Source organism: Myotis yumanensis, unplaced genomic scaffold (assembly GCF_028538775.1).
Source record: "Myotis yumanensis isolate MYYU_CA2020_CCGP unplaced genomic scaffold, mMyoYum1.0.hap1 SCAF_11, whole genome shotgun sequence".
NCBI classification, from domain to species: Eukaryota; Metazoa; Chordata; class Mammalia; order Chiroptera; family Vespertilionidae; genus Myotis; species Myotis yumanensis.
Window position 1 is genome coordinate 69,498,940 of NW_027223762.1, and position 71,575 is coordinate 69,570,514.

At 45.9% G+C, this 71,575-nt stretch overlaps 2 protein-coding genes and 1 pseudogene across 2 annotated transcripts; 1 reads left to right on the plus strand and 2 right to left on the minus strand.

Annotated features, from left to right (window-relative positions):
• Positions 1 to 13,223: 13,223 nt before the first annotated feature.
• LYG2 (lysozyme g2) lies at positions 13,224 to 30,424 on the minus strand. Its single transcript, XM_070428544.1, has 6 exons — positions 30,372 to 30,424; positions 27,471 to 27,538; positions 17,052 to 17,192; positions 15,777 to 15,973; positions 14,629 to 14,767; positions 13,224 to 13,342 (listed from the first exon to the last, which is right to left on the minus strand). The coding sequence occupies exons 1-6, from the start codon at positions 30,422 to 30,424 to the stop codon at positions 13,224 to 13,226; spliced, it is 717 nt and encodes a 238-aa protein (XP_070284645.1).
• Positions 30,425 to 39,803: 9,379 nt separating this feature from the next.
• LOC139019545 (neudesin pseudogene) lies at positions 39,804 to 40,421 on the plus strand (annotated as a pseudogene).
• An 8,625-nt stretch (positions 40,422 to 49,046) lies between these two features.
• On the minus strand, positions 49,047 to 58,526 carry LYG1 (lysozyme g1). The gene is made up of 6 exons (XM_070428545.1): positions 58,441 to 58,526; positions 54,355 to 54,420; positions 52,330 to 52,434; positions 51,264 to 51,457; positions 49,351 to 49,483; positions 49,047 to 49,165 (listed from the first exon to the last, which is right to left on the minus strand). Exons 2-6 carry the CDS (start codon positions 54,395 to 54,397, stop codon positions 49,047 to 49,049), a joined length of 594 nt encoding a protein of 197 aa, XP_070284646.1. The 5' UTR covers positions 54,398 to 54,420; positions 58,441 to 58,526.
• Positions 58,527 to 71,575: the final 13,049 nt, after the last annotated feature.

The window sequence follows — 71,575 nt, forward strand, 5'->3', positions numbered from 1 at the left end:
TTCGACCGCCAAAGGGGTCAAGACCCACAGGTTGAGAACCACTGTTCTAAGGGTCAAATGAGGCGATGCCTGTAAACTGTTTAGCTTCCTGCTTGGGGCACACTACCTGTTAGTCGTATCCTCATTCTTAGTGTCCTCTTGGCTGGGTCCTAGGCTTGTGGGCTTTAGGGTAGGTGGAGAAGCATTTTCAAGTCCGGTGCTGTCCTTATTTTAGAGGCAGGACCCTGAAGCCCGGGGTCACTTAGCTTTCTGAGCTTTGGTTTTCACATCTGTGTGCCTCAGAGTTGGGCTGTGAGGATGCCAGGCTAATGGGTGGAAAAGCATTTACATGTGCATTTGTAAACATAAGCCATACAGTCGCTAACTGCCTTGCCTGCTTAAAGACTTCTGCATGTCTTTATAAAATAACTTTCTAGTTCTATTAATAGAGAAACCAATACTTTTCCTTCTGTAAAAATGTAGATATATCACATTAAATACAGAAGCATTGCAGTCACTCGTATTCAGGGACATCTGTGTTCACAGGTGTTTCCATGCAGTGGGAACTCACTGGGGTGGGAAGGCCTGGGTTCGCTCAGTGATGAGGTCTGACCGCTCAGTGCTGCCTCCCACAGGCTCACTGAGTGTGACCTTGGGAGCAGAAAAGCCCGGGCTCCAAACACTGACAACAGTTCACTCTGATGAGCTCACCCAGCACTGAGGTCTCAGGAAGTCGGGAAGAAGCTATTTTCATTTTTGCATTGTGTAGTTTTGCAGCTCAGGATGGTCTTCATTTGAGCTGCATTGTGGGAGGGAGCACACTCCTGCCCTGAGGGAGAGTGTAAAGCAGCTGCTTGTGTCCCCAGGCAGCTCTGGTGTCTGTGACTCCACCTCAAGGGAAGAATAAAAGGACCCCCTGTGGTCACGTTTTGGGGGGGAAGGGGGCTTGTTGTGGAATTTTAGTGCCCCTTTCCCTCTCAACCAGGGCATTGCCTGGAACCTTCTTCCTATTAAGTATCTTTTATTGCAAGTCAACAAAGATGTCGTGTTAGGTCTGATTAGGATACTAGTACTGGAGTAAATGGCAGTTAATTTTATGAACTTGTATCCAGAGAACTAAATATTCAGTTCTCATTTCTTCCATTTAAAAGCTTTTACATGTCTGAGTAGAACATTTGGGGGCTATGGCACAGTGTGGCGGTGAACAGGCAGCAAGGGGCACCTTCAGGAAAACAAGCCTGGAGGCAGCCTGCCAGGATCAACCCTGGCTCCACCAGCTGCTGAGTATGGAACACTGACCAGAGAACTAGACCTTGCTCCCCCACTCATCTGTTCACACCTGTTAGGGCCAGTGTGAGGGTCATGTAATGAGTTAGCATAAACACATCGGACATAGTGGGTGCGTGAGAGACGATGGTGATGACTTAGATTAGGGAGGTGGAGGTAGCGATGAGAGAGCTAAAACCAAGAGGATTTGGTGATGGATTGGATGTGGCTGGTGAGAGAGAGTGGTCTCTGTCCATGGTGCTGATGTACAGTTTGGTGGGGACACGGAAAGCAGATCAGTGCTGAAGGGGTGTGGGTTTGCTTTGCTTCCCCTGAGTAGACTTCTAACTCATGGCATGAGAAAAGTGCCTACACTCCATCTGAACTTGGAGGCAATGAATAAACTTGTGTTACAGGGACCCTCCCTCACTTCCACACTCTGCACAATACCAGCCACTACCACACACGAGCCAGCAGGTGTCGTCAGTGGCCAAGAAAAGATGAATTGTCTCTTTCCCTTGGATCTGGTTTGACACTTTTCACTATACCTCTTCCTGTTCTCACATATGAGAACACAAAGCAAAGATTGGAATTTTATCCTGAATAACAAGTCATTTTACAGAAAAATAATAGAATTCATGAAACCGATGTGCATCACCTTTCCAGATTGAGAAGTTATAGAACAAATACTAATGCTATGGACTTGAGTGCTTCTTTAATAAATCTAAGCCTCATCCCAAACAAAAGGCATTTTTGGAAAGCTGATTAATGAGCCACTGCTTGCTTCTAATGCTGGCGGAGTAAACTTGTGTTGCAAACTAAGCCAGCTTAACGCCGGACTGGACCCTGCCCCAACATGGAACAAAAACTCTGGGCAACGGCTTTTATCCAAGCTCTGTTGAAGCCATGGCTACACTTCCTCTCTGGCGGTCAGAGGGAAAAGGACCGTGGAATCTCAGGAGTGCAACTCCACAGAAATGATGCTCTCTACAATATCTCTCCCTCCCCTGAGAGTCCAAAAATTCTTTTTCTCGGGATATTGCAGGAAGCCCATTCTTACCAGTAACCAGTGGGGACGAGGAGTGCTCCCCGTCGATATCACACGCAGGGCTTGTTATTGCTGTAGAAAGGGTGAGTGTTATTTTCAGGGACACTGTTAAAAGGGGAAGGCGTTTCTTGGAAAAGATCACTGTCAAGTTCGGTGACTCTTTTTTGGTTTATATAAAAGGGCATTAGGCAAACTGAGAAATTCAGCAGCTTCCTTTCCTAAGAGGGGACCGGTGGGCGGACGGGCTACAGTTCCCCTCAGAGCAGACATGCAGAATAAGAACTGGCTGCAGTTGGCTTCCTCGCCAGCCCCAGTGTGGCCACTATCAGCAATATTAATGCTGCAGCTTTTTCTGTGATATGCTGCTGCTTTAGAGAGCACTAAGAGTTCTGAATGTATTTTTTAGAAATCTTGAAGCCACTGTGGAACATTTTTGATGCTGTGGGTAATGCATAGAGCTGCTGCTTGGGAAGGCTGGGCTTTGAGAGGGACCCAAAGGTGTTGGAAGCACGGAAGATACTGCAGGCAATGCTGATTTGGAAGAGAGAGCCAGAAGAAATGCTTCATCATCGTGGAAGGAATTCTCAAGCCCTGTAGTCATTGTTTTGGCTTCTTTTCCCTTCCTGGACTTTTCCTACCCAGAGCACAGATTCATATAAAAACTGCAACAAGATGTGACATAATTGTGGAAGTTGTAGTGGATGGTGTGATGGTTAATTTTATGTGTCAACTTGACTGGGCCAAGGGCTGCCCAGGTATTTGGTCAAACATTGTTCTGGGTGTGTCTGTGAGAGTTTCTGGGTGAGATTAGCATTGGAATGGGTGGGGGATGAGTACAGAAGACTGCCTTCCCTAACGTGGTGGGCATCACCGAATACAACAAAAAGGCTGACCCTCGCACAAGTCAAAGTAAAAGGGAAATCCTCCTGCCTGTTGTTGTTGTTGTTATGGGTTTTTTTGGTGTTTTGTTTTGTTTTCCTAAGTCTTTGGACTCCCACTGAGACAACTGCTCTTCTTGGGCGTTGGGGCTGCCAGATTTCGGACTAGAACTTTCACCATTGGTTCTCCTGAGTCTCCTCTCATTTGCCAGCTGCAGGTCTTGGGACGGCTCATCTTCCCTAATCATGTGGGCCAGACCTTTGTAATAAATTATTCACACACACTCTACTGGTTCTGTTTCTCTGGAGAACCCTGAGTAAGGCAGATGGCATTAATAAGACAGGGACTGGAATATTAAAATCTTTCCTGAATTCATAACCTGACTGGATCAGGGTGTCCTCTATGAGAAAAGGGTCCCTGAATCCCCAAAGTGTTCAGAATAAGGCCAGCAGCTCAGAAAGCTCTCTAACCACACCTCTCTGCTAAGAAAATCAGAGGCCATGAACCATGTGCCTGGAAACAGGCGACGGTGACATGAGGGACAGGGAAATGTGCAGAGCCCTGGTCCCTCTCACCTGCCTCTCTCACCTGGGACTTCCTGGCTCCTCCCACTCGGAATGCACCCTGGGAGAGCAGAGGACCTCGGCAGAGTGGCCTGATACCCAGGCCCAGCTCCACACACTCCCACGCCCAGCCTGACCTGGGCCTCTCGGTAGTAAACATAGCCCCGTTGAGCTCCTTGAAGTAAAACCCGCATTATCTCAGAGCCACAGGCAACTTTTCCTATGACTGAGGCCCAGGCCCATGCAAGAGTTCCTCCCCACCCTCAGAACTGCTTTGGCAAAATAAAAAACAGATGCCTCCAGCAGCCTCTTGCAGCCATCCTCTCATCACTGTAGCTCTCCAGGTGGCCCTCAGGCGCAGAGAGATCCTGGCCCCTTTTAGCCAGCACACCTGTGCTCTGCCTCGGTGTTGGGGCCCTGGCGGCGGGGGGCAGGCCACGGAGGGGTGCAGGTACAGACCCTGGACTGGGAACAGAGAGGAGCTGAGACTCCTGCCTGAGAGACGGGGTGTCCCTTGGCATGTTGCTGACCCAATGGTCAGCTCTGTAACTCTAGCAAGTTAAGCAAGCTCTCTGAGGCTCACCTGTGAACATTGTTAGAAGATGCAACTATACTGTAAAAAGTTTTAGCTCTGAACTTTGAATGTTAGCACTGGATAAGATTGTGTTGTTTTTTACTATTTAGACCATGAGCACTTGTTATCAGATATATCAATACCCATTAGAAAACACATAACTTTAAGGTCTTAGAACATAACAGCATTCTGTCCACACACACAAAAAAATGCTATAAAAATGAGTCTGAGTGACTCACTGGAGTATTTTAAGTCAGGAAACCCCAAGAGAAACCATATGAAGTGACCATTTCATTTGTTTGCTCATACCTTCTTTCCTTCCTTCATTCATTCATTCAACAAACACTTATTCCTACTAGCTATGTTCCTATGCAGCCCCTTGAGAAACTCACAGGCTGAAAGAGGAAGCCAACCCCAGATCAAGATTGGCCCTAATCCTCGCTCATCACAGGCAGAGAAGGAAGATCAGCCCAGACCTAGGCAAAGGGGGTGGTCAGGGGAGGTCTTCTGGAGGAGGTGATGCCTGTACTGACGTTTAAATTCCAGTCAGGCAAACAAGGAGGTGGTGGCAGAACCCTGGTCCCTCTCACCTGCCTCTCTCACCTGGGACCTTATTTCTACTAGCTATGTTCCTATTCAGCCCCTTGAGGATGTAAATACTAAAGGCGGAGAGACGAGAAAATAATGGGTGGGGAAAGATTGGGAAGGTTCAAGGTTGTGTGAGGGGAGTTGTGAGCCATGAGGCTGCAGACCAGACTGGGGGCTAGTGCTGGAGAGACTCATGGGCTGCATAGCAGGACTCAAGCTTTGCCCTGAGGACAGTGGAGAGCTCCTGAGGAGCTTGACACGGGCTTGGCATGGCCAGGTTTGCTTTCTTTTTTTTTCTTTCTTTTTTTAATATAGCTTGTGGGGCCTGCTAGGCTGCCTGTCTCTGAAAGTCACAGCCTGGGATGTAGCAGAGATTCTTCACTTGTAAGAATCACAGAGGCCCATCCCACCAGGACCTGGGACTTCGTCCACCAGGCGAAGGCACAACAAGCTCTCCCTGGAGATGCAGTACCGTATGTTTGTCTACTTTAAGAAACTGGCCCATGTGATTATGGAGGCTGGCAGGGTGGGTCATGAGGCTGGACATCCAGGGAAGAGCCAGTTGCAGTTCGAGTTCAAAGTGGTCTGCCGGCACAATGTCCTCTTACTCCGGGGAAATGTTTTTGTTCTATTTGGGCCTTCAGCTGATTGGATGAAGCCCATCCACACTGGAGAGAGCAATCTGCTTCTTCAAAATCCAGACTTAAACATTAATCTCACCCCAAACACCCTCACGGAGACATCCAGGTTAAATAATATATGACCACAAATCTGGGGGCCGTGGCCTAGCCACGTTGACAAAATTAACCATCGCAGACGCCCCTGGAGGTGGACATGACACTTGGCCAGGCCACTGGGCTTAGGTGAGCAGGGAAGGCTCTGCACAACCACATGTATACGGTCACTCAGGCACCACGTGTCCCTGGGCCTCTGCTCTCTAGCCACTTGACCACTGCCTGTAACTAGACCAAACCTGTGGCCGTGGGAGATGCACACAAACCGCAACCCCTCAGCCAGGCAAGGGCAGCGTCTGGATTGCAGGTGGCAGGCTCCAGCCAGAGCCCCTGCTCCTTGGTCTCCACACGCGGTGACAACCCCTCTACCCACTTCCTGCAATAGGAATGAAATGGTTTAAAATAACCAGCCTGTGACTGCCCCCACAGCAAGTGAGGCTCTGAGCCTGATTCGTCACATGCAAGGCATCTTCAGAGGAGCTGAAAGCAAGAGCGAGGGCTTGCTCCTCCTGCAGTGCGCAGTGCCTGGTCCCAGCCTGGGCCGGTGGCATAACCTGAAGTCTCCAGGTGCTCTTGGAGGGGCTTGGGGGAATGGATTGGGGAGATGGGTCCACTCGTGCTGGCCCTGGCTGGGGCTCCTCTAGAAATCCAGGCATCCCAGTGACAGAGCGCCCACACTGCTTGTAGAAAGCCAGGTCCCAGTGGCACAAGAGCAGGCCCCAGTCTGTAATGCCAGAAGAGATATGGTCTGAAAATGTTTATTATAATCAATTTTCTATGTGGAAAGAACCTGCCATTCCTGAAATAAATCGTACCTAGTTTTATGCAGAATTCTGTGTACACATTGCTGGATTTTATTGGCTGATACCTTAAAATAAATTTTTTTCTTTGCTTACAATGGATATTGGCTTATGATGATAGTCTCATGTGATGGCATTTTCAATCCATGATTTCAGGTTCTACTTAAAAAATATTTCTAAGTCCTCCGAATTTCCATACCTCTTAGGTTCAGCTTACAATTTTCTGTAAACAAATTCCAGAAGGAAATCTCAGGTCCTGAAGGCTACACTGATCCTTTCTACCCAATATTTTAGAAAAAAAGATTATCAGTTGCACATAAACTCTTTCAAAAAAAAAACAACAGAGGAGGAAACAATACTTTCTACCTCATTTTCTGAGGGCAATAACCTGAAATCATAGAACCAATTGGAGAACTTACACTACCTGATTTTGAGTTTTCCAATAAAGCTGAAGTAATTGAGACTGTGGAACTGGCATGAAGATAGCCGTATATAGATCAATGGAACAGAACAGAAACTCTAAAAATAAACCTTCACACTTATGGTCAGTGGGTTTTAAATAAAGGTACCAGAGAAGCTCAGAGGCAAGCAGTGAGAGGTTCCAGCAGTGGTACTGGAACACTGGAAACCATATGTGCCCCCTGAGTAATTAACTTTGTTTCTACACACCCTCCACAAACAATAACTCAAAATCGGTCAGAGACCTACGTTTCAAAGTTAAAAGGTAACACTTAAGGAGAAAAACAGGATAGAAATGTCTGTGATGTTGAATTAGCCAAAGTATGTCAACAAAATTCAAATCATTTGATCTTCAAAAAATCACCATTATTAACATAAAAACATTAAGTCACAGACTCCATTCAATTATTTGCAAAAATATTATTGTATGCAGAACATATTAAAAAGTTTTGAAGTTCAATAATAAGAAAAAAATCAACCCAATTTTTGAAGTGAGGAAAAGACCTGAAAAAAACTCTTCACCATCTATATATATAAAAGGCTAATATGTTAAGTGTCCCTCTTCCCGTCCGACCAGTCACTATGATGCACACTGACCACCAGGACGCAGACGCTCAACACAAGAGTTGCTGTGACCCGCACTGGCCATTTACAAATGGCGGCACAGACCTGGCGCTGACAAAGCAACACTCGGCTTCCCCCAAGTGGGACACAGGTCCCACCACCATCCCAGAGCGACAGCCCACCAAATCACAACCAATGCTGCCATGGCACAAAATGCAGCCCACAGCCCAACCCAGCCTGGAAATGGTGGCTGTGGGTGTCAGGTAATGATGTCACATAGCAATGCCCGGCTTCCTCTTCCTAGCAACTAGCCTCCTTGCAGTTTCTTCATCCCAGGAACACAACTTGCTTTATAGCCAGGTGGAAACATTTTTCAGTTTAACCAAATGTTTGTGAAGCGTTTTCACCTGCTTCATCTCATTTGATCCTCACAGAAGTCCTGGAGTAGGTAGATAGGAGACTAAGTAGAATCCTTTTTTTTTTTTTTCATTAGCCAGAAAACAGAGATTTAGAAAGTTTAGAAACTTGACCAAACTGAAAAGAAGTAAGAAATGGTGGACCTTGAAAATGACTTCAGGTTTTCTCACTGCATAGAATACAGTCAAACACTGCTGCAGTTAAATATTTTACCTTTTGTCCTCCCTGAATAATCTACAATAATAATCTGCTTCGTGTTGATATTTACTGCTGTGTTGCTGGCAATTACCTGAAAGAAAAGTTGGGGTGCTTCACTGGGCTGGAAAAAGTTTAGCTAAATCAGAAAGCAGGTCTAATTAAGCAAGTTTATTCTATATCTATAAAAGGCTAAGTTGACTCGTGCATGCTCAATACATATAAAGCTCTCACTGGTGCCAGTCACACGCGTGTGTTTCGATCTGCCATTGTCGATCATGAATTTGGTTGACACTTCTATTATAGAGAAAGGGCGAATAGCAATATTGAAATAGTTCTTCTAATTAATTTCCTTTCAATGTGCACAAATCCATGCACCGGGCCACTAGTAAATTATAAGTGGATGGGCAAATAACACATGAAAAGATGCTCAAATCATTTGACATTAGGTAAACATAAATTGTCCTGGCCAGGTGACTCAATTGGTTGGAGCAATGTCCTGTACACCAAAAAGGTTGCAGGTTCAATCCCCAGTCAGGGTACATATCCAGGTTGTGGGTTCAATCCCAGTTGGGACTTGTATGGGAGGCAACTGATTGATGTCTCTCACATCAGTTTCTCTCTCTCTCTCTCTCTCTCTCTCTCTCTCTCTCTCTCATCAATAAACATATACATATCTTTGGGTAAGGATAAAAAATAAAGGAGGGAATTTATATTTTCAGGGTCTACTGTGTGTGGGCACCAGAATCTATAGAGCCTCATTCATATGTCAACTCTTACTTTCAAAAATCACTATTTTTTCATTTTAAATGATAAAATAGACTATTTGTGTTATTACAAAGTCACAAAATAGTGTTTTATTTAATAAATAGATATTTTTTTAAAAATTACTGTGAACTGCTAGGAGCTGAGGGGAGTAGGCAATGAGGGCTATTGTTTAATGGGCAGAGATTTTACAAGATTAGAAGAGTTATGAAGATAGATGGTGATGGTAGTTGTACAACATTGTGACTGTTTTTAATACCACTGAATGGTACACTTAAAATGTTTGCAATGGTAAATTTTATGTGTACTTTAGCACAATTTAAAAATTGAAGGGAAATCAAGGAAAAAATTAAGCAGCACAATGGACACATAATTTAACAAAACCCCTTAGTTTTCCATGAATGTTCAGTGGCTTTTTCTTCATGAGACTTGGAGTAAAATATTAATGAAACTTTATAAAAACCAACTAAAATATCACTTTGGGTCAAAAATATAAAGAAATAGATGGATGCATTAGACTACAATAAAAGACTGACTTTTGTTGCAAATCTCTTCTGTTCTGTGGCCAGTCTCGTTGACACTGCTGGCAGCTTATTTTGTTGACAGTTTTGTTATTACATGCACTCTTCTGTATGTGCATTGTTTCACAATAAAAGAGGGGATTTTAAATTCAATACAAATAAACATTAAAGTGGCAGCTAAAAAGACGTGACTGATAATTCCACTTTCTTTTGTACTCAGTAGGTAGGGAAACTAAGGCCTGCGTCACAGGCTAAACCCCAGTTGGGCTGGCAAGGGGGCTATTGCTGTCAATCACTCTATCTTTTATCTTTCCCAGGTCCATCTCCCAGGAATCCTATATACCCATTAGCCCTTGGCTGCCAAGGCTTCTCACTCTGGTGGTGCTGCCACCATGACACCCAGTGATTGCTGAGTGGTTTCTCACACACTCTCTCCTTTGGCCTTCACAACACCCCTGAGGTAGACCTTACTATTGAGCCATTTTCAGTTATGTTCTCTTGGCATTATGCAGGGGATGTAAGGGAGAAAGTGTCAACGTCCACATCTGTGACCTCTAATAATGTTCTCAGCATTGATGCCTAGAGTGCTGTGAGGTATTGATGGCCAAGAATGAGAAAGGATGAGAGTGTAATCATGAATAAATCCAGCCAGGAAAACAGTTTTAGCTTTTTTTTTGTCTTAAAAAACTATTGATATAACAACCTTTTTTTGTTTTCCAGTGAAAGATTGGTTTCAGCCAATTAAAATAAGTGATATTTTACAAAGTAGAATGTAAATCTAAAGCAATTCATTTTCCCTAAAGTGGACACAGGCAAAAGTATATAAAGAAAATAGAGGAATACTTTAAAAATATGTAATGGGGCCACAGTTGAATCTAACATCTTAATTTTGTTCTCAGGGAATGAACTGGGACAGTTCTATTATATCTAACTAGAGACTTGGTGCATAAAATTTGTGCATGGGTAGGGTCCCTAGGCCTGGCTAGCGATCAGGGCTGATTGGGGAATTCCAGCTGCTGGCCAGGGCCTCCCTTCCCCGGCTGCTGGCTGCCAGCCGGGGCCTTCCTTCATGCCAAGCCACCCCCTGGTGGTCAGTGCACATCATAGCGAGCGATTGATCTCCTGGACTCCCGGTCGAACTCCCAAGGGGACAATTTGCATATTAGGCCTTCCTTCTTCCTTCCTCTGGCTGCTGGCACCAGTTTTCCCCTGGCACCCGGGACCCAGGCTTTTGGTCTGGCAGCAGCGGAGAAGCCAAGCCTCTTCAGTCTTCAGTCTTCAATCTTCAGTCTTCACTCAGCGCCTGCATATGCAAATTAACTGCCATCTTTGTTGGGTTAATTTGCATAATGACTCTGATTGACTGGTGGGCATAGCAGAGTAACACCAATTAGCATGTTTCTCTTTTATTAGTGTAGATTAGTCATTCAAATCGGTTATGGAGACTCTTAGCATGGAAATTATGAGGCATAGTGAGGTTTATGTACTATTTCCAGATTATTCTTACCATGTCGTTAGGTCATGGAGGAAAGCAAGTAATGTTGGAGGGATAGTCCCAACTTCCAGATCTATTTAACACCTGTGAAGTAGACCTGTCAGTGCCTTTCCCATATTTCTAGACATTTCAGGATTCTTGGTTAATTTCCAAAGGCCAGTATCCACACCTCTGTGCCTACAGCGTCTTTTCCTTGGAACTGCAGAGGAGTATGCTGCCTACTTGCATGGCAGATGAGAGGAGCAAAGAAAAAACACTCTCTCCCTTGGAATCAATAGCTTTTAGAAGTTGATGTATAAATTCCCCAGTTCCTTGTCCCTTGAATAGAATAATTCTGAAGTGTATGTTTTGCATCATTCCTTGATGTTTGCTTGCAAGACAGAGCTCCAGTTCCGTGGTGGCTGGTTAAATGACACATCATTTTTTCTGTCTTCCTTCCCCTATATCACCGAGCCACTTTATACCAGCACTCCCTGTACCTCTTAAATAAACTATCTGTAATTGAGACCTTATCTCAGGCTCTGCTTCTGTGGAAACTAAACGAAACCACCATAAATATGGACATCTCTTGACATCCCAATCATAAAGAGAAAACTGGGGAAATAGATTCAGAGTACAAGTCAGTGTACCGTATTTTTTATTTTTCAAATTACTTGGAAATTATCTCACTTGGATGCACTTTATTGCCTACATGCAGAGATGATAATAAAAATATTTAACAATTGATTCAGTATGGTCCTCAGTCCATCTCACCAGCTGACCACTGGCTCTGCCCACTGAGACACAGGGGTCCCAGTTCTTCCTGGGTCAAATCTTCAGGCTGATTGAGAGGTTATTGGGCAGAGAATGGTTTACGTAGCTTTTTCTAAGGGGGCTCAGTGGTATGTGGCATAATTTTGAATCCTTCTCAGAATGAGAAGTGAAGAGGAGCATTTATCAAACATCTCCAAAGAGAGCTAAAAGGACCAGCAGGGCACACATCAGTGGGGACTCTGGTAGCGTTACACGCCAACATATATTATTTATGTCTTCTTCTGAGTATGGTAAGGAAAAAAAAAACCACAAAGTCGCCTGGTTTCTTTCTAGAGAATTGTCTCTTCTCCGTTGTGGGTAGTGTGGGCAAGATCAAAGAGCAAAGTAGCCAAGGGGTTGGTGTGTATATGACTCAAGATACGTCCATCAGAGTCTCTCTCCTGGACTATGAAAGTGAAGCAGAATGATGAAAGGATAGGAGGAAAAGTATTTGGAGTTCACTGATGCAGTGAAAGTGCTAATTCATGCAGAGGAATGCTATAAAATATGGTCAACCAGATCCTGCTACAGACCCCAGAGTTGCCTGGTTTCTCTTCATGTCCATGACCTTCTCATTGGTCCTATGAGTCTTCTGATAGCCTTCCAGTAACTTCCTTTTATTGCTTACATTTTCCAAAATTGGTTACTTTTGCTGGCAACCTTAAAACCATAACTAATTTGGGCCCTACTGTTTATCTTCAGCCATATTTTATGGGGAGCTAACCCCTTAAAAGAGTGTGTAGCCCTGGCTGGTTTTGCTCAGTGGATAGAGTATCGGCCTGCGGACTAAAGGATCCCAGGTTTGATTCTGGTTAAGGGCACGTGCCAGGGTTGCAGGCTCAATCCCCAGTAGCGGGTGTGCAGGAGGCAGCCGATCCATGATTCTCTCATCATGTTTCTGTCTCTCTCTCCCTCTCCCTTCCTCTCTGAAATCAATAAAAATATATTTTTTTAAAAAAAGAAAAAGAAAAAGAAGAATGTGTGGCAGAAACTATTGAAAATGGGAGAAAAGAAGACGGTCCCTGGATCTGCAGCAAACAAGAGGAAGAAGCCCCCGGAGGTGGGTGTGGGTCTGAGGGATACTGTGCACATCCTTCAAGCTTCCTCCCTGCAGCTCTCAGGTACCAGGAGCTAGAATTCCATCCCGAGCTTCTCCATCGTCCCACAGGTTGACTGGCTGCTGATTCAGGCATTTCTCACAAGCAAAGCCCTAGTGGCTTGGGCAGATACTAGGAACAGGACAAAGGCTCGGGTCAGACTCTCTTCTGTTAGCAGTTCTGGTAAGACAGAGAGTCGGTGGGTATTGACATCATGGGCTCAAATGAGGCCTCACTGAAATAGATAGACGTCACTTACCGAGATGTTCACTTTTACTACAAAATAATTATGAATCTGGCTAGGCACATTTCATAGGAACCATATTGAGAACTGGGCAGGTTTTATTTTTTAATGCTTATTTGCATTTTAAAAGTTGGAGAGTGAATTTTCTGTCATAGTTGCAACCATTCCTCTGCCAACATTGGCACAACACATCATACCAAACCCTGCGAAGGGGGCCAGCTGAGCCCACGTGCAGCGCTTTGCCTAGAAGCCGTGCCTCCTATAGAACTGAGCTCGGGCGAGAATGTCATTGACCAAGTCAGCCTCTATGTCCAAGGGGGTGGCAATGGCTTCAACTCCTGACTTAAAGGCCAAGATACCACCTGAAATGAAACACAGAGGTTCGGATTGAAATATTAACTTTCCGCAAGAATAAGATATAACCATTCCCAGGATGTCAGCCCTCCAGGCAAATCTTCCGAAGTAGGCAGTTCCAGGCCCTCCTTCTCCCTCCCTCCCCTCCTAAAAGGACGTGCTACCTCAAAAACCACTGGGGAAAACCCAAGTAGCTTTCCTTCTCTCTCTTTTTAAAATACTTTTATTTTTCTTGCTTAAAAAGTCTTATGTAGTTCAGGTCTACAAAACTAGATCCCCAGCAAATCTTCAGTCTGAGAATGCTCATTATATTCTCTCAGTCATTTAATAATCCACTCATTTATTCACTCATTTATTCATTCAATAAACATTTTTAAGCACCTACTATGTGCCAGGATTTGTGCCACACTGAGAACAGAGTGCACAATGCTACCCAGAGATAATCATTTCTTGGTTAGGTTATGTGTATAATAAGCATGTCTGTGCATATGTGTATTAAACCTAGAATCTTTAATAGTTATGTATGTGTTTAACATAAGTGTGCTCCACTCTTACGTCCAGAAAAAAAAGTCTCTGATGCCTGCCTTCAAGGACCTTGAAATAGAAGATAGAAACTGTTTATTCTAAATTAGGCCACCACGTGTTGAAGGCGAGAAGTACTGGTAGATACAGACCATGGGCTTATAGGAGATAGACTTAATAAGAATTGATATGGTTGGATGTGAAGAGAGAAGGAACCAGAGAGCCTCAGAAAACACTAGAGATGACTGGACATATGATGGTACCTTTCACAGAGACAGGAAATGTAGAAAAAAGAGCACATTTCTAGTGGAAGCTAGTGACTTAATTCCATCTGGGTCATGGTCTGTGATCAGCCAGGTACGGATCTCCACTTGGACATCTCATAGTACCTGAAGCCCTGGTGTTGCTGCGAAAGCTCACAGAGTAAAATTTTGTTCAAACAATTCAGAAATTGATTAATTCTTGCATCAGGAAAGAAGCCTACCAGAGCAAGGCAAGCATATTCTTTTAAACTACTGCATTCACTTGCAAGGCATCCCTCCACGGCTCGATAACCAGCGAGAGGTATAATCAGAACCCCAACATCTGGCAGGAGGGAAAGGAAAGCGGGGAAGGAAGACCGCTCAGTAACGCAGGGGCTCCGAGAGCATGTTCCACAGCTCCTCCCAGGCCACGCTGACCCAGTGGGCACGCTCCCCGGGAGGCCACCATACATTTGGTCTGCAGGGGTCTCACTCAGCTCTTTTAAACAAACCACCACGATCTGGCCTACCTTTGAGGTGTTGGTCCACACTCCACATGGGGAATTTTCTCTGGATTGCCTTAATTCTGTCTGTCAGAATCCCAACAGCCTGCAGAAGGTGCTCTTTGCTGTCCCAGGTGCCAACAGGGTAATACATTTTTTTATCAAGCTAGAAAATTCAAATAGCAGTGGCAGCATCTGAATGAAGAAACACGTTTTTCTGCTGTTCCTGATTTCTCCCTTTTATGCTCAAGTTTACTGGCCTTCCCTGTCCTTTCCCCCCACATAATCAACTCTGCAGCGCTTTCTTTCACAGAAACGAGAGTCAGAGAAAGAAAGTAAGATTTGGGAGGAGTGGATGTGGCCCAGTTTTAGTCAGCACTCTAATGGACACACATACATACATAAATAAATGGAAAAGTTGTTTCAAACCATTAGCTCCCAAAGTCTACATGTTTTCAGTCAAAATACAAATTTGTTTCTAACTGGGAGGCTAGAAGTCTGGGTTTCCACAGGCCATATAAAGTGGAACCTGGAAACAGGTATCCAGATCATTTGGATCTTCTTCCAATTTGTCTAAAGAACAAGTTGGGCCCCAGCCGGTTTGGCTCAGTGTATAGAGCATCAGCCTGCAAACTAAAGGGTCCCAGGTTCATTCCGGTCAAGAGCACATGCCCAGGTTGCTGGCTCAATCCCCAGTAGGGGGTGTGCAGGAGGCAGCTGATCAATGATTCTCTCTCATCATTGATGTTTCTATCTTTCCCTCTCTCTTCCTATCTGAAATCAATAAAAATATATTTAAAAAAAAGAAAGAAAGAGGGAACAAGTTGGGTTACGTGGGGATTAATAATAGTGTTTTGATCCACATGGATGAAATTGACTACTTCATGAACCCCAGTATAAATGCCCTTTATAAGATTTTCTCAATGTAAGTACATTGTATATTATTTATTGCACATTGTAGTTATGATACTGATAGAATACTTTCTTATAGTTATCCAAGAACTGATAAATCTCAAATAAAATACCAAAGCTGCATTACAGGAATCACAGTACAAATTGTGCTAAAGTACCAGGGTGTTTTGAAGCCTGGAAATACTGCAAGCAGCTTGCAGTGTGGGTTGAGCTTCTGCAGGGAGGGATGAAGTGGGGCTAATCGAAAGTTGCCAGCTAAGTACCTGCATCAGGCCAAATTTCAGGCCCCTGTGGTCCCAGCCGTCCTGCAGGACAGCTCCGCCGTGGCTTTCTCTGGAGATGATGGCTGCAATGAGGGCGGGGTCCACGCAATGCCTCCGCCCAACTTCTTTGATCAGAGTCTGGTATGGCTTTAAGGCCCTCAAATCCATTTCAGCAAACATTTCAGAACCACGAATCCCTAAGTGGATGGAAAACAAATTGTTTCCTCTAATCCAGAAGAGAATCCTTTTCAGATAAGTTAGCCATAGCCCATGACTGCACCTCACAGCTTGGGATAGTCATTCTAAGACATGGTTTTTTCTTTGTGGTTTTTGTTTTGTTTTGTTATCCTCACTGGAGGATATTTTTCCCATTGATTTTTAGAGAGAGTGGGAGGGAAGGAAGGAAGTGGGGAAAGAAAGAGGAGGGAGGGAGAGAGAGAGGAGAAGAGAGGAATATCGGTGTGAGAAAGACACATTGACTGGTTGCCTCCCGCACACCCTGACTGTGGTGGGGTTCTAACCTGCACCCAGGTACATGCCCTTGACTGGGAGCTGAGCCGCCACTTTTTGGGATGCAGGCCGGTGGTCTAACCACTGAGAATACCGGCCAGGGCACTAGGACATGTTTTAACCTTTGATTCTATAAACACAGAAAGGTCCACCACCTCAGACAGATACCATGTCTGTTTTTCCCCCTCGTTTTTGTTTCCTGCCACACTGCTGCAGTGGGGAGATCCTTCGTCTAGAAGTCAGCCAACCTAAGGTTGAGTCTGGTTGGCCCTACTCAGCTCCAGGCCCTGCGGAAGTCTCCCCTTTGCTGAGCCTCGGTTTCTGGTCTGTAAATGGGGAAGGCAGGATTAGCTGGCCTAGTTGCTTCTAGCTCTGACCCTCTGGCACTGAGATAATAGGAAGAAGACTTTTGCAAGTTACAAAAGTGAAGACGTACAAAGAACAAGAGACTTGCTTACCATGTTCCTGCTCTAACAGGCAGCAACACAACAGCAAACAAAAAGGCAAAGCCAGAATTTAATATCTCATTGAGGCAATCATTTCAATACGTAGAAATAAACATCTGGACAAGTTTGGAAATAATGGGGGGAGGGCAAATAAGTAGTATGTTAGGTTGGTCAGAATTTTGTTTTCTTCTCATTTTTAATTTCAACATTAATACTATAATGATGATTATACTTTTTCAAAATGAAGCTATTTTTCTAAGAAAGAATCTGAAAATGATGAAAGGGGACAAGCCAAATGTTTGCTTTGCTTTTCACTTACCACAGTTAATCAACCTGGCTATATCACAGGCAGTCCCAGGAGTCTCCATGGTCATGATGTCGCCATAGCAGCCGCGATACAGGCGGGGGTGCAGGTAAGGGCTCACTGAGTGACTAAAAGTATAAGAGCCCCTGGAAGTGCCTGGAGAGGGGGGAGGGGGATGATAATTCACACAAGGCCTGTGAGAAAATATTGCTTGAGTTGCTATAATGAACACTATTAAACCTACGGAAAAGCTATAGACTTAGTTCTCCCCAAGGACCTGCTCAGGACCTAGAATAGCTCATCAGACAAAACAGAAGATTCCCCCTTCCCACTCTACTCCAACCTTAAAAAGTATAATACAACACAATTCTAAACATTGTGCAAGATCTCAAAACCATTTGGTGCAATCTAGATCAGACAGAATTGCTACTATATTTTAAGCTGGAACTTTGAGAGAAATTTTAAGGTACTTCTGACACAAATACTTATGTGGATGTAAGCACTGGGATTAACAATAGCCTTTGTTTAGTGAGAGAAGAAAAAAGGATACCATTAACTTAAAGTATTTATTTTTATATCATGTTGCTGAGAAGTTGAGTTTCTATCTAGATCTAATTGGAAATAAAATTTAACATACTATAAAAATGTAACTTAAATCTATTTTTACCTTTTTTTGTCATATGAAGTGAGTTTCCATCCAAGTCTATTTAGTTAGTTAGTTTTAAGTTTTGTTTATTTTTTAAAAACATTTTTGTTTTTTAATTTCAGTTGATATACTATATTATATTAGTTTCAGGTGTACAACATAGTGGTTAGACATTTATATAACGTACCACATGATCATCTGATAAATCTAGTACCCTTCTAGTTATTACAAGATTCTTTACTATATTCCCTGTGCTATACTTTACATCCTGGGACTGTTCAAATCTATTTACTAAAGGAGATAAAGAGCTTTTCTGTAAATTGAAAAGTTTATTCTAATAGTTCCTAGGATTATTGAGTTGTACCTTAAGGCTACAAATATTTGTTCTGGAAATTATATTTCTTAAAATGCTTGACATAAAAAAAACTGTGTTGTTTTAATTGGTGTTATAAATGTGTTTTCAATAGAGAAGTGGATTTTATCCATTCACCATAGGCCATTGGCCTAGTTCTGATAAACTTGACAGTATAGAGAGACTCTTAGAATTTGGCACACAAACAATGGAGCTCATCCTTACCGATATTTATTTTAAAAGGAAAACAAAGCAACTCTAAAGATTAAGTTTTTAAAACTCCTTAATTTTTTAAAAAGAAAAACTCATCAAAAGAAAAATACAGTCACAGTCTGCTCTCTCACATCTACACACAGGCAAGAAAGGAATCGTAAATGGACCCACAGTCTGACAGTGAGCTAGCAAGTAAACTCGGGACACTGAGAAAGCCTATCCTGCTCATGAAAGCAGCAGAACCAGCAAAGCCAATACGCCTCTCTGAGCAGTATGGGTTCTGCTGCGATACAGAGAACAGGAACCATCATCTCGGCTCTCCACACCACCCTCAGTGTAGCATCCTGTGCCTACAGTGTGTATGGGAAATATATGTGAGTGACTAAATGGATGAAGTCCTGACACCCATCACATGTACAATTGAGGTGTGGGGGCTGGGAGTGCAGACTGAAGTTTATCACCACCAAACCAGCACTGTAAGAAATGTTAAAGGGCTACTGTAATAATAATAAGATATACATATATATATATATATCCTATATAATAATAGAGAAACATGGTAATTAACCATAACTTCGCTACCCTTCCCATTGGCTAATCAGCGAGATATGCAAATTAACTGCCAACCAAGATGGGGGCCGGCAGCCAGGCAGCTTGAAGCGAACAGGAAGCTTGCTTGCTTCAGTGACGGAGGAAGCCAACGTTCCCTGCCTGCCGCTGCCGGCTTCTGAGCTTGCAATCTAAGAAACATTGTTACAATTATAGAAGCTAAAAAAAACCCAGAAACCTGCTTTCAGCCAGCCGGGCCTCAGAGCTGGAGTTGAAACAGTGTTTCGATTATAGAACCCAAACAAACCAGATACCTGCTGTCAGCAGCCAAGGTCTCAGAGCTGGAGCCGAGCCTCAGAGAGAAAGCCGGCTCTCAGTTCCAGTGACAGCCATAGAAGGTAAATAAATCCCAGAATAAAAAAGAAAAAAGAAAAAAAGGACAGATTGGGAGCTTCAGTTGCCCGCCAGCCTGAAAATGGCCCTCAGGCCCTCACCAAGATTGGCCAGGCACCCCAGTGGGGACCCCCACCCTGAAGAAGGTGTGACCAGCTGCAAACAGCCATCATCCCCTCACCCAGGCTGGCCAGGCACCCCAGTGGGGACCCCCACCCTGAAGAAGGTGTGACCAGCTGCAAACAGCCATCATCCCCTCACCCAGGCTGGCCAGACACCCAAGCGGAACCCCCACCCCGATCCAGGACACCCTTCAGGGCAAACCAGCCAGCCCCCACCCGTGCGCCAGGCCTCTATCCTATATAGTAAAAGGGTAATATGCCTCCCAGCCCTGGCATCAGCGGAGCAGCGAGGCCTCCTAGCACTGGGATCAGTGGAGCAGCGAGGCCTCACTGCCCCTGTGTCAAGCAGAGCTGCGAGGCCTCCCAGCACCGGGATCAGTGGAGCCGAGAGGCCTCCTGGCCCCTAGAGCAGCATGACAGGGGGCAGAGCCCAAACCCCCTGATCACCCTGCAGCTCTGTGTGTGACAGGGGAAGGCGCCCAAAGCCCCTGATCAGCCCTGCTCTGTGTGTGACAGGGTGTGGTGCCCCAACCTCCCCATCGGCCCTGCCCTGAGTGTGACAGGGGGGAGTGCCCCAACCCCCTGATCGGCCCTGCTCTGTGGGTGACAGGGGGCGGCGCCTCAAACCCCTGATGGGCCCTGCTCTGTGTGTGAGGGGGGCGGTGCCCCAACTCCCCTATCGGCCCTACTCTATGCGTGACAGGGGGGAGCTCCCAACCCCCTGATCAGCCCTGCTCTGTGGGCGACATGGGATGGGGCCACAACCTCCCTATCCGCCCTGCTCTGTTCATGACAGGGGAAGGCGCCCCAACCCCCTGATCAGCCCTGCTCTGTGTGTGACAGGGTGTGGCGCCCCAACCTCCCCATCAGCCCTGCCCTGAGTGTGACAGGGGGGAGTGCCCCAACCCCCTAATCGGCCCTGCTCTGAGTCCGACCAGGGGCTGCACCTAGGGATTGGGCCTGCCCTCTGCCACCTGGGAGCGGGCCTAAGCCAGCACGTCGTTATCTCCCAAGGGTTCCCAGACTGTGAGAGGGTACCCTCCCCTTGCCAGTGGACAAATTTTTGTGCACCGGGCCTCTAGTATATATATAAAGAGAGAGAGAAATATAGGCATAAAGAATAAAATATGGCAATAAATAAGTAGCTATTAGTAATAACCTTAAATGTAAATGGATTAAATGCTCTAATCAAAAGACATAGGGTGGCTGAATGGATAAGAAAACATGACTCAACTATATGCTATCTACAAGAGACCCACCTCAGAACAAAAGACACACAGGATGAGAGTGAAGGGATGGGAAAACATTTTTTTCCATGCAAATGGAAACGAAAAATAGCTGGAATAGCAAATTCATATCTGACAAAACAGACTTCAAAATGAAGGCCATCACAAGAGACAACAAAAGTCACTACAGAATATAACCCTGGTAAACATGTTTGCACACAATATAAGTACATAAAAAAACTTCTGGAGGTCTTTAAGGGAGAGATTGACAGCAATACAAGTCATAGTAGGGGACTTTACCACCCCACTGATGTCACTGGATAGGTCTTCCAGACAATAAACCAACAAGAAAACTGACTCAATGACACACTAAAGCAAATGAATTTAATTAACATTTACAGAACATTTCACCCCAAAGCTGCAGAATATACAATCTTCTCAAGTGCACATGGGTCATTCTCAAAGCTAGACCACATGTTAGTACATAAAACAAGTTTCTACAAGTTCAAGATTGAAATCAGATCAATCATCTTCTCGAATCACAATGGCATGAAATTAGAAATCAACTACAGTAAAAACACTCAAAAAACATTCAAACACATGTAGGCTAAATAGCATGTTATTAAATAATGAATAGGTTATGGATGAGATAAAGAAAGAAAGAAAAAAACTTCCTGGAAATAAATATACAATAACCCAAAATCTATGAGACACAGTGAAAGCAGTCATGAGAGGAAAGTTCATAGCACTACAGGTCTACCTGTAGAAAAATTTTGAATAAACTATCTAACCCTACAACTTAAAGAATTAGAAAGAGAACAACAAGAAAATCCCTGAGTAAGTAGAAGAAAGGAAATAATAAAGATCAGAGCAGAAATAAATGACAGAGACTGAAAAAACTATATGAAAGATCAATGAAGCCAAGAGCTGGTTCTTTGAAAAGATAAACAAGATTGATGAACCTCTAGCCAGACTCATTAAGAAACAAAGAAAGAAAAAAAAAGAAATAAAGAAAGAGGACCCAAATAAATAAAATCAGAAATGAAAGCCATGAAGTAACAGCTGACACCACAAAAATACAAATTGTAAGAAAATGATATGAATAACTAAATGCCAACAAGATGGACCATGTGGATGAAATGGACAAATTCCTAGAAAAATGCAATCTTCCAAAACTGAATCAGGAAGAATCAGAAAACCTGACTAGGCCAATAACAACTGAGGAAATAGAAGCAGTAATCAAAACTCTTCGAGCAAACAACAGCCCTGGTCTGGACAGTTTCACAGGGCAGTTTTACCAAATATTCAAAGAAGAACTAACACCTATCCTCCTCAAACTATTCAAAAACACCCAAGAGGAAGGAACACTTCCACGCTCTTTTTATGAGGCCAGCATTACCCTAATTCCAAAACCAGATAAAGACACTGCAAAGAAAGAGAATTACAGACTAATATCCCTGTGAACATAGATGCTAAAATCCTCAACAAAATATTAGCAAATTGGATCAAGCAATACAATAAAAAGATCATACACTGAGACCAAGTGGGATTTCTTTCTGGGATGAAAGGCTGGTAAAATACGCACAAATCAATAAATATGATATATCACATAAATGAACTGAAAGAAAAAAATCACATGATCATATCAATAGATGCAGAAAAAGCATTTGACAAAATCTAACACTTATCTTTGATAAAAACTTCAGCAAAGTGGGAATAGAGGGATCATACCTCAACATAATAAAGACCATATATGACAAACCTACAACCCACATCATACTCAATGGGCAAAAACTAAAGCCATTTTCCCTAAGAACAGGAACAAGGCAGGGATGTCTGCTTTCACCACTTATTAAACATAGTATTCAACATAGCCACAGTGATCAGAGAAGAAGGAAACATAAAAGGCATCCAAATTGAAAAGGAGGACGTAAAACACTCATTATTTGCAGATGACAGATATTGTACATAGAAAACTCTAAAAACTCCACCAAAAAAAACTACTAGATTTCATAAGTGAATTTGGCAATATAGCAGGATACAAAATCAACACCCAGAAATTGACAGCATTTTGTTCTTGTTGTTAATCCTCACCCAAGGATATTTTTCCCATTGACTTTTTGGAGAGAGTGGAAGGAAAGGGGAGAGACAGAGAGAGAAACATCAATGTGAGAGAGACACGTCAATTGGCTGCCTCCCCCACACACCCCAGCCAAGACCAGGAATGAGCCTGCAACCGAGGCATGTACCCCTGACCAGAAATGAACCTGGGACCCTTCAGTCCATGGGCTAATGCTCTATCCACTGAGCCAAACCGTCCAGGGATCAATGGCATTTTTATATGCCAATAGTGAATTCTTAGAAACTCAACAAACAATCCCATTTTCCATTGCAACAAAAAAATTAAGATACTTAGAAATAAACTTAACCAAGGAGCTAAAACACCTCTAATCAGAGAACTACAGGATGTTGAAAAAAGAGATAGAAGATATAAACAAGTGTATATACCATGTTCATGGATTGGTAGAAATAACATCAAAGCAATCTATAGATTCAATGCAATTCCTATTAAAATGCCAATGGCATATTTCACAGATTTAGAATAAATACTCCAAAAATTGATATGGAACAGAAAAAGACCTCAAGTAGCCACAGCAATCTTGAGAAAGAAGAACAAAGTTGGAGGGATCACAATACCAAATATCAATTTATACTACAAAGCCACTGTAATCAAAACAGCCTGGAACTGGCACAAGAACAGGCATATGTATCAATGGAACAGAACAAAGAACCCAGAAATTGACCCAAACCATTATGCTCAATTAATATTTGACAAAAGAGGTAAGGGCACACAATGAAGTCAAGACAGTCTCTTCAATAAATAGTATTGAGAAAATGGGACAGACACATGCAAAAAAATGAAACTAGACCATCAATTTATACCATACACAAGAATAAACTCAAAATGGATAAAAGGCTTAAATGTAAGTCATGAAATCATAAAACCATAAGCAGCAAAATCTCAGACATCTCTTGTAGCAATATGTTTGTGGATACATCTTCTAGGGCAGTGGTCAGCACACTGCGGCCCCTTGAGTGTGGCTCTTCCACAAAATACCACGTGCAGGCGCGCACTTACAGTGCAATTGAAACTTCGTGGCCACACTCAAGGGGCTAAAGAGCCGCATGTGGCTTGCGAGCCTCAGTTTGCCAACCACTGTTCTAGGGCAAGAAAAACAAAGGAGAAAATAAATAAATGGACTACATCAAAATAAAAAGCTTCTGCACAACAAAAGAAACCATCAACAAAATGACAAAGGAGCCCACTGTATGGGAGAACATATTTGTCAATGATACATCTGGTAAGGGGCAAATATCCAAAATATATTAGGAAGTCAACAACTTAACAAAAAGAAGACAAACAATCCAATTAAAAAATGGGCAAAGGACCTAAATAGACCCTTCTCCAAAGTGGACATACAGATGGCCAAGGGATATATGAAAAAATGCTCAAAGTCACTAATTATCAAAGAGATGCAAATTAAAATGACAAGGAGGTATCAACTCACACCTGTCAGAATGGTTAGCATCAACAAATGATAAGTGCTGGCAAGGATGTGGAAAAAAGTGAACCCTAATCCACTGCTGGTGGGAATGCAGACTGGTGCAGCCACTATGGAAAACAGTATGAAGTTTTCTCAAATAATGAAATATGGAACTGCCATTTGATCCAGTAATCCCACTTCTAGGAATATATCCCAAGAAATCTGAAACACCCATCAGAAAGAATGTATGCACCCCTACGTTCATAGCTATGCAATTTACAATAGCCAAGATCTGGAAACAGCCCAAATGCCCATCAGTTGATGAGTGGATAAAAAAAAGCTGTGGTACATTTACACCATGGAATACTATGCAGCTATAAAAAAGAAAGATCTCTTACCTTTGAGACAGCATGGAGGGACCTGGAGAGTATTATGCTAAGCCAGTCAGAGAAAGACAAGTATCACACAATCTCACTCATGTGGAATTTAATGAACAAAATAAACTGATGAACAAAATAGGTCCAAACACATAGAAACATGGAACAGACGGATAAATCCCAAAGGAAAGGCAGGGGTGGGTGGGTGGAGAGGATGAACCAAAGAATTTACATGCATATATGTATAACCCATGAACACAGACAATTGTGTGGTGAAGGCCTGGAGGATGGATGGGGTCAATGAGGAAAAAGAGGGGGACAGCTGTAATACTTTCAACAATAAAGATACATTTTTAAAAATGCATATCTTGGTCTGGTTGAAGGCTGAGATTTCATGACTTGCTTCCATCATGGCCCAAGACAACTCTCCAAACCAGACCATAGCAATTAATTGTAGGTGAAGCTGCATCCAATTCACAGAAGATCAATTGAAAATCCTCATCAAAGCTTTCAGCCAAAAACCTTACCCAGGACATGCTACCAAACCAAAGTATGTTTTGGAAATCAACGCTGAGGAGTCTAGAATCCAGATTTGAAGACAGAAGATGTAGACACCGAGTCCAGAAAATATAAAAACCCAAAGAGGACTTAGAAGCAAGCCAAGACCAAGATCACCCTGTGGAGACGTTTAAAAAGTGTCATACCAGTTACACTTCCTCCTGATTACACATCTTCATCATGGCATTTGCCAATGACCCTTTTCCTGAAATTGATTCCAGAGAGCAACTTGCTACGGAGATTAGGGTTCCAGAGTCAAGAGTCCAAATTTGGCTTAAAAATCAATGATCTAGATTCCATGTCCAGAAAAAATGAGAACCCAATGTGCCTGTAGAGTAAAAACAAGACCAGGAACAAGAGCTCTGACATGAGAGAGTTCAAGAGACAGAAACTGCACACAGTGGCACCAATCTCATTAGCAACTGTCTTATTTCTCTGAAGCCAGAACAAGATGGACCAAGATTTGATGTCAACAGCCTGGACTCCACATCTCTCTCACTCAGCCTGGGAACATACCCTTCAGCTTCTCCAGAAGCTGAGCCTCTGGAGATGGTGAACAGGACTTCAGGAGGCAGATACAAGGCACCACCACGCAGTCCTGCCGACAGCGCCTGCTCCAGAGTCCAGCAGGTGTCAAGGACCATGAAAATAAACTCACTCGTATTAGTTTTAAGTCATCTTAGTCCTGAGTGATTCAGGAAGAAATCGTAAAAGTCTTGTGATTATTGTGATTTAAAAGAAATATACATTTGCTCTTCATCAACAGAGCTCCTAAAGCCCTTGGAGTTTCCCGGGATGACAGCAATGAAGTGTTCCTTGTTATGTTTGGGGGAGGGGGGGAAGCCTATCTCAGGCTCCTCATAGTAGGTCTGTTGAGCCAGAATCTAGGTATAAGGACAAAGAACCTGCACTTAACCAGCATTCCCAGCAGGAATTTAGCCAGCACATGGAATCTAGATCTTTGATTTTTAAGCCAAATAAAAATCTGCATAGGGAAGTTTGGGAACCACTGCTTTAAGGTGATTGGAATATGACATTGGCCTTACACTACCTGTGCAGCATCGAAACCCCTTAGGCCAGTGGTTCTCAACCTTGGCTGCACATTAGAATCACCTGGGAATCTTTTTAAAATCCTGATTTCTGGGCCTCATCCTCTGGAAATTCTGTTTCTTTGTTACTAATGTTGTGGCCTCACCCCATAAGAAAGAAACAGAATTTCCAGAGGATGAGGCCCAGAAATCAGGATTTTAAAAAGATTCCCAGGTAATTCTAATGTGCAGCCAAAGTTGAGAACCACTGCCTTAGGCCCTTCTTAATTATACTGGAGTCACCTGTCAGTTAAACACAGCTGGTGTGGTAGCTCATAATTAGTCTACTGAGCTCTATAACTCTGCTCCCACCCGGCAATTAAAGGAGTAAAAATGTAGCCAAAGCCGGTTTGGCTCAGTGGATGGAGCGTCAGCCTGCAGACTGAGGGGTCCCAGGTTCGATTCCGGTCAAGGGCATGTACCTGGGTTGCGGGCGCATCCCCAGTGGGGAGTGTGTGGGAGGCAGCTGATCGATGTTTCTCTCTCATCGATGTTTCTGACTCTCTATCTCTCTCCCTTCCTCTCTGTAAAAAAATCAATAAAATATGTTTAAAAAAAAAAAAAGGAGTAAAAATGTAAAACTATGTTCCCTTCCCTTTGACCATAACTGGACATTGTCACTTCTCAGTAGCATCATTTTTTCCAAATTTAGAATTAAACATGAACATTTTTTGAGAATTAAACACTTTAGAAACACTTTCTTCTCAGTTTACTTTATTAATTAAAGGCAACTTGAACATTGTTTACAACAGCTTTTCATTTTTTTCAGGCAGAAGTTTCAATCTGTTCTTCTTCAAGGTCCCTTACCATCTCACCAGCCTACGGTTCAGCCTTCCCCACAGAAATCTCCTCTCTATCCTGGTTACACTGACCTGCTTACTGCATCCCAAGTACTTTTCCTGCATTTCTGCCTCTGTGACCTTACTAATGTCTTTCTTCCCATCCAGTGAGATCTTCTATTTAAACACCAAGCATTCTTCACCTATCACGACCCCCACCTAAAAAAAAAGTCTTTCTACTGGTAGTTTCAATATCCTGAGTAGATGTGAACTCTTCCCAGGTGAATTGTTTCTATAGAGGCTCATTTAATTCTTATTTCGTATTTAGCGCCTTGACCATTTTCTCTTCAGGTGCCTTGCCTCCCAAAGTACTGTCTGATAAATTCCCATTGATCTCACCGTCACCTGCTTGGCAAGCAGGATACACTTGTCATTGAAACAATAAGCAGTTGATTAATGGCCAGGCTGTCAGGGGAGAGCCCACCCCCCCACTGCAGGAAGGTACTGCCCTCAGGTTCACGACCGCGCTGGATGTTTTCCTGGACATCCTACAAACAGTGCTAAGTGTCTCTGATGACTTACTCACCAATGAGGGCAACGAGTCCCCCGAACAGGACAGAGGATAACATGGTGGTGAATCTTATCCTACAGCACCTGTTATGGTTTGAAAGAAAAACCTGGTTAATTTTAAAACTTGAAAGTTCCTCAAATAGAACTTCTTTGATTTTTTAATAGTTCAGTCATTCCTAATTCAATACCCCTTTTCCAGTTCCAAGTCGTCATTCTCATAGACTCCGTGTTATCACTCTTTTTCCTAAGCATCAACCCCCAACTCAACTTACTTCCATTTCACATTGACATGAGTCTGTGAACATCTTAATTACATGTGACCCACTCACACACTCCCATCTCATCTCCAGGCTTAGTCACACCGTAATTTTGTCCCCGTTCTGGTATCTCCTTAGAAAACAAGAGAAACCACTGAGAGAAGAATTAGAGATTATGACACAGGTTTGCTGTGCTCCATTTCTTTCTCTATCAACTCTACTCTTAGTTTTATTCAAAAGGCAGCTGACCCGAGAAGGCTGGCACTGACCTGGTTTAGTGCCAGCCGTCTTGGGTCAGCAGAGAAAATCTCCCCGCTCTGTTTGCCGTCTTCTGTATCCAACAGCAACCTGCACGTCAATCTTTTATAAAGCGGTGGCCTTTCTCCTGTAACATGGGCTTAACAATTCCAGAATCCATTCATCAGATCACTGAGCAACTGGCGCCAATCTGAGTGGACTTCAGTGTGGCTCGGCCGCCGTGAGGAACTTCTCAACACCAGCATGTACACTCACCTGCCTCTTCCTACCGTCATTCCGTACCACTGATCACTGGAGGTGCTTTATATATGGTTTAAAGCCCTCTCTTTAAACCACTGACCTCATTAAACCTGATTATAATAGTCCTTTGGACTTAGGTGACCCTTTTAATAAAAGGATTTCAAAGCTTTTGTTAACCACTATTAATTAAATAATCTAAAGAACCCCCAGGTTGTACTGGAAACATATATTTGGTGGATTGCTTTTGGGTACCTAAAATTGTGCTAGGCTAGCAACTTCTAAATTTGAGAACAAGAAACAGATAATTAGCCTAAAAAGATAAACAGGAAATGCTAGCAACTCTCATTCCTGGATTGGTTGTTTACTGGAAATGCTCAGCCTCCTGCTCTTCATTCTTCATTCCATCATTATATGATCCCCACACCAATATATCACATAATCTCCATATGTGAACTTGGCCCCTTGTCCCAATCTTACCTCCAACAAAGAGATCCAAGAGTGGCTAGCTCTTTGGAGATCAATACAAAGTCAGGAAGTAGCCTCATTCCCAAACTCTGAGGAAATGGGGAAACAGTATTTGGCCAGGGATGAAAATTTCTTCGAGGATGGAGTGTCTTTCTTCATGCTATGTCCAAAGGAAGAGCCGAAGCACACGGTGCAGCCCAGGGACAGGAAATGCAAGGAACGTTCTTGAAATAGGCAGAGCACATTTCCCATCGGGGAGGAAGGAGCGGGACCTGGCTCCTTCCACAAGCTGAGACATTTCTGAGACTACACCGTCCTCCCACACATCCACCAAGTGAAGAGAGGTCTGAGGGAGACTGAGCAGGGGACCGAGCAGGGGAAATAAAGACCCTGAGTCAAACAACTTTCCGGGCTCCCTGGCAACGAGTCAACCACCTCCCCTAGGAGAACATACCCTCACGAAGCGGCTCTCTGAACTGCCTCTATGCATTTCCTTCTGCCCTCCTGCCTTTCTCTAGAACAGATTGCCCTTTAATAAAGGGTTTTGAACGAGTCCAGCTGCTCCAAGGTAGCACTCAGGAACACATGCGCTTTCACCAGTGACAATGGCAACATCATATCGATGCTGTGCCCATGGCCCACCCCAGTCCAGGGTGAATTGGGCCACTTGTATGGGGCTCCCAGGACAATGAGAAAGTTCGAGAAAGGGAGAAGAAAGAGTGGAGGAAGAATTAATTAGGAAAATACTAGGCAGAGGCTGAGATGTCCCTAGGTGCCCCTAGAGAATAAAAGTAATAAGAGTACATTGAAAGTACTGTCGAGTGTGAAGATACTGTATTCCTCTGCTGTTGTCAGGCAGTGGGGTTATCTGAACGTTCTTTTGGTATAAAAGTCTTACTGTCCAGGCCCTCTGCCACTTAAATAATTGAATAATTGTTTTCAAACTGATGTAGATAATTAAGCTTTGCCCAAATTGTGAGAATACACACATTCCTATGGACATTATATTATTTAATCCTCCAACAAGCCGTTGAGGTAGCCATTATCCCTTATTTTAGAGACGAGGAAACCGAGACTCAGAGAAGTTCAGTAACTTGCCAAAGATGGCACTATCAGGACATGGCCAATCCGGACTTGAACCCAGGTCGGTAAGATCCCCCAATCCATGCCCCTTCACTATATCCAATAGAGCAGCAATTTGGACCAATGACTGCAGAGTAATTATTGCAACAGGTTCAAATCCATCCATTTTCACACAAAGCATTGACTGTTGTCTGAATAATTTCAGTCACACATACTTCCCAGCCATTCCAGGATTTGTAGGTGCTGTTGTGATTTTTAAACACAAATGAATATGAGCCAAGTGAGCCCACAGTGGCTTATTGTCCCTTTATATCTTTTCCACCAATAATAATGGTAGCTCACATGCATTGAAGGGTACAGTCAGCCTGGGGGGACAGTGATAATAGCCTGCGTCTGAACCCTGGTGTGTTGCACTCTAAAGCCTAACTCTCACCTACAATCTACTGACCCAGTAGATGGCTAAGTGTGGGCACTATCACATCAGCATCTCAGAAATTTGTTTACATCTATAAGGCATTTACTGAATGATTCTGTCTCCCCCCAGGAATACCAAGAGTGACTATGCATGTGAGTTTGTTGATGTTGCCAGGAGGGGCTTGAGGGGACCTTGTTACCTGCTATAATCTCCATCAGTCCCCCAAGTTCCCCAAATAAAAATACAGTCCATATAGCAAGAGATATGCTTGCTGTCCACATGAAACTCTATGACCAGTCCTCTGTGCCTCCTGCCGCCTCCAATCAGCTGTCTGCCTCTAAGTCTTTTAAATATAGCAATTGTCTGGCAGCCTCTGGCGCGTCATAATCCTTTTGTGATTCCTGGCCTTCGTGGTGAGGACCCATCATCCCTGACAACTAAAGAGCCTCAGCAAGAGACCTTCAGCCAAGATGTACGCAGCTTCCACAAACACAACGTGTCTGGGTCAGTCTCACCAAAACAGGTGTGGCAGGAAGAGCCTGGCCTGGAAGTCTGGAGACCCAGCTTGCAGTCTCAGAACTGCCACCGCCCAGCTGAGGGGCCCCGGGCAGGTCACCAGGCTGAGGCTCACTTCTCCACCCATAGAATTAAAAAGCTGGAGAGAGCAGACCACCTCTAAGGTCTCCTCTGGCTCCAACAATCTACTGAGGAGTCAAGCGTGTCCTGGGCCCAGACGAGGGAATAAATATGGGAAGTGGAACAGAGGGGCTTGAGTACAGATTGAGTCTGCATTACAGTTTTTACTGGTTTTTTTTTCATGGAAACTCGGATTGCATTTTACTTCTCATCAAAATCACAAATGCTGTGCAAATCATCCTGTAAATTTCCCTATGATTTCCCTCTCTTGCAGGTGGCAAATAGTAGAAGACCTGGCATTTAAGTTGGAGACTTGGGTTATCAATCATTTTAATACTGTCAACAACAATAAGAAAGAGGTGTTGTTTGCCTGGCCGGCGTGGCTTGGTGGTTGAGCCTCGACCTATGAACCAGGAGGTCATGGTTTGATTCCCCGTCAGGGCACATGCCCAGGCTGCGGACATGATCCCCAGTGTGGGGCGTGCAGGAGGCAGCCAATCAATAATTCTCTCATCATTGGTGTTTCTATCTCTCTCCCTCTCCCTTCCTCTCTGAAACCAGTAAAACTATCTTTTTTTTAAAAGAAAGAAGTGTTGTTTGCTTGCTTGTTCGTCTCAGACATAGTTACAGACTGGGTGAGTCATGGGAGATATGAGCATTGCCAATAAAAATGTTTAACTTGGCATGTGTCAAGGGTAGCCTCAAAATTTCCCCAAATAATGTAAATGGCTGGAAAATATAATAAATTGCAAATCAAGATTCCTTTTACATCACAATTGTCAGGAGACTCTCAGATCCAGGTTCTGGTTTCTGTTCTCATAGTTTGGGCTGAGTGTGGTCACACAGTCTAGGGGAGTCATTATTGTGCTCACTGCCTGTCACCGAACATGTCAGTGACAGACAGTTCATTTAATCTCTCTGAGCCTTGGTTTGCCTCGTCTGTAAGACGGAGATGATTATGATGCCTGTGACTTTGTTTTGACGATAAAGATAAATTATATGTGTAAAGGCGTATTATAAACTGCAAAGCCTCATACAGATGCCAGTTATTACTATAATGGGGTTGCACTTGGGTCCTGACAGCTTAGAGTCTTGCCGATTTATCTGCTTGTTTACTTATCCATGGGGCTCCAGGAAAAACAGTGAAGAGTTGACTTATAGGACAGGAAGTAACAAGTGGAGGCTCACTCCAGGCGGAAGGAGTGTGGCAGGACCAGAAGGGCTGTTGCTGGGACTCTGCGGCCTGCCTGTTGGGGCGAGAAAAGGGGCAACAACAGAAATAGCCACACGCAGCCCAAGCATCTCCTCACCGCTTAGAAACCCAGAGAGTGAGGGAGCTGCGGAAGAATTCATGGCCAGGCACTTTGGTAACAATGGCTAAGGGGAGGCAAAAGGGGAGCCCTTGCCCTAGCTGGTTTGGCTCGGTGGATAGAGTATCGGCCTGCGAACTGAAAGGTCCCAGGTTTTATTCCGGTCAAGGGTACATGCCAGGGTTGCGGGTTTGGTCCCCAGCAGGGGGTGTGCAGGAGGCATCTGATCCATGATTCTCTCTCATCATTGATGTTTCTCTCTCTCTCTCTCTCTCTCTCTCTCTCTCTCTCTCTCTCTCTCTTTCTCCCTCTCCCTCTCCCTCTCCCTCTCACTTCCTCTCTGAAATCAATAAAAATATATATTTTTTTAAAAAGGGTGGGGGAGCCCTTCCACAAAATTTCACTAGATAGTTTATTTCACCTCAAGATATTCCAATGCCTGGCTTGAACTGCTGAGTGCTTGTCTCGTCTTGGGTTTGGTCTATTATCTGGTGGGCAAATGCCAGAGCCTGCTGATGACACCTCATACAGTGATGACACTGGTCTTCCAGTGTCAAATATTTAACCAACGTGTCAGAAAAAGAAGGTATACGAATGGTGGGAAAGCTCATTAAAAGGTGCTGAGCATAATTAGACATAAGGGAAATACAAATTAAAACCACAGCGACATAGCACATCACACTCTCTAAGAAGGCTAAAATCAAAGCCTGGCTATATCAGATGTTGGTGAGAATATGAAGCAAATGGAACTTTCACATGTTCCTGGTTGCACTGTGAAATGGTATCATTGCTTTGGAGAACTGTTTAGCAGTTTCTTATCAAAGTAAACATGCAGCTATCTTGTGACCTAAAAATTCTATTCCTGGGTATTTATCCAAGAGAAATGGAAAAAAAAGGTATTTCCCAAAAGACTTGCACAAGAATGTTTATAGTAACTCAATTTATACATAGTGCCCAATATTGAAAACACTCCAAACACTCAGCAGCAGGGGAATGTGATAACAATTGTGGTATCCTATCTAATAAAAGAGAAACATGGTAATTAGCCATACGACCGCTACCCTTCCCATTGGCTAATCAGTGAGATATGCAAATTAATCACCAGCCAAGATGGTGGCTAATTTGCATATGTCGCCTCCAAGCCATGGACTGAGGCTTTAGGCCTGGGTAAGGGAGGAGCCAGCCAGCGATCGTTGAGCCAGCAATGGTTGATGGCGGCGATGGCGGGGAACCGGGGCGGAGCCAGCCAGCAATCCTTGATGTCGGCGGCAGCAGGGGTGCCCCGGCCCAGGCTTAACACCTCGGCCTGAGGCTTTAGGCCTGGGTCAGCGAGGAACCAGCCAGTGATCATTGATGGCACAGCAGTGGGAACCGGGGCGGAGCCAGCCAGTGATCTTAAGCCAGCGATCCTTGGTGGCTGCAGCGGCGGGGAGCTGGGGGTGCCCGGGCCCAGGCCTAAAACCTCAGCCAGAGGCTTTAGGCTTGGGCCAGGGAGGAGCCAGCTAGTGATCGTCAATGGCGGCAGCGGCGGCGGAGGCGGGGAGCTGGGGGTGCCCCGGCCTAGGCCTAAAACCTCAGCCTGAGGCTTTAGGCCTGGGTCAGGGAGGAGCCAGCCAGGGATCCTTGATGGTGATGGCGGCCGGAATCGGGGCGCAGCCAGCCAGCGATCCTTGATGGCCACGGTGGCTGGGAGCTGGGGGTGCCCTGGCCCAGGGCTAATGACTCGCCAGAGGCGTTAGGCCTGGGCAGGGGCCAAACCAGCAAGTGGCGTGAACTACAGAGGAAACACCTTTTCTGACTGCTGATTGGTTAAGCTCCCTGTATGCCACTGGTAATATTCTTAGTAACTTGGGTAATAAGAGTCCAAAAAGTGAACCAGGGGTGTTTTTTTTACCACACTCCTGGAGAAAAAAAAGGAAGATCTGCTGCTGGAGGATTAAGAAATGTCATATCCTGCCCTAGCCGGTTTGGCTCAGTGGATAATGCCTTGGCCTGCCCAAAGCAGATTCTGGGTTCAATTCTGACCAAGGGCATGTACCTAGGTTGCAGGTTCCTCCCTGGCTCCAGCCAAGGTCAGGGCTCATGCAGGAGGCAACCAATCAAACATCACTTTGATGTTTCTCTCTGTCTTTCCCTTTCTCTTCCACATTCTCTAAAAATCAATGGAAACATATCCCCAGGTGAGGATAAAGAAAGAAAGAAATGTCATATCCTATGAAAGACACTTCTTGAAAATGCCTAAAGAAAGTTGTCATTTTTTCATGGTAAAGGGACTGGAGTCTGTGTTGATGAAAACACCTTGGTGGCTGCGGTGACTGGCGGTGGCTGCAACAGTGCGGTGATGGGGCTGGTGCCTTCCCCTGATCAGCCTGGTCGACTCCCACAAAGGGAGGCAGACTGTGGCTTAGGCCCGCTCCCCAAGGGGAGCAGGGAGCAGGGAGTAGGACATCCCCTAGGGCTCCCAGTATGTGATAGGGGGCAAGCTGGGCTGAGGGAACTCCCTCCCCAGTGCACAAATTTTTGTGCACCAGGCCCCTAGTCTATATATATAAAAGCCTAAGTGACCGTCCGACCATCCGACCAGTAGCTATGACGTGCAATGACCACCAAGGGGCAGATGCTGCAACCGGTAGCTATGATGCGCACTGACCACCAGGGGGCAGATGCTCAATCCAGGAGCTGCTGAGCTTCGGTGACTTGGCAGCTGTGGTTCTCTGGTGACACACCCAGAACCAGAGAGGAGGCAGCCTGATTCCAGGGTGCATCACTCAAGAGCCCCCTCTCACAATCCAGGACCCCTCAGGGGATGTCAGAGAGCCAGTTTCGGCCCAATCCCCACAGGCCAAGTGCAAGGGATTCGTGCATCGGGCCTCTAGTAATATAATGGAATAATACCCAGATTAACAGTTGGAAAGAGCCAGAGTCTGAGCAAAGAAAATCTATAATAATAAAAGCGTAATATGCTAATTAGATGGACAGCCGAACCACTTCCTGGCAGAAGCCAAAGCTGCAAGGGCTGAGCCCCTTGTACGAATTTCGTGCACCGAGCCTCTACTGTAGTATAAAGACTCAATAGTTAAGGTGCTACAGACACACGCCCCTGGGCAGGGGAGGAAAGCTGGGGGCAGAGGGGGGTGTGCTGGTTCTAGCGCCCCCTGCTGGCCCACAGCAGCCTGTCCCGGGAGTCCTGTGGTGAGCTTGGTCGTTCAAGCGTGGAAGTGGTGGCACTCGGCCTCTGCTGCCCACCCAGGAGCCCGGGGTGGAGAAACTCAGAGAAAACGCCAGGTTGATCTACCTTTGAAAGCAGGGCTTCCCTAGTGACCTAAAGAATGTGTTTATTTCTAAACATTTGTTGAAATCTTTTGATGGCCAGTGACCATAAAATTATGTTCTCATCACTGTTATAAAGACCTAAGTGTGTGTATTATAAAAACCATTGATGTTTTTAAAATAGATAATTTTTATTGAATTTATTCGTTAATAAAATTATACAGGTATCAGGTATACAATTCTAAAAAAAAAAAAAAGTGGTACTTAGAATTTATCTACACTAATAAAAGAGAAACATGGTAATTGGCGTACGACCGCTACCCTTCCCATTGGCTAATCAGCGTATCCTTATGCAAATTAACTGTCAGCCAAGATGGCGGCCGGCAGCCATGCACTGAAGCGAGCAGGGAGGTTTGCTTCCTCCAGGAACTGCAGACTCCAACGTTCCCCGCCTCACTTGCTGGCCTCTCAACTGCAACTCTAAGCAACTATTACTATGTTGCAAATAAGAAGCTAAACAAAACCGGCTTTCAGTCAGCCCCGGACCACAACATTGTATCCATGTTTTCAGCATGGAGGCCTCAGAGCTAAAGCTGGCCCAAAATAAAAAAAAAGAAAAAAGAAAAAAAGGAGCGGTTGGGAGCTTTTAGTCAACTGCCAGCGGGAAAACAGCCCTCAGCCCCTCAGCCAGCCTGGCCAGGCACCCCAGTGGGGACCCCCACCCTGATCCAGGACACCCTTCAGGGCAAACCAGCCGGCCCCTACCCATGCACCAGGCCTCTATCCTATATAGTAAAAGGGTAATATGCCTCCCGGCACCGGGATCAGCGGAGCAGCGAGGCTCCCGGCACTGGGATCAGCGTGACAGGGGGCAGCGCCCAAACCCCCTGATCAGCCCTGCTCTGTGCCTGATAGGGGGGAGCTCCCCAATCCCCCAATTGCCCTGCGGCTCTGTGTGTGACAGGGTGCAGCGCACCAACCCCCTGATTGGCCCTGCTCTGTGTGTGACAGGGTGCGGCACCCCAACCCGCTGCCCCCCCATGGGCCCTGCTCTGTGTGTGACAGGGTAGAACCATAACCTCTCCATCGGCCCTGCCCTGAGTGTGACAGTGGCGGTGCCCCAACCCCCTGATCGGCCCTGCTCTGTGGGTGATAGAGGGTGGCGCCCCAACCCCCCTCCACGGGCCTTCCTCTGTATGTGACAGGGTAGAGCCATAACCTCCCCATTGGCCCTGCCCTGAGTGTGACAGGGTGCAGCGCCCCAACCCCCTGATCCGCCCTGCTCTGTGTGTGACAGGGGGCGGTGCCCCAGCTCCCCTATCGGCCCTACTCTGTGAGTGACAGCGGGGAGCTCCTCAACCCCCTGATGGGCCCTGCTCTGTGAGTGACAGGGGGCAGTGCCCCAACCCCCTGATTGGCCCTGCTCTGTGAGTGACAGGGGGCAGCGCCCCAACCCCCTGATCGGCCCTGCTCTGTGCGTGACAGGGGTTGGCGCCACAACCTCTCCATTGACCCTGCCTTGAGTGTAACAGGGGGCGGTGCCCCAACCCCCCAATTAGTCTACCCTGAGCATGACTGAGGGTGGCATTGCAACCTCCCGATCCGCCCTGCTCTGTGCATGACAGGGCGGCGCCCCAACTCCCCAATCGGCCCTGCTCTGAGCCTGACCAGGGGCTACACTTAGGGATTGGGCCTGCCCTCTGCCACCCGGGAGCAGGCTTAAGCCAGCAGGTCGTTATCTCCCGAGGGGTCCCAGACTGTGAGAGGGCACAGGCAGGGCTGGGGGACCCCCCCTCCCTAACCCCCCCCCGAGTGCACAAACTTTTGTGCACCGGGCCTCTAATCCTAATTATAGTGTGAGATATTGGTCCAGAATTTAGATTGTGACATTTCAAATCAATGGGGAAAATACGGACTATTTTATACCATAAATGTTACTTCAACCAGATAGCCATCTGGAAAAAATTAAGTTAGACTAATATCTTACACTATAGCTAGAATAAATTCTAAGTGGTCAAAATTGTAAGGGTAAAAAATAAAACAAAATAATTTTCTACATGAAGAGAAAAATTTTTTAACACTTAAAAGAGAAAAAAAATCAGGGGAAAATATTTAAAACTCATATTACAGAGGACTGAGCTACAGAATTATAAAAAAAAATTCTTTACAAATTAAATAAATAGAAAAATGGACAAATAATATGAAGTTTCCAGAAGAGAAATGCAAATGACTTTTTTGAAAATATATATTTTTATTTATTTCAGAGAGGAAAGGAGAGGGAGAGAGAGTTAGAAACATCAATGATGAGAGAGAATCATTGATAGGCTGCCTCCTGCACACCGCCTACTAGGGATCAAGCCTGCAACCCTGGCATGTGCCCTTGACTGGAATAGAACCCGGGACCATTCAGTCCGTAGGCTGATGCTCTGTCCACTGAGCCAAACCAAGTAGGGCATAAATGGCTTTTAAACATATGAAAAGATGTTCAACCTCATTCACAACAAGAAAAGAAATTACAACTAAACTGGGTTACCATTTTCCAGTAATACCAGATTGGTAAAAAAAAAAATAGAAACCAGTCTGTGGGAAGAGAAATACTCTCCTATATTGTTGGTAAGAATTAAGTTAGTACAATCATTATAAAGAACAATTTGTCCGTATCTTTAAATTATAAAAAAAAAATGAGCTATACAATAAAAAAGAGTGCTCAGTAATAAAAAGGAATGAAGTACTGATACATGCTATAATACAGATGAAACTAGAAAACATACTAAGTAAAAAAAAAACAAAAGCCAGTCACCAAAGTCCATGTTGTATGATCCTGTTTACATGAAATGTCCAGAACAGGCAGATCTATAAAGACAGAAAGTAGATTAGTGGTTGCCTAGGGTTGAGGGATTGGAGGAAAATGAGGAGTAACTGCTAATGGCACAGAGTTCCTTTTGGGGTGATATAATTGGATTTATCACACTTCACAGGTGTTGCTTTGTTTACAAATGGAAGGCAAGACCCTCCACCAGCAAAATGATTTCAACTCACTTTATTTGAAAGACTCACTTTATTACAGTGGTCTGGACTGAATATAAAAATGGGCAATGACCACACCACATACAAAAACAGAACTCTGCCACAATCTGCAGCACTCAGCCCAGGACACCAACCCCGAGTCTACCGTAACCAGACCAGAAGCCTACCTGCTACCTAGAAGTCAGACTTGTAGGAAGTCAGAGCACCACCTCCAACAATTGGTCCAGGAAGCCAGACAATACCACCAAACCGCCAGCACTTGATTAGCAACGGACAGCTTTTCTAATTTTTGCTCCTGCTTGCAGCTTAGGACCGACCAGAGGAAGCCAAGTGTGCACCCTAACCAATAACATAGAATGCCTGGCTTCCAGTGACCCCACTGCAAATCCCCTAGGCCAGTGGTTCTCAACCTTCCTAATGCCATGATCCTTTAATACAGTTCCTCATGTTGTGGTGACCCCCAACCATAAAATTATTTTCGTTGCTACTTCATTACTGTAATTTTGCTACTGTTATGAATCGTAATGTAAATATCTGGTATGCAGGATGTATTTTCATTGTTACAAATTGAACATAATTAAAGCATAGTGATTAATCACAAAAACAATATGTAATTATATATGCGTTTTCCGATAGTCTTAGGCGACCCCTGTGAAAGGGTCGTTCGACCCCCAAAGGGGTCGCGACCCGCTGGTTGAGAACCGCTGCCCTAGGCTAACAGCCATCAATCAAGGCACGCCTGAGCCTTCCCTTTTGCTCTTTACAAATCTTTCCCTCTCCTTTGCTTGCCTTTGAGTCTCTGCCAAAATGCAAGTGATGGTGGCCGCCGCACTCGCTACAGCCAGCTCTGGATAGCCTCTCCTTATTCTCCTTCATTGGTCTTGGTTTACCTCCAACTAAAAATCATTGACTTCTACACTTTCAAGGGATGAACTGCAAGGTATTTGATTTATATCTCAATAAAGATGTTTAAAAATAAGCCTTTCCAGTAAAATCTCAGACATCTCATGTAGCAGTATTTCCACCGATGCATCTCCTAGGGCAAGGGAAACAAAGAAAAGATAAACAAATGGGACAACATCAAACTAAAAATACTCTGCACAGCAAAAGAAACCAACAACAAAATGAAAAGGGACCCCACTGACTGGGAGAACATATTCACCAGCGATACATCTGATAAGGGGTTAATTTCCAAAATACCATATATAAAGAATTTATACAACTCAACACCAGGAAGACAAATAATCCAACTAAAACAATAGGTAAAGGACCTGAATAGACACTTCCCAAAGAGGACATACAAATGGCCAAGAGTCATGAAAAAATGCTCACCATCACTAATCATCAAAGAGATGCAAGCGCCCCTGGCCCTGCTCGGCGCGCTCAGCATGGCGGGCGCCTGGCTGCGACCGCTGGCCACGCTGGCCCTGGCCCTGGCGCTGGCCCCGGGGCTGCCCGCAGTCCGGGCCGGGCAGACGCCGCGCCCGGCCGAGAGGGGGCCCCCGGTGCGGCTCTTCACGGAGGAGGAGCTGGCCCACTACCGGGAGGAGGAAGATCAGCCCATCTACATGGCGGTGAAGGGCGTGGTGTTTGATGTCACTTCTGGGAAGGCGTTTTATGGACGAGGAGCCCCCTACAATGCCTTGGCCGGGAAGGACTCCACCAGAGGAGTAGCCAAGATGTCCCTGGATCCTGCAGACCTCACCCATGACACCACGGGCCTCACGGCCGAGGAGCTGAAAGCCCTGGATGACGTCTTCACCAAAGTGTACAGAGCCAAATATCCCATCGTCGGCTACACGGCCCGAAGAATCCTCAACGAGGACAGCAGCCCCAACCTGGACCTCAAGCCCGAAGACCAGCCCCATTTTGACATAAAGGACGAGCTCTGATGTTCTGTCTGTAGGAGCAGGTTCTTGGGAGGGTGAGTCAGAGAGACCCTTGGCTCTCTGGTCACCTGGGTCTGAATAAAGCAGACGTCTGACCGGGACGCCGAATGCCTTTACTGTCCTGGGTCACGTGCTCTGTGCACCTGGGTCTCCTGCCCACACACCAGCCCGGGTGGTAGTAACAGCTTCGTCAGGGTCCCTCTGGGTGGTTGAATTAACCAGTGACTTTCATTTCTTCTTTATTATTTTTCTGTACTTGCCACATTTCTTACTGTGACCATGTTTGCTTTAGAATAAGCACAGAAATAAACTTATTTTCAAAAAAAAAAAGAGATGCAAGCAAAAAGTACATTGATATATCACCTTACACCTGTCAGAATGGCTTCCACCAATCTATAATAATAAAAGCATAATATGCTAATTAGACCAGAAGACCTTCCGGACGAAGCCGGGGCTTCAAGGGAAGTCCGGGTCCCACGTGCCAGAGGGAAGCCGATGCTGTCAGCCAGGGGAAGGAAGGCCTACTCTTGCATGAATTTCATGCATCAGGCCTTTAGTAAATTAATAAACAAGTGTTAGTGAGGTTGTGGAGAAAAGGGAACTGTAGTGCACTGTTGGTGGGAAGGCAGACTGGTGCCGCCACTGTGGAAAACAGTATGGAGTTTCCTCAAAAAATTAAAAATGGCATTCCCATTTGACACAGCAATCCCACTTTTGGGGATCCAGAAACACCAATCAGAAAGAATATATGCGCCCCTATGTTCACAGAAGTGTTATTTACAATAGCTAAGATCTGGAAACTGCCCAAGTGCCCATCAGTAGATGAATGGATTAAAAAGCTGTGGTACATTTATACCGTGGAATACCATGCAGCTGTAAAAAAGAAGGAACTCTTACCCTTTAAGACAGCACGGATTATATGCTAAGTGAAATAAGCCAGTCAGAGAAAGACAAGTATCACATCATCTCACTTATATGTGGAATCTGATGAACAAAATAAACTGACAAACAAAATAGGTGCAGAGGCATGAATATATGGAACAGAGGGACAGATCTCAGAGGGGAAAAGGGTGGGATAAAGTGGGAGGTTCCTGCTTTTCATTATAAACTTTTTTTTTTTTACTTTTATGAACAAAAAATAAGCTACACAGCAGACCTAACAAGCCCAGTCAGGGGATTGCATGGCAGACCCGACAAGCTCAGTGACCAAGAGGAACCACACGGAATAATCTGAAGAGAAATTCCAACTGGGCAGGCCCTGGTGCACAGTCATGTCCCAGGCCCATGGCTTCCTTCGTAAAAGATGTGTTTTTATCTTAAGCCAGCCCTGTCCGTCGATCTTTTGCTTCTAGGATAATATGCCTTTGAAATATCGGAGTAATTTTCTTTTCCAGACCCCTCAGAGGCACAACCACAAAACTTCTCATTATTATCTTGTTGCCGCATACCATTTCTATTTACTGTGAATGTTAGCTATCCTTACCCACCAATGTAAAAGAAGTATGTGTTTCTGTTCAAAAACAAAATTCAACTGCCCTGGTTGGTGTGCCTAAGTTGATTGCATGTCATCCTGTGCATCTAAAGGTGGCTGGTTCGAGTCCTGGTCAGGGCACCTGTCCCAGTTTCAGGTTCAATCCCTGGTAGGGGGCATGCAGGAGGCAGCCAATGGATGTCTCTCTCTCTCTCTCTCTCTCTCTCTGTCTCTCTCTCTCCCTCCTCTATCTTCCTTTCTCTCTAAAAAAATTTAAAATAAAAAAAATCAACTGTAAATTTGAAAATAGAATTGTCTTTATTAAGCAATTCATGAATCTAGCAACTAGAAGGGCTTTCAGGGGGTTGTACAAAATGAAAGGTTTTTAGAGGAAGAAGGGCAGGGAGGGCAAGGGAGCTAAGTGGCAAAAGAAAAGAAAAGATGTGGGGGTGAGGCTGACACCTTCTCTTTGGGGGAAGAGAACCGGAGGGTTTTTATCATGCAGATTGCCTCCTCTTTCCGTGGGGGAAGGAGAAGACCCCTGTGACAGGTTACCTCCCTGGTATTGACCAGGAAACTCCAGGCTGGTTGATAAGATTATGTTTCTGGGAGAGGTTGAAATTACAATTAGATCAGGTATTAAATCTAGCCTTGGTAGCATCGGCTTTTAGCATAAGTGACACCCTTTGGGGCGTGTGGTTTTCTCTTTAACACTCTCCATTTTACTTTTTATCCAATCCTAGAGTTTTCCCGAATGCTTTCTCCTGCCTCCTTAATGTACCACCAATAGGTTTCATGTAACCTTCCTTCCAATTTCTCCTTTGGTTCTAAATGTATAAAAACAAGGGCTCAACCGCCATTCTCCGGAGCACTTCCTCAATCCGTCAACATCTTGCTTCCAGGCATGTCCTTGGTTGTTGGCTTAAATAAACTCATAAAATTTTTCTGTACATTTTGACTTGCTTTTGTTGACACTTTTATAAAATCACATACACACATTACTTTGATTAAAAAATAAATAGAAGAGCTACAGAAAGTAAGGCAGAGAAGCTGGTGTGGCGGGATTGATGGCTCCCCATCCAAAGTCAAGCTCTGAGGCTCCATGGAGGGAAATAAAGGTGGGGGACTGTGAGACCCTTCTGGGCAGGTTGGGGCCTGTGTAGGAGGCAGAAGCAGCCGGCAGATTGCTAGGGCATGATATTGTGATTTATAATAAGAAATACATTTATTGCCTTCTTGCAGCTAGCACAGAGCTAAATCCTTGGACGTCCTAAATGTTGAAAGCAATAAAGCTGCTACTGTTATGTTAATGAGGTGTCTTTTGGAGGTACCCAAGGATGGGGGCTGGTTGCCAGGGTAGCCAATCATGGGATTGGAGGGTTGGAACTTTCTCCCACCCTCTGACTCCAGGGTGAAGAGAGGGGCTGGAGGTTGAATCAATCACCCATGGCCAATGATTTAATCAACCATGACTGGGGAAGAAGGCCCTAGAAAGGCCCAATGCAGCGGTTCTCAACCTGTGGGTTTTGACCCCTTTGGGAGTCGAATGACCCTTTCACAGGGGTCACCTAAGACCGTCGGAAAACACATATATAATTACATATTGTTTTTGTGATTAATCACTATGCTTTATTATGTTCAATGTGTAACAATGAACATGAGGAACTGTATTAAAGGGTCGCGGCATCAGGAAGGTTGAGAACCACTGGCCCAATGGAAGAGGCTTCTGAGATCGGTGAGCATGTGGAGATTTGGGGAGAGTGGCCTATGAGCTCCGAGGAGGTGCCCGCCTTCCCCAGACCTTTGCGTCTCTTCTATCGGCTGCTCCTGAGTTACATCCTTTAAGGGTAAACAGTGATCTAGGATGTAAATGTTCCTCTGAGTTCTGTGAGCCCTTTTAGCAAATTAACAAAACCTGAGGAAGGGGTCTTGGGAACCTCCAATCTGCAGCCAGTCAGACAGAACAACAGGTAACAATCTGGGCTCTCGACTGACTTCTGAAGTGGGGGACAGTTTTGCAGGACCGAGCCCTTAACCTGCGGGTTCTGACGCTATCTCCAGGTAGACAGTTTTGAAATTAGGTTGAATTGTAGGATACCCAGCTGGTGTTCGAAGAATTGTTTTTGGTATGGGGTACCAGAACCCATTTAAGGGGGTAAAATAGGAGGGAACTATTGGAGTTGATCTTGCTTCTCCATCATGCTTCACTACCTTGGAATAAACAGTGTTGCCTACACCTGACCTGGTCCAGGTCTCCCCAGGTGTCCAATCAAGCCAGCACAGAAACCCTGTGCTTTGGAGAAAGAGAAGCAGGTGGCAACTGACTAACCTCCCTTACTCTCTCCCTCCTAGAACAAATGATTATCTGACTCCCAGGACTCTCTTGCCTCAGGACACCCCTATATGGCTCGGCTTCAGCACCCATTTGGGCTGACACGGTAGGTATGTGCTTTCATAGCTGCCTGCAAAACAACACCCCAGTGGCAAATGGGTTTGTTGCAGAAGACCGGAGCAAAAACCAAGCCACGCTTAGAGAAAGGGGGTTACATTTTATTATTTAATTCTGCACAGGCCCAGAGAAAAATGTGCCTTTCAAATTCTGAGCCCCCCCAACATAAAGGAAACTCTGTCTATTTATACTTTTTCCAGTCCTCTGTCTCCCAAATTTGGAATGAGACTTCCGGGCCTTCTGAGAAAGAAGGCCTGTGTGCTGGGAAGGGGCCATTCGACCATATCGCAAGGCCTGGCCTGGTGCCAGCACTGACAACTCTGTCTGGAGCACAGTTTATGGCCTCTCTGGAATGGGAGCAGTCTTATTTTCCTTATTATTTAAGCAAGCAAGTGTTTACAGAAGCCAAAATAGCAGGGTTAAAATTTCAAACAGCAGTTTTTATATAAGATGGATGCTTCAGGTTCACAGATTAAAATTACTATACGTTTAAAGAGCAAGCACTGCCCTGGCTGGGTGGCTCATTCGGCTGGAGAGTCATCCATACAACAAAAAGTTTCAGGTTTAGTTCCCAGTCAGGGAACATACATAGGTTTTGAGTTCGATCCTTGGGAGGCAACCAATCAATGTTTCTCTCTCTCTCCTTTCCTCTCTTGGTCTCAAATCAATAAATATATTCTTGGGTGATGATCAAACAAATACATCTATATATATAAAAGCCTAAGCCACTGAACGACAAGTTGACAGGTCACTATGATGCGCACTGACCACCAGGGGGCAGACGCTCAACACCAGAGCTACTCCCTGGTGATGAGTGCACTCCCATGGTGGGAGTGCTGCTCAGCTGACTGACCCATCCCTGCAGCCCAGCCCACCAGCCCAGCAGCAGCCACTCACTCCCTCAGTGGTCCTGTAGGTCCAATCTCCGGAGAACAGGCCAGGCACCAACGGACCTGCACCATCAGCACGATCCTGACAGCGCTGCTGGCCTCCTGGAAGTTGGCCTCAACACTGCGGCTGCTTCCCCTCTTTAGACACTCCACAAGGAGGAAATGATATAAAAGCAGCTACCAGGCACCAGGGGGCTCCCTACAACCTGCACGAACATCAGTGGGATGGATCCGGATCCCCTGCTGGCAAGGGCGTCCCACCACCTGCCCGGAGGGTCAATCGCGTCCCAGCCACCCCCCTTGGGATGGTCACCAGATGCAGGGCTCATGCTGGTGAGCACCATTGCAGTGGTGGGAGCACACAGCAGGCACAGCAAGGCCAGGATAAGCAGGAGCAGCAGGCATCATTGGACTGTGGGTTTCAAGATCCCTGCAGGCCACCCTGAGGGACTCCACCTGTGCATGAATTCCTGCACCAGGCCTCTAGGAAAGAGAGAAGAAAGAAAGGAAGAAAGAAAGAAAGAAAGAAAGAAAGAAAGAAAGAAAGAAAGAAAGAAAGAAAGAAAGAAGAAAGGAAGAAGCACTTCAAAAGGAAAATAAAGAGTAGGTTTCATCAAAAACAACTATTAGCAGAGACTAAATACATTTAAATTAACTTAATTTTTAAAATTTAAGGAAAAGCCCCAGCCAGATAGAGCTCAATGGATAGAGCGTTGGCCCTCAGACTGAAGGGACCTGGGTTCGATTCCAGTCAAGGGCATGTACCTGGGTCGCAGGCTCCATCCCGGCCCCAGTCAGGGCACATGTAGGAGGCAACCAATCGATGTGTCTCTCTCACATCAATGTTTCTCTCTGTCTCTCCCTCTCCCTTCCATTCTGTCTAAAAATTAATGGAAAACAAATCCTCTAGTGAGGATTAACAAAGAAATTATTATTTCTATGAGAAGCAGATGCCACAGCGACAGGGACATGGGCACTTCCTTCCTAGAGGTTTATATTTCTAAGGGATGGCTGCCTGATCTTTGGGGGAAAACACATTTCCGGGTTGTAAAGCTGACAAAGGCTAACTCGGGAGGAGGTTTATGAAATGTATATTACATTAATTAGCACATTAAAATGTATATATAGTGTATCCCTTCAGGCATATGTGCTTCACTCGGTGGGCCATCCTTCCCAATGCAAACTGCAAAATGTTTAGCATCCTTTGCCCCACCACAAAATATCAGTGATGGCCAACTCACCTCCAGCATGTGGCAACAAAAGAAAGAGAGTGAGGCGGGAGGGAGAGAAGAAAACTGTCCTCGAAGGTTTTCAAATTCCTCCTGGAAGGGATGATGCCCAGCTCAGGTGGCCAACTCACCTGGACTCGTTCAGAAAGTTCCCCTTTAACTTTCCTGATTTTAGCCTTGAAAGTTCCATGTTCCAGAAAACCCATCAACTCCAGGCAAACCAGCACTGTTGGTCACCCCAACCCCCACCACACACATGTGTGTGCACTCACACACACTCATCATCATCAAATTATGTGCATGTGGCACTGGGTTTGGACTCAGGTCGATCCCTCACCAGCTCTGGGACTCAGCAAGTGTCTTTACAGCTTTGGTTGGGAGCTCTTTTGTCTGTTCCATGGAATCGTGCATCCGCACTGGTGTGACAACCAGCACCAAATCAACCTCCTCTGGGAACTCAGGCCTCAGTTCCCAGACCAATTTTCATTTCTCTCCTCTCAGATTAGCTTATTGTGCCCAAGTGTTACTATATCCGGATCCCGTTGTGAGCGGTTGGCAGGTAGGAGGTGCTTGGCAAGGATTGGTTAATAGCTGTTTAATTAATCCCCTAACTCACTCGTGCCTCCGTCAGAGCTGCCACTGTGACGTCCCAGCGCTTCTTGTTGGCTTTCCTGGACTGAGTGTTTTCTCAGGATGACTGTCACCACGGACACAAGTGACCCCCACTTACTGGTGGACGTGTTCCCAGTGGGAGCTGCGTGAGCCTGCACCAGGGGTGTAATTTCAGGACTTTATTCACCCAAGTGTTCCCACCGGGGGCTCCTAACCAGTGCTCAGTCTCTTTCCCTTGTGCCAGTGAAACGTGCTCATGAGGTCTTCTCGGTCATTTCTCCTCGGTGGGAAACCCGCCGCTGGATTCAGCCTTGAGAGGGTCTTGGAAGGCAGAGGGTGGGGAGACCAAGAAGGAAGTGGCCCTGGAGAAGGTCAAGGGCATCAGTGGTCATAATCAGGTTCCCTGGGCACCTGACACAGAAGGTGACTTCCTCACACTGTCTCCTGGTTCACACCCTGAGTCTGTAACCTGTGCACACGTGTAGTTGGCTGTTGTCCCCAACTAAACTTTATGACTCAGCCGTTCCTGAGGGCAGAGACTCTGATATAGTGCTGAACACAGACTGGTTGCTTAAAAAAATTTTGCTTGCCGAAACCGGTTTGGCTCAGTGGATAGAGCGTCGGCCTGCGGACTGAAAGGTCCCAGGTTCGATTCCGGTCAAGGGCATGTACCTGGGTTGCGGGCACTTCCCCAGTAGGAGATGTGCAGGAGGCAGCTGATCGGTGTTTCTCTCTCATCGATGTTTCTAACTCTCTATCTCTCTCCCTTCCTCTCTGTAAAAAAATCAATAAAATATATTTAAAAAAAAAATTTTTGCTTAAAAGGATAATTGTTCCAGAATGACACTCTGCAGTGATACCACACAGTTGATAGAATGGGACATTAATTACTTTTATAGAATACACCCCCCAGAATTAAGTAATTTACTAACAGAGACATGGTCAGTGTCCCTCAGGCAGCTTCAACTGTGAACCACTGTGAGTGCCCCAAGCAAGGGAATCGTTCCGCTGAGTTGGGGGAAGTTGGGGGTTGAAGGTTCTGTGGTCCAGGAAAGGAAAGGAGGTGAACTTAGATGACAGAGAGACTGACGTAGGATTAAACTAATGCTGCAAAGTTACCAAGTGCCTCTCCTGAAACTACTCTACCCAGCAGATGGGGCTGGCCACCATCAAATTTACCTCATCAAATTTTTCAATTAAATTTGAAACTATTATTTTTTATCAGAAATCAATAACAGAGTTGCCAGGTAAAATATCATATGCCCAAATGTGTTCCAAATATTGTATGAGACTTATACCTTAAAGAATTGTTCATTTTTGCCCTCACTCAGTTGGTTGGACAAAGCCCTGTACTCCAAAAGATTGCAACCAAAAGACTGCAGATTTGATCATACCAGAGGCAACTGATTCATGTTTCTCTCAAATCGATGTTTCTCTCTCTCTCTCTCTCTCTCTCTCTCTCTCTCTCTCTCTCTCTCCATTCCGCTTTCTCTGACATCAATTAAGAGAAAACATATCCTTTCATGAGAATTTTAAAAAACATGGTCATTATTTATCTCGAATTCAAATGTAACTGAGCTATCCGTGTGGTCTTTTTAATCCTCACTCGAGGATATGTTTTTATTGAATTTTAGAGAGAGAATCATTGATCAGTTGCCTCCTGTACACGCCCCGACTGGGGACTGAATCAACAACTTAGCTATGTGCCCTGATTGGGAATCGAACACACAACCTTTTGGTGCATGCAATGACGCTCCAACCAACTGAGACACCAGCCAGGGCAGCTATCTGTGTTTTTATTTGCTAAATCTGGCCATGCTAGTCAATGAGATGTAGGATTCATTTCACTGAAATCCAAGAATTCCACCTTACCTTCATGGAAATACCTTTAAAGAGACACAACCCTTAACTTGCACATACACACATCAGACCACAAGATGCAGAGAATCGCTCTTCCTTTAATGTATGTCATGTTATTTTGACAACCTTCAGGACAAACTCAGATTCTCAGTTATAAGCGCATTGGTTCATTTTATCTGTGGAGCAGATGAGGCCTCCTGCATGAGATGACCTTGGGTTTGATCTGAAGTGTTAGAAGCCGTGTCTCTTGAAGTATTTGGCTCGTGCAAGGACATCATTGCAGAAGTCACAGCCCAGGTCCTGGCTGCTTCTGACATAGCTGGGCCCTCCGACGTAGGCACAGAGCCCCCCTGCAAGGGCGAGACGGGTTAATGCTGACCCCACAGCCCTCAATGCTTCAGGGTGCTCAGCAGTCAACTTAGATTCCCTTCCTCGTGCTCACTGGAAGCAGTGAGGTCAGGGGGAATCTGGCACCTGTGTTACATTGGTCCCTATTGTTCCCTGCCATATAGCGCCGACCCTGGGCTCCCCCTACCTCTCAGGCACTGGTCCGGGCTCCAGGTCGGGAACCTCCTCTGGATGTCTTTGATTCTAACAGTCAGGACCTCAGTCATCTGGGACAGCTGCGACTCGCTGATCCAGGTAGTAGGGGCATAGTGGCCAGTGTCCTAGAGGGGAGCGGGCAGAGGAGAAGCCAGGTGAGCCGGGTAGGCGGGTGATGTGGCTTCCTACTGTCAGTGCTTTCTCATGTCCCTTCCCTTTCTCTCCTCTTCCTGTGGAAGAACGAAGGCCACTTTCCGTCTCCTTGGGGACAAGCAGTAAAGCGACAAGATTTGGACAAAGGAAGGAAGGAGCAGACAGGTGCCCGCTGCCTGCTGCCCTCCTTCAACACCGCAACCACAAACCCTCCAACAGCTCAGAAAGGGTTTCCTATCCGGACTTGTAATTATCCTTCCAGACAATCTGAAGGTCTAAAGGTACCACTAACTTTTGTTCCACATCCCTGGTTGCCATTCCATATGTGTTTCACCGTAGTTAGAAGAAGTATCTGACTCAGGGAAATTCTTTCTTCATCTTTAAAGGAGATGGACTCATCCTTTTCCCAAGAAAGCACAAGGTTTTACAAAGGAGGCAGAGCAGGGTGGCTGGGATGATGCAGCCCTCAACCACCCAGGCTGTCCTTGGTCCCAGGCTGCGTTTTCCGGCTGCCCTGTGACTTTACAGCAATGACAACCTTCTCATAAACTCACTTTCTCATCGGCCCAAATTCACCGGACTATTGGATACTTTTAAATTGTATGGTGCTATACAAAGTACTAATGGGAAGCCAACTTAAAGTTCATTGAGGGCCGAAACCGGTTTGGCTCAGTGGGTAGAGCATCGGCCTGTGGACTAAAAGGTCCCAGGTTCGATTCCGGCCAAGGGCATGTACCTGGGTTGTGGGCACATCCCCAGTAGGAGATGTGCAGGAGGCAGCTGATCGATGTTTCTCTCTCATCGATGTTTCTAACTCTCTATCTCTCTCCCTTCCTCTCTGTAAAAAATCAATAAAATATATTTTTTTAAAAAGTTCTAAAGTTCATTGAGGAATACTTTTTCCTAAAAGTTTAAGCAGTGACTGCACTACTGACAGGTTTCTCAACAACTATCACAATGTGACATGTAATAGAAAAGACTGTGGTCCCATCATCTCCCCTGCCGTCACCCGTTCTCCCCCACAGTTAATTCCACAGCAGGTTAATGATGACCAGCGCCCTGAAGTCTATCAGGCAGATTCCTGCAAAAATAAAACTTGAGGCCCTGGCCGGGTCGCTCAGTTGGCGAGAGTGTTGTACCGATACGTCAAGGTTGCCGGTTTGATCCATGGTCAGGGCACATACAAGAATCAACCAATGACTGCGTAAGTAAGTGGAATAGCAAATCAATGTTTCTCGCTCTCTCCCTTTCTCTCTCTCTCTCTAAAAAAAATTCAATAAGTAAAAAGTTGTTCTAAAAAGCATGTGACCTTCAGAACTAAGAACTGTGTGGAAAGACAGGGATAAAGGAATTTGTATTTGCTGAGAATCTACTTTTTCACATTATTTCATTGAATCTTCATAACAATTCTGAGGATGGCATTTTCTAGGTGAGGAAACTGTGGCCCAGGGAGATTAAATGCTTTATCCAAGGTCATGTGGTTACGAAATAGCAGAGCAAGGATTCGATCTATGTATTTCTCTTGCAGAGCCTCACCAGAAACCCAGAATAGGGTACCAATGATGACACCCTGGACATAGCTAACTTACTTGGAAAAGGAATTGTGGCTCAAAATGAAGCAGAAATGGTGCTGCTCGTCCCTCTCAGGCAGAGAGCCTGCGGGGCTGCCCCAGGAGTACCATCTGCACAACAAATCCCAAGGTGCCCTTTTGGAGCTGTGCCAGGCAGCACAGTGGCCACCTGGAGGGTTACCTGCACCACCCTGACTCCATCATCCACATTGCCAGCCTGGACCAGAAGGTTGCCGCCAGGATACCCCCTGGACACGACACCAGCGATCACTGCAGGATCCACACAGTACTTTTGGCCAACTGTGCGCATCATGGGTTGATATCTCAGGAGGTACGGCATATCGATCTCAGCCAGCCTCTCAGAAGCACGGACTCCTACAGCAAACACAGAAGGAAGGTGTGGCTTGGTGTGACTTACACCGAAATGGGAGCTCAAAAGGAGAGAGAAAATGCACGCCAAGCCTCTGGGCAGCAGCTGAGGACTGAGAAGCCCGAGTTCCGGTCTGAGACCTCTGGTGGCCATTCCTGGAACTGAGATTAAGTTCTCCTTTGAGCCTGAGTTGGCATCCCGGGAGGCAGTGTCCTTTGTGGCCACCATCACCTCAGCTGGGGCAGCTCGCCTCCTCCCAGAGAATCTCATGAGCACAGGAAGCACTGGCCCCATCCTAAGCATCCAAACAGACTTGCCCGGTTAAATGCACGCCCATCAGCTACAAGAAGCACATGATGTGAGGGAGGAATTCTCCCACACCCTTCCTTGGAGAGCTTTCCTGACAGGCGTGCTCACGCTAGCCCACCTTTCCACCCTACAGTGACTCCCAGCAATCATGCGGGCTTAACGCTTTAGGAAATACCAGAGTGCTGGGCAAAGTGAAAACCAAGCCCACTTCCCCCGGCAGCCCACCTAACCTTCTCAGCACTTCTGTGGTTTCAAAAGCACCCTTGTGCACATGACGGACCAGGGTTCGCAACAACACTGTAACGTAGGTACTATTATCCCCCATTTCAGCAGAGGCTCGGGGGAGCTAAGGGACTTCAGAGCCAGCACTCAACAACGTCTTTGGACTCTATGTCCAGTGCTCTTTCCACCACCCCGTAGGGTGGGACTGTGGGAAACAGTGGGGACCAAAAGGGTATGTTGAGAGGATCAAAACCTGTAGGGAATGCCTCCCTTGCCTGAAGGAATCACTTTCTGAGAGGAAGGAAGAGCAGGAGGGGGGCGAGGTGGACAATGAGGTTCTAGCTACCACAGTAGTTCAGGCCTCGGCGTCTTCCAATCCCACAAGATGCCCCGGGCGTGTCGAGGGTTCGGATGTTTCCGTAGCATCCCCAGTTGCCACTTTCAGATGAGTCTACAAATTGAGAAAATGTCAACCTAAGACATTGAACTAGAGCAGTTCTGGTCATCCTTCTGCCCGTGAATGCAGCGACATGAATAAACACAGCTGTACTGAAATCTGTGACAACAAGTTCACTCCGCAATGGAAACCCTCCTGCAATTTACAGTACAGTGACTAAGAAATCATCACAGAACCTCCTGGGTACTAAATCCTCACCTCAGATCCTGCAGAGGAACTGCTGGCGCATGTCTCCTTGCAAAGCTCTGGGGTTGTCCAAAGCTGTTGAGTGGGTGTCTTGGGGTCAAATCAGAGATTGTGCATTTTGTAAGCTAGGTCTTATCTTCATTGTGTGTGAACTCTCAGCACTTCTCCCTCCCACACCCCTAACTTGTTGGTCTGTGAGATACTATGTTTGCTCTGGAGAAACATATATAAAGCGTGGCCTCCCTGGGCTCTCAGCGCAGACCCCGAGCAAAGGGACTGCTGGTAAGTGTGACTTGGGGCTGGCTTCCCTGCTCTCGGCGCACAGCTGCGTGGGTGCTTACAACCGCAGACGAGGAGGGCACGTGGTGAGGTTCGAGGCCTCGTCTCCACGTAGGGCTCCCTCCTTCCACTTCCCTCTCTCTCTCTCTCTGACCTTTTTTCTCACTTTCTTTAACTACCACTCACTCCTGGCACTGAAGGGGAGGAGAAATTTTACACAAAGACCACTAAGGAAAAGCGTGTTCCCGAGAATTCACCACGCACATCGGAAGGAGGGCACACGCGCCAGTGTAAGATACCTACAGGTGGCAAGAAATTGCCCCTTGAGATCATCATCCCACTGTTATAAGCCTGTAAGGACTTCTTATTAGATTACTCTTTTTGATGTGCTTTATTCTTTCATGAAAGTAGCTTATATCGTTAAATCTTAATGAGTGCAGATCTATTGCTTATGATCATATGTGTTCTGCATGTTTACTAAATGTGGTTTAAGGTTCTCTTCTAAGACCTTTATAGGGTTGAATCTGAGAATACTAGTATTTTGGAGTACATACTTCTACTCTTAAAATATTTGATGAATAATCTAAGAGAAATGAAAAAATGAAATGACATGGTCTTTCATGAGTATACTCAAAACTAAATGAGTCAATGTGCCCATTTTTATGTTTTAATAAGGACACCCTACTTTTGTAATTGGTGACAAATACCCTTCATAGTAGCTAGTTGTGTCATTCATTGCTCCCTGCTTCCTAGACGCTCCCTAACCACATCACATGTCCCTCCAAGATCCTTATACTGCATTTCCAAAATTCCTTATAGGAATTTAAAAATATGTGTTGAATGAATAGGTCACCAAATAAGTGAATGAATGTAAGACTGACCCCATCTGAGAAATCTGTAGAATTTAGAGCCAGAGAAAGAACATGCTTTTCTTGAGGAACTATGCTTCCTCCCTTTATTTCTCTAATAGCATGTACTTTTCCCTTTTTGCCCAGCTACAAGGAAACAGGACCAAATCTGAAGTGCTAGCATTGCAACTATGTCCGCCTCGATGGTTAGCTTAGTCACATCCCCTGGACTCCCTCAATGCTAGTTTTCTACTGAGTTACATTTGTCTTATCGTTGTAAGCCGGCTCAACCCTCCCATGGAAATATATGCTCGATTAATTAATTCAACAAGTACTTCTGGTGGAAGGGTTTCTGTAGAGAAATGATGAGCAGTTACCAATGGCAACACCGTGCGACCGCCCCCGCCTTCGGGAGAAGCCCTCCTCCTGTCATCTGTGGGCCCGAGAGAGGCTGCTCCTCAGCCCGTTACTCCTCCGGGAGCTGGCGGACAGCTTAGGAAAAATAACATTTCCACTGCAGTTTCACGTATCCGAGTACCACTAGGACCCTGTGCGAATCCTTCCATCTCCAAGGTCATTTGGGGAAATGAAACACACTCACCGGTGAGGGCAAGGAGGCCCAGAAGCAGCCACAGCACAGACATACTGATGATCCGACGCCACGGTCCTAAAGTGATTTTAAAATACAAGTCAGCTGCAAGATGTGAAAATATCAATTGGCGCCATAACAGCATGCAATGTTCCTACGGACAGGTGTGGGGAAAGGAGAACCAGTTTCCCCAGGAACTAAGAATATCAATGACTTGGATCATAATGAAAAAAGCAAAAGCAGGACGCCAGTCCACCCATCCTCTCCATTGGCTTAAAATGACGAGACGCCTGCTCGGCCCACAGGGACCAGGATGCCTTGGCCTCAGCCGGATCATGGTGCCCTGACTCCCGACCCCGAACGGCAAGTTTCTGACGCATGTGCCCGGTCCCAGTAGCCTCGTTATTATCAAAAGATAATGTGAAAAGGAGAGAACTTGTGTCCGTGTTCCTCTTCATTGGGTTCCTCCTTCAGGTGAGAGGAAAGGTCACTCTCCCCTCGGTGTCTCGGATCATATTCTTTGCTTTGGTTGTCAGACGGCGCCGTAAGACATCGCCCACCGCTCTAAGCCCAGCCTGGGGTTCAGACCCCCTTGGCCCCTTGAGCCACAGTGCCATTCCCACTCTGTAAAACTCCTGGGCAGGAGCAAGCCCGGCCAGGGGCATGGAGAGACAGGCTACTTCCACCACAAGCTGAGTCCCCGTGAAGGCAGGCCCTGGGCAGGGGTCCGGGAGTGGACCCGAAGTGCTCACTGCAGGGGAGACCTGACAGTGGTCACCGTCGAGCACTGGCCTCGCACTTGCTCTCATGCACTTTCTCTTTCATCCCAACATTCCTCCAATCACCGTTCACATGTCCAAAGAGCCTGGTTCCCCCACCAGCTGCCAAACGAATACACCAACGTCAGGCAGCCTAGTTTCCTAGTTTGCCGTTGACCCTGGGGAGTGCTGGTGGAGCAGCCACCTACCCCCACTCCCCCCCCCCCCACAGCTCCTCCCACTGCAGGCGTTCCCACTGCAGGCGTTCCCATGGCCTCCCTAGGGCGGCTGAGCATGGCTACCTGTCATTTCGAATCATTACTATCATTACAGGTCAGAGTGTGCATTTAAACGCAGCATTCGTCACTTTCATCATGATTTCTCGTCTCTTTTGTGTCAAGGTTGTTCTTATGGGTGGTTCCTTGCAAACACCCAGAGAGATTACGTCTCAAGACAAAGGAGAGACTGTGCGGTGGGTGCTAGACTCTTTGGTGGGGGGATCACTTTGTAAGTCCAACCACTACAGTGTCCACCTGAAAATGCTATCACATTGGATGTCAACTATAATGGGAAATTTTTTAAAATTCAAAACTAAAAAGATGAAGGAGTAGTGAGGAAGACATCTGAGTGAAGGGCTCTTACACGGAGGGGTTGTGTGCCCCTCAGACTCGCCATTCGGTCTTCTTCCCTGCAGCGTTGAGATGCGCTGCCTGATTCCCTGGAGTTGAGCAGGGAATGTCATGCTGAGTCCCAACCCCAAGAGGATACGGGGACTGGAGTTTTGGCTGGGTCTGCAGGAACTCTCTGTTCAATCACCCAACGGGAGTCATTTATTCAGCACCACTGACCGAAAGAGGACACTCAGTCCCGGAGACAGAGGGGAGAAAGAGCTCCTTCCACGAGGAAAAGCTCAGAGAAAGTTTATTTTTACAGAGACTTCCCCCTGGCTTTATGGAAAGAACCCTGAGAAAAAAGCACTGCTCGCATCCAGATGCTTCCCCCAGGGCATTTTGCTGCTTTTATCCAGATGCTACACTCAGGCATTTTGCTACTTTTCTAGGGGAAAAAACAAACGAAACAAAAAATAACAGCACTTCCTCTTGGAAACCGGAGTGGAAGAATGGGAAGAAAGTCCCTCATTCTCCAAGCCTAAGGAAATGTCTGTTGAGAAAGCACTTGAATGAAAAGTCTAGGTCAGTGGTCAGCAAACTGCGGCTCAGCAAACCGCGGCTCGCGAGCCACATGCGGATCTTTGGCCCCTGGAGTGTGGCTCTTCCACAAAATACCGACTTCTGCACATGGGCCATGAAGTTTCAATCGCACTGCACATGTGTGCCCGCACGTGGTATTTTGTGGAAGAGCCACACTCAAGGGGCCAAAGAGCCACATGTGGCTCGCAAGCCGTGGTTTGCCCGCCACGGGTCTAGGCAAATGCACAATTACTTGTCAACAGGCTGGAGCAGCAGGTCTGCTGGGCACCCTGGAGACTGACACCCTGAGCCTCCCTCAGGGACAGTTCAAGTTCACTGCTCTCTCCACCCTGTCCTCTGCAACTCCCACCGCATCGTTTAGGTGTGTCAGGCGTAACGAGCTAGTTCTTCCTCCCTTAAATAGTTGTTTTGGGAAAAGTAGGAATAAAGCCCTTTGGTCTTTAGTTCCCCCACCATGAGCCCCTCATCTTGTTCCATGAATTCTCTCTGAGATCTTCTCCCTAAACCTGGATCCACAGTCACCTGGTCCGGAGGGAGGGTCCTCAGCAGCCTGCAGTGTGCACTGTGGTGACACCCTGCGTGCGGTGCCGGGAGATGGAGGTGCCTGTGCCCCACTGTGGCCCCACTTGGTCCTGGAGAGCTGAGAACTGCTGTGCCCGTCCGCCTCGGGCATGGTCTCCTGCTCCGCGTTGCATTGCTACCTGGGTTTGTGGCCACCTCGTCTTGTTGCTTGCTCGCTGTGTGCTGATAGGCCTTCCCATCAATCACATCTCAGTCCCATACCCGCTCTCCCACCCTTCCACTCGCTCCTCACACACACAACACCCCGGCCCATTGCCTCAGACACTAGGCACCAACAGGCCTCACATTAGTGACAGTCATGCCGGTGGGGCTCAGTTGTTTGAGCGTCGTCCCGTGCACCGAAGGGTCACCCGTTTGATTCCCAGTCAGGGCACATCCCCAGGTTGCAGGTTCATTCCAGCAGCGGGAGGTAACTAATCGATGTTTCTCTTTCACACTGATGTTTCTCTCTCTCTCTCTCTCTCTCTCTCTCTCTCTCTCTCTCTCTCTCTCTCCCCTTCTCTCTCTAAAACTAATAAAACATATTTTAAAATATTTTTTAAATCTTCATTAAAAATATTAATGACAGTCACAAATATAACATGTCTCTGCCACTAGGATCACATATCCTTGAGAAAAATCTAACATTTTAAAGTAAAATAGAGGCTCCTTTTAAACACACTTTTTGCAGAGTTGCATGTTCACATGGTCTGTGAAAATACGATTTACTGAATTTGGATTGTGGGCCCAGAAGAGCTCAGAGGTTCCATCGCTTCTCTTCACACCCTGCAGGCAAAGCCTCCCTGCGCGGAGCGAGACCAGAAGGGCGCTGCCCCTGTGCCGCTTCCTCCCTTTGCCCATTGGCAACTGCCAGGCTGAGAGCTCCGGGAAGGGGAAGGCAAGGGAAAGCCTTCTCTCCGGGTGCCAGGACTGTCCCAGGAATATCCTCTCGTGAACAGAGGTCAAGTCCAAGAGGCCACACCTCTCTGTTCCATTCAAGGCTCCTGGAGCCTGTCCTTCCTCTTACCCTGTCAAGCTTAAGCTGTTAGACATGTCAGTCGACCTCTGTCCCTTCACAGCTTCCAGAAAAAGCAGGACTGTTATAGAACCATCACTCCAGCTTTATGGGCTAACGCACCTTGGCAGGGGTGAGCCTGAGGGTGGAGGAGAGATGACCCTCTGGCAAAATACAAACGCCTCGTCCTTGGGCTTTGAATTAACAAACAAGACACCCATGTGGCCTGTACAGCTGTGCTAAGTGCACACACATTTCTGTTCCCCAGCCTGCGTTTTGCAGATGCTCACAAACCTGAAAGTACATACTGACATTAAAACAAATCTAAATTTGTATAAGTATTGTAATGGGCAGGAAAAAATTAAGCTATCGCACATAATCTTTTATAACTTGGGTTTTCCATGCAAGTTCCTTTAGTTTTATCTGACTTCTACTTTTCTTGTTTCCTCGGCAGCAAAGACACAATCATATCGATCGATCGATCGACATAGACTGGACTTTCCGTCCTAGACAAGCCTGAGCACAGACGGCAGACTGACGGCTGCACACTCACCTGTCTTCACTCCGCTCTCGTCCTCAGAGGCAGGCCCGCCGCCAGCGCTTTATATGCCATCTCTGTCCTGCTTCCTCTTTTAAGTGTTGACTCCATCCTATTATGAAAAGATTTATGGCTAAGCCTAACAAATTATAGTAATGGCCATGGTAATTACAAACACTTTGAACTTATATAAGGTCTTCTATTCAAGAATGCCCTGACGTTTTTGCAAACATTAACCAATTAGTTTCTTACCACACCTCAGAGGGCAGATCCTAATTGTAGGTTCACTTTTTTACTTTCAGGACCAACAGTTTCTGGGAATGGAGTCAGGTAAGAAGAAAGGGAGGGAAAGAGGAAAGGAGGGAGGGAGGGAGGGAGGGAGGGAGGGAGTGAGGGAGGGAGATGAAATTGGAATGTCAGAAACTCTTATTCTTGGTCTGTATTTCAGGCAAGTGGAGCCACACCTGAGGCTGGATGACGCTCTTTTATGTAACCCAGTACCCACAGCTTGTTCTTAACTGTCTGCCTCAATAAATGCTTCAGGAGGGTTTATATGAAGTTTCCAGGAAGGACCCTGCCCCCGATGTCCCAGGGATGAGTTTCATACCTAAGGGGGAGCCCCTTTATCACCACACCTTGTGAGCCCAGCTCTACTGATCGGCTGGATGTTCCCCAAACACAGCCCCTCCTCTTGCTCTCCGCCTCCCATAGGCTCTTCCCTGGGACTGAAGTGCCCTTAGGGACAGGGACTGTGTCTCATAGTCTTTATAGCCCCAGCACCTAGCACCCTGCCTGACACATACTAGGTACGCAATAACCCATGAGATGAATGACTAACTTCTTTATAATGTCTCCCCGCCCCCACCCAGGCACCGCTGGAATGTAATGTAAGGCCGAGCACTGAACTTGCCTGTGCACGTATGACCGATCCCCAGAGTGTGGCATGATGTGGGTATTCAGGAAACATGTCAATTGAATCAGTCAATGCACGAAGAATTTCTACAGCCTCGCCCAGCGGGATTCGGCTGTGTTTCCCAGCGCTGGGTCCAGGGTAGGGTTGGCCTCCTCATGTTCCATGCTGCCCTCTAGATTATTCTATCCCAGCACCAATGACACTTGCTTTTGTCTTTTATTTCTTTCCAGTCTGAAGACAACTTGAGAACAAGGACTGAGTCTTCTTTTCCCGTTTCCCCTGACTGGCACCTAAGAGGTATTCGATAAGCGTTTGTGGAATTAATTAATTAATAATTAATTAAAGGAAACTTATGACTTTCAGGAGGTCACTGATTTGACATCGCATTCTCTGCCTGTGGCTGAGCTGCTGAGGCCACAGAGGCCACTGTGAGCAGATGCCCAGACCCAGGGAGCCGGAACGTTACATTTGGGCCCGGGTGTGAGAATGCTGGTCTCCTCTATTGTTGGCAGAGGTGGGATACAAAGTAGAGAAACAGTGTACCCCATTACAATCCTTATCCCCACCAAAAAATGGAACACTTTCTCCTCATTGTTTTTTCACTAGGCCTAGCACACACCCATGACCACTAGAAAGTATTGCTGTGGGAAGAAGCCTGGCACATGGCCTGGCAATAGCTCCACAGAAACAATGCCCAGCGAGGCCCTCTGGCTTTTCAGTCAGACCCCATAGGACAACCTTCATTCCAAAGACCTGGTGAAGGTCCAGCAGGGGAGCTGGGGGCGGTGTTGGAAAGTCAGTGAGACTAAACAGGAACAGCTCCCCCTATTCCCTGCTGTGCCCCAGAGCCACACGAGCGGCGAATGCCCCTACAGTTCTGACACCAAGTCCAGTGTGGTCGCACCGAGCAATTCTGACACTATCTGCCTGGAGATAGCGTCAGATCCCACAGGTCGAGGGCTCAGTCCCACAGGACTGCCCCCTCCTTCAGATGACAGTCCCAAGAGCGGATTGTCACTCGTGCTTCTGACCAACTAGCTATAGATCTGAGATTCCGAAGACGCTCTCTGTGAGTTTGATTGATTTGCTAGAGCAACTCACAGAATTCAGAGAAACATTGCACTTACTAGGTTACTGGTTTACTATAAAAGGACTTAACTCAGAGCAACCAGATAGAAGAGATGCATTGAGGGCAAGGTCTGGGGGAAGGCTGTTGGAGCTTCCAACACTCATTCATTCATTCATTCAAAAATGTCATAGAGAGCATATTCTGTGTCAGGTATGATGCTGGGGATGGATAATACAGTACTGAACAGGACACCCATGGTCCCTACCTTGTAAAGCTTATATTTTAATGGAATGAGTTAGATTTCAGGTGCCTGTGATACACTATAATCCCATAAGATTAGAATGGAGCTGAAAAATTCCTATAACCTAGAGACATCGTAGCCATCCCAACAGCATAGCACAATGCATTGCTCACGTGTTTGTGGTGATACGGTGCAAACAAACCTACCGCGCTGCTAGTCACATAAAAGTACAGCATGTGCAAGTATGTTCAGTCCACAATACTTGGTACTGGTAATAAGTGACTGTTGCTGGCTTACGTATTTAGTATACTTTCTATTGTTATCTTAGAGTGTATTCTTTCTACTTATAAAAAAAGAGTTTGCTGTAAAACATTTTGCCATGTTTGGTGGCAGCAGCCTCATACATCTCATGTTTGCCGCATTTCTTGATCGCATCGTTTTCGCTTGTGCTTAATTTAATCTCGTGCTGTTTTGTACAGTCCCTGCTTTACAGGCCTATTGCCCAGGAACAGGGGGCCATCTCACATAGTCCAGGTGTGTAGTAGGCCAGACCATTTAGGTTGTGCGAGTGCTCTCTATGAGGTTTGCACAACAATGACAAAATCACCCAATGACGCATTCCTCGGAGCGTAACCCTGTCGTTTATTGGTGCATGGCCGTAGAGGCAAAGGGAGGGGTGTTTATTACTTATTTTTACAAGGGAAGCTACGGAAACGTCTCTGAACACAAACCAGAGGGATTTGGCAGAGGACTAGCTTGAAAATGCATCAAGGGAATAAGAAATGGAGCGAAGTCCCGACGATGACGGGGAGTGGTGTCCTGAGCTCATGTGAGGGGTTGTTTGGCTTCTGATGGGGAAGGGAGGCAGAGAGACTGAGAGCGTGGACTTTGAAATCTCGGGTTCTGGGTGACTTGGGCAAGTTGATTTCTTTGAGCCTGTTTCCTTGGCTGTTAAGGTGGGGATCATGCTCTTACTTTACAGGGAGGTTTTAAGGATTAAATAAAATAATGCTTCTAAAAGACTCAGTGGTGCCCTAACCAGTTTGGCTCAGTGGATAGAGTGTTGGCCTGCGGACTCAAGGGTCCCAGGTTCAATTCTGGTCAAGGGCATGTGCCTTGGTTGCGGGCACATCCCCAGTAGGGAGTGTGCAGGAGGCAGCTGATCGATGTTTCTCTCTCACTGATGTTTCTAACTCTCTATCCCTCTCCCTTCCTCTCTGTAAAAAATTAATAAAATATATTTTTTTAAAAAAATAAAATAAAAGACTCAGTGGTATGTCTACTATTCTTTTGGCCTTCCTCCTTCCAACTCCAGTCAGCTTTACCAACTCATTCTAAGCCAGTGACAAACATATGGACCTAGTCACACACTAAAGAAAAGGGAGGGGGGTGGAGGGGAGAGGGAGGAAGGACTGATATAAATTTATATTTGCAAAGCTTTTTTTCATCTAATAGCCTCCATATTACTCACCCAAGACTCTTCCACAAAGCACATGTGGACCTTTTCAAGGTGCCAATTAAACACGTCCTGCTAACAAGGACCCTGGCCACCCAGAAAGGAATGCCGCCAGCAGCACCCTCTTCCCAGATGAAGAGGGACCAAGATGTCATTATTCCACAATCATTTTTGACCATGTTACTAGGCCATGGGCAGTTTGGGCCACAAATGCCAAGAGGCAGGCAAAAGGAAAGAAATCAGGAAAAGGGAACTAAGAAAGAGCCAACCCCGTGTGCTTTGGACACCAATGACTTGCTGTATTTTATTGTGGAAAGCACTGAATTCTTGCATATAGTCATGTGACACTTGATGTGCTATATTATGAGAAATGCATCATTAGGCAATTTCGTTGTGCGAACATCGTAGAGTGCACTTACACACACCTACATGGTCTAGACCCGTGGTCGGCAAACCGCAGCTCATGAGCCACATGCGGCTCTTTGGCCCCTTGAGTGTGGCTCTTCCACAAAATACCATGTGCGGGTGCGCACGTACAGTGCGATTGAAACTTCGTGGCCCATGCACAGAAGTCGGTATTTTGTGGAAGAGCCACACTCCAGGGGCCAAAGAGCCGCTTGTGGCTCGTGAGCCACGGTTTGCCGAGCCACAGTTTGCGGATCACTGGTCTAGACTACTGATCACCTAGGCCCGTGGTCGGCAAACTGCAGCTCTCGAGCCACATGCGGCTTTTTGGCCCCTTGAGTGTGGCTCTTCCTAAGCCTTAGGAGTACCCTAATTAACTTAATAACAATGTACCTACCTATATAGTTTAAGTTTAAAAAATTTGGCTCTCAAAAGAAATTTCAATCGTTGTACTGTTGATATTTGGCTCTGTTGACTAATGAGTTTGCCGACCACTGCGTAGGCTGTATGGGATAGCCTATTGCTCCTGGGCTACACATCTGCACAGCATGTTACTGTACAAAACAACACAAGATTAAATCAAGCACAGGAGAAAATGATGCGATCAAGAGAGGGGTAAACATGAGGTGTATGAGGCTGCCGCATAGTGCAGCATGGCATACTGTCTTACAGAAGACATTTTTTATAAGTAGAAAATACACTCTAAAATAATGATAAATATAATATTACAGTTAATACATAAACTGGCACAGTTGTTTATTATCAAATATTATGTACTGTACATAATTATATGTGCTATCCTTTCCTAGGACTAGCATCACAGTAGGTTTGTTTATACCAGCATCACCACAAACACCTGAGTAATGCCTTGTGCTATGACATCACTAGGCAAGAGGGAATTTTCAGCTCCATTATAATCTTACTAGAGGCTTGGTGCACGAAATTCGTGCAGGGGGGGGGGGCTGTCCCTCAGCCTGGCCTGCACCCTCTCACAATCGGGGACCCTTGAAGCTCCTAACTGCTCCCCTGCCTGCCTGCCTGATCACCCCTAACCACTCACCTGCCTGCCTGATCTCCCCTAACCACTCACCTGCCTGTCTGATCGCCCCTAACCACTCTGCCTGCCTGCCTGATCACCCCTGACCACCTCTTCCTTGACCCTCGCTACAGCAGCTTCATCCGAAGGACATCCAGAATGACGTCCGGAAGGTCGTTGGGTGTCCGGTCTAATTAGCATATGACACTTTTATTATTATAGATGGGACCACCATCATACCCATGGTCCATTGTTGACCAAAATGTTGTTGTGTGTCTCATGACTACACTTAGTTTTTCTTTTGGTGAAACAACATAAGGAAACATAAAACAAAACAAACTTTTTCCTACTTGACTCACTGGAATGGGCTTGGTTTTTTTAAAGTAGGAGTGTTTGGAAATGTGGGGAGTGTGTTTTTCATTGTCTCAGTTCCAGGGTGTGCCACAGGCACGCAGTGGCCCCTGGAGAAGTGCTGCTGACTGCTAGCAGGAGCTTCATCTGCCAGTCTTCTGAGTTCTGTGCTATTGCACACGTCGGAGGCCAGGAGTGCTCCTGGTGGCAATGTGTGAGGGCGACTGGATAGGGCAGATGCTGTTAACGTTTCCTGGGAAGCACCTTGGCAGCTCGTCTGGCCCTCCCTGAGGCTGGTCCTAGCTCAGACTTGGGGTGCAGTGTCGCAGTGTGTGCCCAGTGGATCCTGGGTGTGACTCCCCGCGTTTGGTGGGCAGGCTCAGGAGGGCTTTCCTGTTTCCATATCCTGGAAAGATCTTATTAGTGTTTTCCTGGGAGCAAAGGAAGAAACGGACCTCACCTGCTGTGCCCCTATGGAACCTCTTGCATTTGAAGGGTCCCTACAGTCACATAAACCTTATCACCGCCCTTAACCACAGATTAGTATCAGCGGTTCTCAACCTGTGGGTCGCGACCCCTTTGATGATAGAAAAACCCTTTCACAGGGGTCGCCTGAGACCATCCTGCATATCAGATATTTACGTTACGATTCATAACAGTAGCAACATTACAGTTATGAAGTAGCAACGAAAATAATTTTATGGTTGGGTCACAACATGTGGAACTATATTTAAAGGGCCAGGAGGTTGAGAACCACTGGACTAGTTGAAACTCCTGGAACAATGAAATCTATGCAAATTCTTTATATACTAGTACTTTGGACACATAATTTATGGATTTTTTTCACATTGTGTGATGCCGTCCTCAGAAATGAGCAGTCTACGCATTCTCATTGCGAAAGACCACATCTCCCAGTTTCCATTGAAGTCAAAGAAGGAAGGTTACGAAAACGGCACCAGGTCTCTATATACTGCTGGTTGCTCCAAAGACAGTTCACAGTGGTGCTGCTTTTCCTGTGAGGCGTTGATGGAAGAAGAGAAGTAGATGGATCACTGTTTCAAGAAACTCTGGGTTCGAAGGAAGTTAACTTGTCTTAGTTGTCAAAGCCCAGTTCATTGAGAGGCTCTACCCTGTTCGTTTTTTTCTGAGAAAACATCCTCTATTTTGCATTCCTACTTTTATTGTTGGCTTGGCACATCCCTAAATTGTGAAACACTTTTGTGTGTTAAGAGCAATGATTTAATACCAACATACAGTCTTCTATTGGCTTCTATTGGCTTTTCCTCTGATGCCTAATAAAATATACAAGAGAAAGACTGTTCAATTTTCATGAAGCTTAAATTACATGATCCTGACATTAATTTTGCCTGAAAGTTTTGGGGAGATCATCTGTGAATGAAGGTGATTCTCTTTCTCCAATAAGTGTGAAATAAAATATTGACACCTGTAACAAAAAAGTACAATACAAACGCCAAATAATAAATGCCTAGGCTGGCTAATAACAACCTTATTCCTTCCAAAATATTCCTCTCCGTACAAGTAAGTTTTACTTGTACCCACAATGTGCCAGCCACTAGGCTGTGCTAAGAATAAAAGGTTGCATTTTTGATAAAAACTCTCAGAAAGGTGGGAATAGAAGGATCATACCTCAACATAATAAAAGCCATATATGACAGGCCCACAGCCAACATCATACTCAATGGACAAAAACTAACACCATTTCCCCTAAGAACAGGAACAAGACAGGGATGCCCACTCTCACCACTCCTGTTCAACATAGTACTGGAAGTATTAGCCATTGCAATTAGGCAAGAAGAAGAAATAAAAGGCATCCAAATTGGAAAAGAGGAAGTAAAACTGTCCTTATTTGCAGATGACATGATATTATACATACAAAACCCTAGAGACTCCATCAAAAAGCTACTAGACTTAATACATGAATTTGGCAATGTAGCAGGATACAAAATTAACCCCAAGAAATCTGAGGCATTTCTATACACCAATAGTGAACTTTCAGAAAGGGAGATCAGAAAAACAATCCCATTTACCATCGCACCAAAAAAATTAAGATACCTAGGAATAAACTTAACTAAAGAGGTTAAAGACCTCTACTCAGAAAACTACAGGACGTTGAAAAAAGAGATAGAGGAAGACATAAACAGATGGAAGAACATACCATGTTCTTGGATTGGTAGAATCAACATCATTAAAATGTCCATACTACCCAAAGCAATCTATACATTCAACGCACTTCCCATTAAAATACCAATGGCCTTCTTCAAAGATCTAGAACGAACTCTCCAAAAATTCATCTGGAATAAAAAAAGACCCCGAATAGCTGCAACGATCCTGAGAAAGAACAAAGTAGGTGGGATCTCAATGCCAGATATCAAGCTGTATTACAAAGCCACTGTTCTCAAAACTGCCTGGTACTGGCACAAGAACAGACATATAGATCAGTGGAATAGAATAGAGAGTCCAGAAATTAGCCCGAACCAATATGCTCAATTAATTTTTGACAAAGGAGGCATGAACATACAATGGAGCCAAGATAGTCTCTTCAATAAATGGTGTTGGGAAAATTGGACAGACATATGCAAGAAAATGAAACTAGACCACCAACTTACACCATACACAAGAATAAACTCAAAATGGATAAAGGACTTAAATGTACGACAGGAAACCATAAAAATTCTAGAAGAATACAAAGGCAACAAAATCTCAGACATATGCCAAAACAATTTCTTCACTGATACAGCTCCTAGGGCACTTGAAACTAAAGAGAAAATGAACAAATGGGACTACATCAAAATAAAAAGCTTCTGCACAGCAAAAGAAACCATCAACAAAACAACAAGAAAACCCACCTCGTGGGAAAACATATTTGCCAACGTCATATCTGATAAGGGCTTAATCTCCAAAATTTATAGGGAACTCATACAACTTAACAAAAAGAAGATAAACAATCCAATCAAAAAATGGGCAAAGGATCTAAATAGACACCTTTCAAAAGAGGACATTCAGAAAGCCAAGAGACATATGAAAACATGCTCAAAGTCACTAATCATCCGAGAGATGCAAATCAAAACAACAATGAGGTACCATCTCACACCTGTCAGAATGGCCATCATCAACAAATCAACAAACGACAAGTGCTGGAGAGGATGTGGAGAAAAAGGAACACTTGTGCACTGCTGGTGGGAATGCAGACTGGTGCAGCCACTATGGAAGGCAGTATGGAGGTTCCTCAAAAAATTGGAAATGGAACTCCCATTTGACCCTGTGATCCCACTTCTAGGAATATATCCCAAGAAACCAGAAACACCAATCAGAAAGGATATATGCAGCCAGATGTTCATAGCAGCACAATTCACCATAGCTAAGATCTGGAAACAGCCTAAGTGCCCATCAGTAGATGAATGGATTAGAAAACTGTGGTACATCTACACGATGGAATACTATGCTGCTGTTAAAAAGAAGGAACTCCTACCATTTGCAACATCATGGATGGAACTGGAGAGCATTATGCTAAGTGAAACAAGCCAGTCAATGAAGGAAAAATACCACATGATCTCACTCATTCATGGATAATAAAGACCATTACAAACTTTTGAACAATAATAGATACAGAGGCAGAGCTGCCTCAAACTGATTGTCAAACTGCAGTGGGAAGGCCAGAGAGAGTTGGGGGGCAGGAGGGAGGGGAGTAAGAGATCAACCGAAGGACTTGTATGCATGCATATAAGCATAACTAATGGACATAAGACACTGGGGGGTAAGGGAGGGTAGGGGTTTGTCAAGGGTTGGGGGGAAAAAAGGACACTTATGTAATACCCTTTGTAATACTTTAAGCGAAAAAAAAAATAAATAAAATAAAATGTACACTGATGAAAACAAAAAAAAAAAAAAAAAAAAAAAAGCTGTGGTATAGCCTGGACTATGTGGCTCAGTGGTTGAGCATCGACCTATAAACCAGGAGGTCACAGTTCTAGTCCCCGTCAGGGCATATGCCCGGGCTGTGGGCGTGGGGGAGGCAGAAGAAGGTACGGGGGGGATAAATGGTGAAGGAAGAAGACCTGACTTGGGGTGGTGAACACACAATACAATATACAGACGATGTATTATAGAACTGTACACCTAAAACCTATAAAATTTTATTAACCAATGTCACTCCAATAAATTCAATAAAAGGGGGATTACCTTTTCCACAAAAAAAAAAAAAAAAGAATAAAAGGTTGAATAAGACATAGCCCCTGCCCTCAAGAAGCTCACTTCTAGGGAGTGAAAGGGTATTTGCTGACATTTTTCTAATTTCTGGCCTGAGGGACTCCCTTGCTGCCTGCTCCAAAGCCAACACCAAACCTTTCACATATAGACCATAAAACTCCATCAAACCTGTCAGCCAGCCAGTAACACGCTGATGAGGAAACTCTAAGTAAAGTCCTTTATTGTCCACAAGCATGGAAGCGTGAGACCAATACAATTGTCTTCTCCGGGAACTAATAAAACTCTCGGATGCTGTGACTCACACAGTCTGAGTGAAATATCCCAAGTGTGAGGATCTGCCCAGGGGACGCCCAGTCCTACCTCACAGTTGTGGATCACTTCGCAGGGCACAAAGTATTTCCACCTGTGCTGTTGTCACCCCCTGTGACATAGAGGGAGAGCGTAATCATTCCCCATACTTTACAGATGAGGAAGCTGATGATCCTCAGTCATGAAACGACTTATCTAGGTGACCAAATCAGCAAGGGAGTCCATGGTCCACTCGGGTAGACTTTTTGCCTTCAATTTTAAATCCTGTAACTCCTCAGGGACGATACGGTTCCTCTCTCACACATAGTGGGATCTCTGGGGAGCACCATGTCATGGGAACCAATATCAATCAAGGCCACAAAAGGTTGTTTATTGTGCAGAGAACAATGGTGCATGTGGTTGTGTAGAGGTGATGTCCCAGGGGGTGCTGGGATCCCAGGAGTATGATGTGCCCCTAAGGAAGCTGAGGAAGTTGCCATTGCCTGGGGTCAAGGAAGGGAGCATCATCCCAAGCTTGGGGAATGGAGAAGAGCGGAGGCCCTGTCAAGCCTTGTGGAAGAGCCTGGAGCTCCGGGGGGGCTATTACCCTAATCAGATGGAGGGGGTGGGAGTGGGAGAGGACCCCAGGCCATGGAGACACCCATGCCAGGTCCAGGGAAGTCCTCTGCTTGGAGATACTGCCTTGAGAAATAACTGCCTAGTCTCTGTCAAAAGGAGCCCGCTCCAGGCTGGCTGGGGCTTCCCACCCCTGGCTCTCAATGAACTTTCACTCGGGCCAAGATGCGCCAATTGCTGCATATTGTTATCCCCAAAGTAAAAATGTATTATGGGATCCACTAGACGCATGGAAATGAGTGTGTAGTTATATTGTTCCGTTCTAAAATTTCTATTTAGTGCTTTATATATTTTCGCTGAGACTTTCTATTTATTTGCTGAGACTCTATTTTTTCATTTGTTTCAAGTGTGCTTGTAATTTAGAAACCTTTGTCAGAGGAATCTACCACCTTTGTCCTCTGGATATTAGCGTCTATTGGTGTCTCTTTTCATTCTTTTGGAGGTCTCACCGGTTCTTGGTGTGAAGAGTGGTTTTCTGGTGAAAGCTGGACGTTTGCGGCATTTCGTTATGACAGAGACCTTCGTCTTGGCCGGCTTCCTCTGGCACGGCTGCTACAGGGGAGGGGCAGGGCCACATGGTGACAGTGGATGGGGATGAAAGTCTAGGCTCCCCACGGACACCCGTGGGGAGGGGCTGCAGACTTCTGCTGTATTGCAGGGGGCGGAGGGAGGACTGGTTCCCAAGCAGGCCTCCACGGACATCTCCCGGCGGCTGCCCCCCTAACACTGAGGTAGGGGTGGCCTCATGACAGCAGGGTGGTGGTTAAAGTCCTGGTCCTCCACTAGACCTGCTCTGAATCACCTTTATCCAAAAGAGGGTGCTCATTCCTGCCAGGGGGCGGTGAAGTCCTGCGAGGGCAGGAAGCGCATTAGCCCCATTGGGATGAACGTCCCAGGCCCCTCCCTGACACCACCCGTGGGGAGGCACTGGGGCACCTGCCACAGCCTGGCCCGGGGGGAAGTCCAGGCTCCCCGTCCAGCCTAGGCTAGCCTCTCTCTGCTGGTGCGGGTGAGGCCCAGTTTCTTCTAAGGGGTTTGGCTGGAGTCAAGCAGTAATTGTCTGTAGGTTGTCTGTCTTGCTCGTCTGCCCCTTCCTGATCCGTCGGTTAGACAGAGCCAGCTTTTGCTGCGGGTTTTGCCTGGGCCTGTAAGTGTTTCCAGGTTGCTGGCTTCTTCAGCTTCGAGCCTGGCATATATGAAGAAAAACCCCCAACCCCCAAAAGCCGGCATCATTCTCCAGGCCCCGAGCAGGCGGCCTCGCTCTCGCTCCCTTTCAGTTTCTTATGTTTTTTAAATACATAAGGTCCAAGGTGCTTGCTGTACTTGGGGGAGAATAGGGAGAAGAGTGTGTCTCCATCTTCCTGGCAGCAAAGTCCCCCATCCCTCGCTTTTGAGAGAAGATTTTTTCATATTGAGATAATTTCCCAAAAGGAAATTGACAGCTGATTTTCTTACTTACTATTCTATTACCAGAGCCCATGCACAAGGCTTGGATGATGTCCAGTGACAGGCCATGGCCGTGCCCGGCACTGTCGGTGTAAGTGTGTGAGGTCCAGTTCACCAGTCTCCTTGCCCAGCCCCCACAGGCATGTGCCCCCTAGAGGTGATCCATGACCACGCAGCACAGTCCCCAAGGGTGGTGTTTGTGTAGACACCCATCCCCCTTCTGCTCTCACTGACGGAGATCTGGGTGCCCACGTGTTAAATGAAGATTGCAATAAGCCATGAATGAGGTCTTGGAGAATTTCTGGGGGCAGGGCCGGGGCATCAGTACTTTTTGAAGTTCCCCAGGTGTGGTAGGCAATAACAGCCTTGCAAAGCAGTCCCCGTCTTAATCCTGGAAACGGTGACCTGCTTTCTGCATGTCCAGGGTGTCCCCAAAAATGTGTACATACTTTAACAGCTCAACTGATGTTTCTATCTTTTCAGATTTAACCCATTGGAGTTAATAACACTATATAATAAAAGCCTAATATGCAAATAGACCAAACGGCAGAATGACCGGTGGAATGACCGGTCGCTATGACAAGCACTGACCACCAGGGGGCAGACGCTCAATGCAGGAGCTGCCCCCAGCCCACAGGCCAGCCAAGGCAGATGCCAGTGGGGGCCCCTGATTGCCCTCCTGGTCTCCCTGCAGAGGGAGGCGACCGGTGGCAACAGGGAACAGGGCTGGTGAGCGGGTGGTGCCAGGCCGGCCACGGTGGGTGCCCCCTCACTTGCTCCGCCAGTCATCCACAGATTGGCCCTGATAACCAGCCAGGCCTAGGGACCCTATCCATGCACGAATTTTGTGCATCAGGCCTCTAGTGTATAATAAGTGTGAATACATTTGGGGGGATACCCTGTATGTTACAGAGCAGAAGGGAATCAGTCAGCAAGTGGAATTAAGGTTGCTGACTGACCTTACAATAGCCTGGGTCATCCAGGTGGGCCCCACGAAATCACAAGGTCTTTACATGTGGAAAGGGAGGCAGAAGAGTCACATGGGAGTGACACACTGTGCCTCCACCTGCCATGGATGCCTT

What these genes read in the sequence shown, in the direction of transcription:
- LYG1 (XM_070428545.1), bottom strand. Translation starts at nt 54,397, where the DNA reads ATGTCTGTGCTGTGGCTGCTTCTGGGCCTCCTTGCCCTCACCG. An exon ending in ATGGAGTCAGGGTGGTGCAG is followed by an intron (nt 49,484 to 51,263) that starts GTAACCCTCCAG and finishes GCTCCCCTCTAG; the next exon opens with GACACTGGCCACTATGCCCC. An exon ending in CCCGGACCAGTGCCTGAGAG is followed by an intron (nt 49,166 to 49,350) that starts GTAGGGGGAGCC and finishes TCGCCCTTGCAG; the next exon opens with GGGGGCTCTGTGCCTACGTC.
- LYG2 (XM_070428544.1), bottom strand. Translation starts at nt 30,424, where the DNA reads ATGGACTGTATTTTTATTTGGGGAACTTGGGGGACTGATGGAGATTAT. An exon ending in GGGACTCGTTGCCCTCATTG is followed by an intron (nt 17,193 to 27,470) that starts GTGAGTAAGTCA and finishes CCCCCTCTCCAG; the next exon opens with GCACTTCCAGGGGCTCTTAT. An exon ending in TGTGGACCAACACCTCAAAG is followed by an intron (nt 13,343 to 14,628) that starts GTAGGCCAGATC and finishes GTTTCATTTCAG; the next exon opens with GTGGTATCTTGGCCTTTAAG.